Below are 72,089 nucleotides of genomic sequence, written 5' to 3' on the forward strand. Positions count from 1 at the left end.
TCACATTCATGTACTAGTACCAAAGAAGGAAAGGATTATAAATGTCTTGTAGCATATGCTAATGCAATAGGAAGTTTAGTGTATGTGATGGTATGAACAAAACCAAATATTTCACAGGCAATTGGAGTCGTCAGAAGGTACATGGAAAATCCAAGTAAAGAGCATTAAGCAGCAGTGAAATGAGTGGTTAGGTATCTCAGTGGCACAAATGATTATTATATCATTTATAATGGTTGCAATGATATAGTTTTAGTATTGTTCATTCAGATTTTGTAGGTGATTTCAACAAAAGTATATCTACTTTAGGTTATGTCCTTACTCTTAGAGGAGGGCCTATTTGTTGGATGTCAAGTCTTCAAAAAATAGATGCTTTATCCACCAATGAAGTAGAGTATATGGATGTTTCATATGCTTGTAAAGAGGCATTTTGGTTGAAAGGTCTTTTGGAAGAGTTTCGAAAATTGCAGAACAAAGTGGTTGTAATTTGTCATAAATCAAAGTGCTCTCCATTTGATGAGAACTTCAACTTGTCACAATTGGGCCAAATACCATTTTGTAAGACGGATTAGTGATGGAAGGAGTGGCTTCTCTTGGCTATAGAGAAAAAGATGAATGGACTTTGGGTAGGTATCAAATAAATTGTTGTCAAGGTGGAGATTGTTGGATAATAATATCAGTTAAAATAGTAGAACAAATCTCACAAGGAAACACTACTTTTTCTTTAAGAGAATCCACTCTTTTTTTAAAGGAAAAATCTATTTTTCTCAATTTGATGATGGTTGTTTTGATCAAGTAAAAACGGATTTTGAAAGGACCCCAAACCTTTTACAAAGGACAAGAAAAATATAACAATGAAGATCTTAAAACAACTATGGAAAACCACCCGACAAACTAGAGGGACACACCAGAGTTCCCAACAAAACGGCAAACAACCCAAGAAGCCACAAACCATCAAGATTTATATTTTGGTCTAGTCTTTTGTGAACACAAAGACATATCAAATGAAGGATTAGAGGATTTGCCTTTTTTTCCTTTAACTGATGTCCAACCATCCTCCACCTTCCCAACAACCTTCTGCCAATCCCCACTAACCCCCACAGCAGGAGAAGCACCAACAACAGTGTTCTGGAGAGAGTCAGCTCAAAAAAAGGGATAGCATCAAAATTCTGACTCAAAGCCGCCAAAGGGACAATAAACGAATCAACAAGAACAACAACAGGCAACGGGTCAAAAACAACATTCTGATGCAAATCTATCATTGGAACAGCAATCAAATCATCGAAAACAACAACAGAATCCTCAGCCAAAGTATAAGTATGAGACAAGCTATCTAACCTATCCACATCAATGGATATTTTCTAAACCGTATAGTGATTCTCTGAAACTGCCAACCACCAAGAAGGTGATTTCTTCGATCTAAACTTGTCAAAGGAGCATCACGCAACAAGATGGTCAGTCTTATGACATTTCCTACATCTGAAAGGAATACCCTCATAATCAAGAAGCTGAATCCAAGAACCATTAGGAGAAGCCAACTTCAATAATGCTAGGAGCCTCTTGGAGACATCGATCTCTACAAGGATGCGAGCATACGTTGTCCTATAGACATTGGAAGAAACCGAATCAACCAATATGAAATCTCCAATGGCATCCCCCACAACCTCCAAGACAGAATCCTGGCAAAAGTGAAGGGGAAGATTCGGCAACTGCACTCAAAGAGGCATCTTATTAAAAGTTTTAGTAGTCGAATTAAATGCTGGGCACCAAAGTTTGACCATCAGGGGAAATCTTTCCTCCCAAGAGAAACCACGACATAGGATGGCATTTCTATCATCAGCATTAGCAAATTTCACAATAAAAAAACCCCTTGCCACAGGGTAAATCTGCACTACATCTGAAATGATTGGTTCCCAATATTTGGAAATCCAAGCGTGCAAATCTGAAAGAGATGGCCAAAAATCCCTAAAACGAAAAAATAGCAGCCGTAGAAGAGTAATCCACCACATATGTATTGATCTCATCAACAATATCTTGTTCAAGATCAAGCACAATCAGATCACTTATAGAAACAGAGTCAGTCGATCGACTAACAGCAGCTGAACGGAGTCCCTTCCTCATAGAAGCAATAATATCTGCCTCATAGGCAGCCACATCCACATTAGAGAGAGCAGATCGAACAGGAGAAGCATTCACAGCATGAACAGCTGGAGCAATGGGTGCAGAACCAACCCGAGCCGCAGCACCACAACCGAAGGGCGAAGGGAATCAGTGTCACCGAGGGCAGAAGCCTGAGTAGCAATGGCAAGAGCAACTAGGGCGTGAGAAGCAGTCTGAACGGGAGGCTTCTGAGCGTCACAGAAGCCAGAGCAGAAAACATCGAAACCTGAGCGGGAATCTTCATAGGAGGAGCATGAGTCTTCATTTCAAAAAATTCTTGGCCAATTAATCTCATCAATTTGATGATGGCTGTTATCTTGAATACATTCTATACATATTTGTTGGCTTGAAGACAGTAATAATAATATCAGTAGCTGTGAGAATCGTCATTAGTTTCTCTAAGGAATAAAAATACTGATACCTTGCCCCTTAGATTTTCTTTGGCATGTTGTCAAGCTTTTACCACATAAATGTCCTCTATTATTCTATTTTGTCTTCTCTATTTATTTTGCACCTAATTTGTGCAACAAATATTATTTAATTTTATGGGTTTATATTTTCACTTGCACAACATGATAAAGTATCTCATAATACAACATGTATCAGATGTCTAGAAACAGATTGAAGGGTTCCTAAACTAGCTGACAACTTTAGATTAGTTCCACATATGTGTAAATTCATCATATATTAAGACATCAAAAATTTCATGCCAATGAAATGAAACGTGAGACAATTTGTAGGGTGTTTCAAGAGCTGGATCAACCTTCCATTGGTGCCACACTTGAAGAGGATGAAGAACATCAGAATAACATTTAACTACGAATAAGGTAAAACAGTCCAGAACCTGCTCACCGCAAGTGGGCAGCAAATGACCATGTAGACTTCTAAATCTAGGTGAAGGATAAATTCAACTCGGACTTCACTGACATAGAACAAATCAGATATTAGCAAAGTATCTAAAATAGTCCTCAAAGCATATGAAAAGCACTATATGAACAATACTTCTGAACAGCCACATCTTATGATGCATGAAAACAAGTACAAATGTTGGATATTCTTGATATACATGGCCAATATATAAATATTCAATAGAAAACGGAGGTATTATTCTTACAAATACATCAAATTTAGTCACAAGACAAGAACAAAAATCAAAATCATGTAACAATTGTTGATGCTACAAATATTTTTGCAAGAAAGCCTGCAATATTCTTAATGCATTCCCTTTGAATAATTTAATGAGATATTCCCACAATACATGTGAACTGGGTGAAGGTAAATCCTCATAACAATATCCACAAGCTACTGTCTTATACATGTGCTGCTGGGACAAGCTTCAATAACATCATTATTTCATTTGATTAATTTGATGGGATTTTCACACAGAAACAATGTAAACTGACTCAACATAAATCCAAAGAATGATATTCACAAACTATCACCTTATATTTGTGCTGCTGGTACAAGCTTCAATAACTTTGTCATTTCATAGGTTTTAAATCCCTTTCCTAAGCTTATAGCGACATCAAAAGGCGTATTCCCGTCCTGAAAAGACAATAAATGAAAATTATTGACGAAAAAAAAATATGGTATTGACAACAACACATACATATAAATTATGTAAAATCTCAAATATCAGAATATTGCATATATGGTATTGACAACAACACATACATATAAATTATATAAAATCTCAAACATCAGAATATTGCATGTGAAGGAAAAAACCATGCTATTCAACTAGAAAATTAAATCTTACACAATAATCTGCCTGTCTTAACGAAAATAAAAATAACTACTCTGTGATTGAAAGAAAATTTGTGTCTGAAATACCATACTATACAACTAAAAAAGTAAACCATCCAAGACAGCAGCTCCATTTGCAAGCAAAAGGAAAAGTCGCGAGTTCTTCCTACTGACCACTTCAACATCTATCTAGAGCCTTAACATAAGAAAAATAACTATTCTGTGGTTGCAAACAACCATTTCAGTCAGGAGTATTTGCATAGTTGCTCCTTTAAATTAGAGAATTTTTTTAATCAAATCATATGAACCTGGATTTGCTCATCAGCAATTATCAAATGCATTGCACATTAATGTCATATCCCTCAGTAATATAGGATCAGTATGGTGATTTTTTATTTTGTATACCTCACAAGCCATCCTAATGAAGAGCAGTTCTTTGTAAGCAAGGACCATGAAGATTACTACTCATCAGCATGAAATGATGTATCATAGCCAATGGCTATAGGAGTCAGATGTATGTGTAGGAAGACAAAGTCATGTTATAAAGCTCCACAGAGTTTCGGGGACAAGGACAGCGGTGCATGTTTACCGTCAAGGGACGGGAGGGGATGGCTGTTCAAAAACAGGGAAGTTTTTAAAATATACAGAAATTTCAAATATTCATATCATAACATTGATAAAACATTCGTCAGACATTATAGGACCCTTTTGAGCACAGGTGATTGAATAGGACTTGTGTATTTTACTATTATTTGCATTGTGAAAATGACATTTTTTTGCCAACAGTGACTTAATTTGCATTCAACAGTATAATGAACATTGAATATAGCATGCCAACTTTATCTATGTCAGTCCTTGTATACAGACCAAGTTATCCACTATATGAAAGGCATTTTCTGGATGCTGAGAATTAACCTTATAAATTCTTGTGGATTTTTGTGCTCAAGAATAATGTCAGGAGCCATCATGAATGAATTCCAACGTCTGATGACAGCATTTTCTTATAGAGAATTGACCACTTGATTTCTCACTTGTAGTTATGGGTAATAAACCAAAAGTCCAAACCTGGCTATTCCGCAAGGTACAATTTTCATCTTATTTATTCACAAACAGGACCCCAGAATTTACAGAATACACCTGATATGATTTAAATGTATCAAACACCAGTGGAAAATCAAACTAATTACTTCCTAGTTATGGACAGAGATTGATCAAAAGACAATCTATCAACTGGCATATGTCACAGTGGTCTACTAAGCATCATAACTTATACAAGATTCCATACATTGGTGGAATGGCAGTTGGTAATTATTTTTCAAATACAAGTATTGGTTTCCTAGTCTCTGTTTGGAACTATTTCCATTGCAGCAATAATGATACTCTATCTAGATACCTTATTTTTTATTGTCTTGTCAGCTCCATTGAGCAGCAAAATCTTTGCTACATCTCTCACCCTACTTTGCACAGCAAGATGAAGAGGTGTCCATCCTTCCTGCAAAATTGAATCCTAACCGACTAAAGTATCTGAAAATGTAATTATTCAAAATTTCAAACAGGATCAATAATTGCACGTAATTTCTTACATTATCTGCAATATTTACATCAAGATTGTTCTTGATTAACAATTTTAGTGTCTGAATCGCGTTAACCAGAACGGCATAGTGCAGCAATGAAGCACCATCCTGACATAGAATATCAACAGTTGTGTACGGAATCAGTGGAAGCAAAACTAACAAGCAAGGATGCATTTAATTAAATATCTCGCATGCTAGCATCAATGTAATCCCTCTATACTCTTCAACTTTGATTGTATTTCCTGATTTCATCTACTTAATAGAATGAAAATCCATGAGAAAGCCCAAAAATCAAATCAATGGGAGCCACACATTTTTAAAATGAGCTGATTAAGAGGTAATAGGAAACAGAAAATATATAATCTTTGCCATGTTTGTATTTTTTTCACTTTTGGCTTTGAGAAGTGACTTGGAAACTAAAAAAACCTTCTAGACCACCATTTTATATTTGAGCGCTATGAATTATTTTATGCAAATATGACTATTTCAAATGTGAACTTACATTAAAATGGCAGTTTGTCTTTAAACATTATAAGCATGCTATGCTTTTAGATGTGAATTTGATATCACGAAAAAATTACATAATCCATAAAATTTACTCTGCCTTCTTAATGTTGCAGGAACATAATTCAGTTTCAAGACTCAATATAACCAAGAAGACCTTTCTATAAAACAATATTGCTATCAAACTTTGGTAGACCACAAGGAGGCCATCAGACATATTCCTAGTGCTGCAAGAATGATGAGATGATACTACAACCACCCAGTCATTCCATACTCCCAACGGTTAAAAATTACGTACTTCACACTTTTTACTCAATGTTGCACACTCATTTTGTTGAATATATATTGTCATTGATGTTAAAGGTATGTTGACAGAAGCAGTGTCAAGGAATAGCAATATGCTACAATATCCAGGGAACGTAAATTATAAATCACATCATGTCAGATCTGCATCTTGAGTGATTGCAATACCATTAATTGATATGATTTAAAATTGGTTGAGACATGTCTGTAAAAGCATAGTACATCTATTCATGACAATGGAAGTGATCCAGAAGTTTGTCCTGGGAAGTTGGCTAATTACCCACATTCTAGCAACCTTGTATGTCTATTGGATGCCTAATTCAAAATGTATTAACTAGTATAGTGCAAGTATACCCATTCAACAATAATACTAGACACCTATCATGGATGGCGTCACAGAAATAACTAGAGAGAATACAGAACATACAATGCGAGATATGGCAGAATGATATAACTTTTCATAGCATAATAATCTCCAATACATCACCAAAAAATGATAGTTTGTTTCCTTCCATTGTGGATACAAATAGACCCGACGGTTGGTTAAGTCCCCCAACAGTCCCTAACACACACCTTTTGGAAACAACTATTTTATTGTTGTACCCCTTAACTAACAATTATTATTATCGCATAATAGCCACCTGCATGCTCTATGCTCATTAATGTTCAACAATAATGTCATGCTATTTGAATGGAGAATATGCTTACATATTTTCTATCAATATCTGGTGTTTCAAAATTTCTGGTTTAGCAGAACAAATGGTTGCTTTACCAGTTTGATGACAGACTGTGTTTGTGTTTCAGAGTGATGCAGCAGAAATCTAGTGTATTATACACTGTCGAAAATCAAAATTCTGAATGTTCCTTGAGATCATGTTGACCCCCACTATGATCCATATGACATGCTTCCTTGTATGGAACTGTGTGTAAGCTTCGTGTGCCAGAAGTAATTACATGTTTGATATGGCTAACTTGCTTATGCATTGGAACATGTATATATCCTTCCGAGATTTCACAAGAACAACCCTTGGGATCAGTTAAGGCTACGCTGGGATTTGAATGGCATGTTGCATCTTCTGGTGAAGAGTGTGTACTACTGGACCTGGCTTACTATACATTTGACTTAGGCCCTATGTTGGAAGCAAGCTTCCAAATGAAATAATCTTTATTAGAGGACGATTTATGTACGTGATTGTGTAATTGTAATACATATATAAGGGTTCTAAGATTTGTCCCACTATGATAGTTGAAATAATAGGAGGTATTTTTGAGGATACAAGCTCATTGTTAGAAAGTAAAGTCCACTTATGGGGGGGGTGAATCAGTTATGTATTTTAAACAACTTTCTGCCCAAATATGGATATCATTTACAAACCTTAAACTTGCATATATGAGTAAACTGAAAAGTAAAACCATGCACAACATAAGGAAACTCATAACACCATTTTTTTTAACTACAGAAAAATTGGTGGGGATGGTACCCACAAAAGGATCCACTAATCAAAAGTGTCATGTGAAAAATATTGACCTAGCTAGGAGTCTATTACACGCATAGTGTATTTGTCATTGTTAGAGGACTAGGCCTTGTTAGAAGTCTCAACCCTGTTAGGAGTTGTAAGTACAATACAAAATACAAGTTGAGCCCACTGCCCACAAAAGCATATACAACCTTACAAGCTATATAGATAGATACAAAAACCTTGATTGTGCTGATCTCTTGAATATTTGATTAGTCCTTGTAGTTCCTCGCATATAAAACATTCATACAACAGCCTGCTCTGCTCTGATCATCTATTTCGCATTTGTACAATACCATCTTAGTGCTCACATAACAATTATATAATTACAATACAATTGCATACTTCGCTTAATCAAAAGGTTCTTCCTTTATAATGAAAACTTTAATCTATCCGCCTTAACCTTCTTCACACGTTTCCAAAACTCAATATTATATTCTGCCATGTAAGGATTAACATCTAGGATGTCGTCCCTACCTTGTCAAGTACTTGTTTTGACAAGTCAAAACAATTCCTTGACCAAAATCCTTACACATGCTGCTCTGATTCTGCGATGTCAAGTCAGTTACTGGAAAACTTACTCAAACATATTCAAAACTCAATATAAAGTTTAGCAGCCTTAATAGCATCTTCTAGGATGTCCATATAACCTTCCTCTTATCCCACATAACAATATCTGTTCTCTGTGAAGCTCGCCGAACAAAACATCATGCTTGTACCCTGTAATCCTGTCATAGACAATTTTCTTGGTAAGCTTGCAATAAACTTATCCTTTGACTTCAGCTGCCTTAACACTGCATAATGTTGCCATTAATGACAACACTATACTACCTTAACCAAATTGCCAACACTCATATCATGCACATTGAAGATTGATGTTGTTTGAAGCATCTTGATGTAAGAGCACCATTGTTAGAATATGATATGCTTTGAATGACAATTACTTGATTTTGATCAATACATCTGAAGGTCCACATTTCATAATTTACTGTTAAACTCGAAGTCTTAGTCACTGAGTTGTTACTTAGGCCAATGGGTTGATGCTCACATTTACAACAAGGGATTAGTGTCTCCAATAGGTTGGTGCCTACTTCATGATTATAAGTGATTCATTGTTTTGTGAGGTGGGATTTGGATAGTAGATCCAAACAACTGATTCTTACGGTGGCTTTTCCCATTGGGTTACTGTGCATATCTAGTGTTTGCATGTTTGTTTGTTGCTGAATAGTTACATCTTATGAAATTTGTTAAAGCTGTATTAATGTTCTAAGGCTCATGCTCGGATAAAGCTATTAATGCTGAGCTAAGTTTAAAAGTTGCATATACTGATTCACCACCCCCAAAATATATTATGTGCACTACAATTGGTATCAAAGCAAGATTCCTTTGAAGAAGTTTAACCACTTGAGGTAGATCTGAAATGACGCACACAGGCACTCTAGAAGGTTTCTCTAGATATCGTACTCCGCTTTTTCATGGACTAAATGTAATGTCCCCAATTTTTAATAAAGTGACTTAATTAATTAAGTGGCCCTAAAATTTAAATAATATCAAAAGGACTTATTAATTAATTAGGTTAATTATTAAATAAATGGGAGTGATTAATAAAATAATAAATTATGTCAGCCTATTGTAACCATCTAAATACTTCCTTGTGCCAACCTATTGTAACCTTTCGGAGGCTTCTTGGAATCCTTTGTAATGTCCCCATTTTAGCAGTTGACCAAGTGTGTGCGTTAACCTTGTTCTACATGGTCCCAAGGGCTAACGAAGGGTTTAATGGGATCCTGGAGTGTTTTTGCCTAGTCATTTCCAGTTTGGGCCAAAACAAAGTTGATTTACTCAGTTTCAAGCATACTTACTATTTTTAGTAAGTCGGCAGGACACAGTGCAAGTCAATTTTAGTGATTGGATTTGATACTCCTCGGTGAGAGCTTTCTAATGAGCTATCACTCGCATTATTCGGAGTCCGATTGCTAATACATTTTAATGCCTGAAGTTTTATTAAAGTAACGTCTAAATTAATTGTAAAATATTAAAGTGTTACTTTAATATTTATTTTATGGGGATGTGTACCCAAGGGAGACATAAGGGGTATTTTAATATATGTTTTATATATTACACATCTTTTATCCCACATTGCCCATATGAGTTGAGCGAACCCTTGGAAATAGAATAAAAGGAAGCATTTGTGGCTTCATTAGACAGGTTGAATATGAGAAGAAATTGGTGTGTGAGTTGCAGCTCCGTTCTTGGCATTTGAGGACATTTATCCTCTCTTGTAACATTCTAGACGTCATTCCCTTGGAGTTTCACCTTTGGAATTCTTTGTTATCGGCTTCATTATCAAGCAGTTTAGTTGCATTTCCAGCTACAGGCAGATTTGGTATTTTGCTCATATCTTCTTCACTACTTGTCCGACGCTTATGCCGCTTTGAGGGAATGATATTACGAAAGTAGTGGACTGATTGAAGGACAAAGTATTGTAGCAGCACTGTTCATGCGGCACTATTCACGCAACACTATTCACGCGGCACTGTAGCAGCAAGTTCGAAAGCATGGGCTAGAGTATTATGTCAATAAAGCTGAAGTAATTAGTGAGTTGATAAATCTGCCATGTATTTGGTTTTATGAATTCTGAAAATAACATTTTATTGGCAGCAGTTCATTTCCACTTTGCATATTATTGTAGTTTCTTTCTTGTTTATGTTGTATGATACCAATTCCATGCACAAGACACAACAAACAAACAAACGTTTGATTTCCGGAGTTATAAGGGGTTTAAAACATTAAACGGAGAAATAAGAGGTTGAATGCAAACTGTTTGAAATAATTCCTTTCAGCAATTTGGTTTAGTTTTTTGGGACATTCAAGGGTGCCCATTACATCCTTTATAAGGATAAGGAGATAGTCTAAGCATTGTAAATCATAATGGAATGAACTCTTCCTTTTATTGCTAGAAGCTAGAGCTTGAAGGTGGTTTGGATGTATGTAGTTTCTCAGGTGGAAGACCCTCCCTAGTTTGTATATGCAATTTAAGGAGTCATTCCTCACATTAGTCTTCTATTCGAAATATCATCTCAAATACTTCACCTTGTGCTTAATTTGGCAAATTTGTAAAGTCTCCTTCAGAGACAAATTTGGAGATTATCTCAAAAAATTTGCTTTGTTGAAGATCTATCGATAAAAGTTATAATACTATTATTTGTTGGATCTGCATGCACATTTTGTTATTGTCAATTGTGAAGCCACCACATAATATTACAGGTCACATTTTGTTATTGTCAATTGTGAAGCCACCACATAATATTACAGGTAAAATTAGAGGACTCAGACAACATTGTCAAGTGTCAAAGGGTGTCGAAGGTGCCGAAGGGTGTCAAGTGTGAAAAGGTGTTGAAGGTTGAGTGTCGAAGGGCACTACGGTGTGTTGAGTGTTGAAGGGTGTTGCATGTTGCCTAGACCCAAAGGGTGCCAAGACTCAAAGGGTGTTTAAGTCTCATACAGTTGTGATAGTGTAGTACATAGAAAGTACTCAAAAGGTTGAGTTTGGTTGTCATTAAATGTTAGTGCCAAATTGTGATTGGTGCTTTACATTCAATTATGGCTTTTCAAGTAGAAGAATGGAATCCTAATTGATGGCAACTAGATTTGAAGTTTTGCAACTAGTTTTGGAAGGATATGAGATCACTAACTCTCCTCCAAGAGATCGGCTTGGTAAGAAGGCTTATGAAAATAATGTCAAAGATAGGAATGTAAGTATGCATGCTTTTAACTAACACTAAATATGTGCAAGTGAGGGATTGGTTGAAAATAATTTATAAAGGAGATAATTAATTGAAAACAATTTATGAAGCAAATAAGAAAGGCAGTGTAGGATTTACTGAAAATAATTTATGAATGAGATAAGAAAGTCGAAGAAGCAAAGCTTCAAACTTGTGCAGTCATGTTTAAAAGCTTAAGGATGAAGGAGGATAAGAACATTGCTACGTAATTCCTCCAGGTTGGTGAGGTCGTCTACTCAATTAAAGGACTTGGTGAAGAAGTTAACGATGGTGATAGAAACTATCAAAATTTGATCCTAAGGTGGCTTCAATTGGGGAAGATAATGATTAGAACAGATTGACCTTGGATGAATTGCATGGGGCAATTGCTACATTTGAGAGAAGATTCAATAATGATAGATTTACATAGAAGGAAATTGTATTCAAAGCATCTAAGAAAGAAGATGATATAGATTCTGGTGATAAATCAAATCCAGAAGAAGCAAACTTTCTCAAAAGACTGCATAAAGGTTTTGATACGTACAAGAGCAAATAATCTTTTAAATGTTTTAGATGTGGAGAGATGGGACACTTTATGGCTAAATGTGCCCGAAAAGAATCCAACTATGAAGGTCAAAAGAACGGGAAGAAGAATTTCAATAAGAAGTTTATCACAATTCAAAAGAATTTCTTTGTGAATGAAGCCAATGGAGCATCTAATGAAGAAGAAGATTAAGGTGGTACCAGAAATGATGGTGAGAAATCTCTAGTTCATAGCAATGGAGACCTCTACTAATAATACCAAAATGAAGTATGGAGATGATGAAGAAATTAACCCTATGGAAGAATTATTGTGTGTTGGTCAGAAGATAAAAGGACCATTGAAGTAAAAGTTGTAGAAAGGTTGACACTAAAACATGGAAATGCAAAAGGTTGTCATTGAACTGAAAGTTCCCATAGAGGAAGCAAAGAGAATTTTGGAAGCTTTGATAGAAAGATTGATGATCAGAGACAGACCATGAAAACTTGAAGTAAAGATTGTAGCACTAAGAAGAGATCTTGATCAAGCTATATTTAGCTGAAATTAGAGTTTGAAAAGAGCGTTGACATGTTGAAATAAATAATTGACAATCAAAGATCACCATATATCAAAAGTGGCATTGGTTTTATCAAAGAACAGAAAGGGAAGAATGCAAAACAACCTGTGGAGTCAGAAGGAATATGATCAGACATGGAAAAGATGTCGAAGCTCAAAATATCGGAAAACTATGACAACTAAAGTAAGTTGAATAATTGATGACTATTTCATTCAAGTAAGGAGGCAAAAGAGAAGAACCAGAGGACAAGCACCAACAACGTGAGGGTTGGTTATTGTTTTAATCGCAATCGTTTTGGTCATTTGATGTGAATTTTGTTCCACTACAACATACAAAATGAAATACTCGATGTTTTGAAACATCAAATATCCAATCCTCTCTTGATATAATGTCATCTCTCATGCTATGCTTGCAACATAAGCTCATGAAATGACTTCAAGGTTCCTTCTTAATCATGCACTTCGCTTGGTTTTATGATGTGATATGTTGGTTATCATAAAGGGACTTAAGCAATTTATTCAATAGATATCAACTTTTTCCCGTACAAATTTGGCTTTACAACGTGTAATGGAAATATAGTTTTGATCTTCAAATCTTTTGTTACATCCCAATTTTTGACCTAATTTAAAATGTTCATATAGCCATTGAGGTTCACATGAAGTCAGTTGACAACTAAATTTGTGATATTGCTATCAGGATTTAACTGTGATTTTTAAGTCAAACTCATTGACCCATGTTTCATGAGTAGTGATTCAACAATGAGTTTGACTCAAAAATCACACAGTTAAATCCTGATAGCAATATCACAATTTGACTTGCTATGGAAATTATCTCCTACTCATCAATTAAATTTGTTATAATCCTGCAAAATGGTAAGATGGTTAGTCATTATAATTTCATGTGAAGATAACATACTAGTTGATTATTTATCACAAATTCATGAAATTGAAAAGGCGGTTAGCCGTTATGATTATTTATGATTAAATAACTTGTTATGGTAATATGATTTAACTGCGGAGAATTTCCTTGTAGGAAGCATGTCGTAGGGGTAGAAGCATTGTCAGAAAATAATTGGGCACAAGAGCATCATCATCACTGGGCAAATGGGTATGAATCGTGAATCACCATGGTTGAGGACCTAGCAACTTGAACATCAGGATACAATCAATGGAACAGCACGAGCTATTAAATAAACATTTAAAACATTAATTATTTTAATTAAAAAATAATACGTACCTCAAAGGTTTTTGATTGAGCTTTTTTCCACATCATTATAATATATACCTATGTGCGTACACATAGATATAAGAATAAAGTGACACCATAAACACCATAATATTATTTTCTTTATAATAAAATGATGCCACCTCATAAGTATATCTACGTGCATGTAAATAGATATAAACCATAATTACTTTCGTTTTATAGCCTTCAAATCTTTTTCCATCTTTTTATTCATTTTTTTATTTGAAACCGATTGAAACACTTGGCATATTTATTTGGTGTCCAAGAGCCAAGACGCTTCTTTTATGTTACGACTTCTTGGAACCCAAAGAGACATTTTATCTCCTTTTATTAAGAAGTCGAGAGAGGCGGAAGACATCCATATTTTTCAAGCACCCGACTTCCATTTTCTAGCACCCAACTTCCATTCTCAAGCACCCGACTTCTTCATTATTGACCATGTTTATCATGGCACCCGATAGCTCTATCAATTAGTAACCATTGCATTGTTTTCCATCCACAATTCTTGGTTATTCAGAAGTTCTGCTGAAATCGTGAGCAACATTCATACTAGAAATTGGCATTCAAGATCTTTCTGAGGCAAGTTGTTGAGCATCCAGCAAGACTCCATTCTTTCCTTCAGATTATACCAGAATTATGTGGCTAACCATAAATCCACAATATTGCAATATAATTTCTTACCAGTTGCTAGAGCATTCTGATTTATATAGTAGTAAGCTACAGCTATATCATGATACAATTATCTTGCTTAATATCATTGGCTAGACTTTCTCTAAAGAGTTGTTTATAGCAAACAAAAACCAAGTAACCATGTTATGAAATCAATATTTATTATGCCATTGGAGATTATAATTCAAATGGTATTTTCTACAAGTCTTAAAGAACACATTCTTCAAATCACAAATTGTTGTAAGCTGGAACATATATTATTCATGAAACAGTTGAGAATCAACAGAAAGAGCTGGTCGCTTTGAGATCTAAACACCTGGGACTCACCCGGCTGTATAGCCAAGGAAAGGGGTGAAGAGGTGAGAAAAAGGAATCTGCAATAACTTGAAACAGAATCAAATGTGACATAACAATGTTTATCATTTTTAAAAAGAATCATTTATTAGCTCATGCATGATCATGTTTATTGTTTTCTCATATTGTCAAGTCAAGTGGTGTGATTAGATACCAGGACGCTCAATGGCTGACAAGATGTTTTATGTCTATTCCAAATAGGGAGGGCCTTTCTAGTTAGAAAAAGAGTGGGGATAAGTTTAAGATCCGTGGTTGGGTGGTTAAGCCCCTGACAATGTTTCCCCTCTTCGCAAGATGTCATACGTGCATCAGATAAAGATAAGCTATGCATTCAAGCATTTGTCGGAAAAAAGTATTTTTACTTTTACAATGTATATTCAAGTAGAAGGTAAGATTAATTGAGTTGTATCATCATTACAGTTATTTCTTTAAATGAAAACAGCTCTTATCGTCAATATAATTGGCAACCAATTAGATCGGTTGATCTTCTAACTGAACGTGGAATATATTTATTTGCGAGAGATAGATTTATCTGATGGATTGTTATTTCAGTCTTTCATTTATAAGAATAATGATTATGAGCACATCTTCTAATCTTATGTCATTGCCACAGTTAAGCCATCGGAAGGAAAGGAATGATACAGTGGTATCTAATGCCCTAAATGATACAGTGGTATCTGAAGCCCTGAATGATACAGTGGTATTGACGCCGTAAATGATACAGTGGTATCTGAAGCTTTGAATGATACAATGGTATCTGATGCCCTAAATGATCCAATGAAGCTAGTGGTCTGAATTTGTTCGAACCAAGCAAATAAACATCCACAAAACATTCCATTCAACTAAACTACTTCAACATGAGAATAAATCTACTCCAAGTGAAAGATTAAGGAAACCATGCAACACTTCAAAGCAATATTAAGTATTTCACTACAAAAACCAACAATGAATTATCAATTACTTTGACAAGCATTATAGTAACAACTTCACCAAGTGTCTCCCCTTAGCTAATATATTCTAGTCTCCTACACTAATAGCTCTATCTGAGTCTAATCTCCTAAGCTTGTGAATTACAAATGAGAAGGCCTTGGCCTTTTATAGTAGTTTCATTGCAATAAAGGGCTAAGATCAATCCAAGATCAAGGGCCCGGATTTAATCGTACAAACCTAAGTTGCCAGTTCGGATTTGGGTTCAAGGTTCACGTTTGAAGTTTGTTCAAACTTTTAGCGGGTTGGGTTCGGATTCGTTTTGGGTTTGTCTATACTAGAATTTATGTTTTTAGAGATACATACATACATACATACATACATATAGATAGATAGATAGATAGGCAGCAGCGAATAAGTTCATAGAACACTATGCTAATATTAAAGCAACATAGCAAAATAAACCCACTACATCAATGTTTCAGGTCAAAAACAATAATGTCAACATTGTCACAATCAAATATCATAAAAACTATCAGCCAAATCATCAACATTCTGCTGTTGCATATTAGAAGCACTAAAGGTAATGTTTTAGGCCTGTTTAAGGCCAAGGTTGTGATTGTTGCCATATTGTAAGCTTCACATGTTAATTATTATACTGGATGATTCAAAATAAGCAGCCTTGGATCAACCTAGATTTATCTCTGATTTTGAGGATAAATCTGCCTTACATGCCCAGAATTATTGCATTCCTAGGATTTTATCTCCCAATCTTTACTGGATCTGTTCAACCTTTATATCCACCCCCTCAATGCAATTCGCAGCCTTACTTGAAGAATTCCCTGTTATGGTATAGCCTATCCCTGAGGAATTTTCTACTACAGCGGAGCTGACTTGCTGCCCACAGTTAGGACTAGATCACTGCTGAAAGTCATTGTGATTCACTAATGGAGAGGAGAGAAATTCAAGTGTGTTTGATGTTAAAATGTCCCCAATCTCCCTTCCTTTATACACGCCATTGGTATCTGAAAGGTGCAATGTTCCAGTCATAAAATAAATAATTAATCAAAGCTTTGTTTATGGGCTGATTGATTTAATATATCTCGGACCCATTTTTATTTAATTGTTTCAGTAGGTGTTGCCATTGGTTGTCTTTGTAAACCCTCGGAAGTTCCTCCGAAGGGTATTTATTATTTAAGCACGGCATGTAGGTAGTAGTTGGTATTTGATTTGGATTATTTGTTTGTTTTGCGAATTCCTATTGGAGTTTTGGATTGTTTGTCATTTCGGAAGTGAAAGATCTTCCCTACCTAACAATTCTGGTTTCGGTGGGATTCAACCCTCACCCTATTCCGTCTCTATATTACTTGCTTGGATCTGGCAAATCCACGCACCATCTCTGTTTACAAATACCTATATCTATATATCTGGAATTGGATTGCGAATACTTGTATTGGCGTGTTTGGTGAATATTTTGTTCATATTGTTCTAGCATCTCAGATTGGAGCTCAATCCGTGTGTAACAAAAAAAATTTCATAACAAAACAAAGACGATCTATAAAGAGTTTTTCCCAACAAATTTTTGAACAAATAACTGAATTCCTTTTCATAGGACATTAATTGTTTTTAACTACCAATGATTAACTGAAATAACCATGTTCAACTGAGATAACTATATCAATGATCAACTGTAATAACTATAATAACGACTCACTGGAAATAATTGTATCAATGATCAACTATAATAACAATTAACTGAATTAACTATAACTATAATAAGGATTAACTGAAATAACCGTATCAATGATCATCTGTAATAACTGGAATAACGATTAACTATCTTTTTCTACATACAAGTAAAGTAAATGCTTAACATGAAAAGAAGAAAAGAAAACATACAAGTAATATCTGGTGAGTCTTTAGTTGGTTGTGCAAGCCTCGAGCTTTGGTAAGACGATAAGCATTGACTTAGGCTTAACCTCCCAACCTCGGACCATACTTATCTCCACACAAATCTATTGAATTAGAAAGGCCCTCCCTACCCCGAGATCAGGCTTGGGATACTTTTAGTCCAGCCACCTAAGCATTCTGGTGTTTAGAATGTCCGCACAATTATGGACGGACATGTCTGAATAACTAGCACCACCGACATCAAGTGATCTTAGATGGCAAACATGCCTTTAAACGACCTTGGCCAAGGTTTTCTGATGGGTTCAATGACTCGATCACCACCGCTCAACTTGACAACAGGGGAACAGCAATATGGACAAACATGAGCTATTAAGTAAAATTATTTAGATTTATTGTATCATATCTGATTTCACTTGCATGTCATTGCAAATTCCATCTTACCTCTTCGCCTTTTCCATGGCTATACAGCAGATGAGTCCTAGGTGCCCGGAATCTCAGAGCAATCGGCTCTGTCTGTTGATTCTCAACTGATACATGAATATTATATGTTTTCAATTTTTCACAATCTGTGATTTGAAAGAATATGTTCTTTATGACTTGCAGAAAATATCATTTGGTTCTGACTATCAATGGCATAAACAAATTACGATTCTATGTCATGGATACTTTACTATTATTTTTTATAAACAACTCCTTAAGAGGGTCAAATTGATGATACTTAAGCATGATGGATATACAACTGTTGCTTACTACTAAGGAGTTCGGTATACAGTAGTAGCTGATAATAAAATTCATAACATTACTTGAGGTTGATGGACCACATAACCTGATATAATTCTAGAAATGTTTGGAGCCCTGCAAAACGCTAATGATTTAGTTCTTCCTCTGAAAGATCTCCAGTCGCATTCACAAGGTGATTTATAGTCACGTCTTCAGCAAAGAAGAATAGTAACCAAACAGAATAGAGATTGGCAATGCTAAAAAAAATATAGAGGTATATCAGATGGTATTGTAGAGATATTGGGTGCTAGATGGAAGTCAGATGCTTGGAAAATATAGAAGTTGGGTGCCTAGAAAAATATAAGTCGGATGCTTGAAAAAATATAAGTCAAATGCTTGGAAAAATATATGTCTTCCGCCTCTCTCTCGACTTCTTAAATAAAAGGTAGTGTGTCTCCTTGGCTTCCAAGGAGCCATAACATAAAAGGAATATCTTGGCTCTTGAACGCCAAAATAAAAATGCCAAGTGTTACGATCGGTTTCAAGTAAGAAAAATGAAATAAAACAGATGAAAAAAAGATTTGAAGGTTATAAATTGAAAAATAATTATGGTTTATATCTATCTACATGCACGTAGATATAATTATGGGGTGACATCATACTATTATAAAAGAAATAATAATATTATGGTGTCATTTTATTCTTATATCTATGTGTATGTAAATAGGTATTAATTATAATTATGTGATGGAAAGGTCAATCAAAATCCTTTGAGGTATGTATTATATTTTAATTAAATTATTTTATGTTTTAAAATGTTTGCTTAATAGCTCATGCAGGTCCTTCAATTGTATCATAAAGTTCAAGTCACTAGGTCCTTACCAAGGCAATTTAAGATCATACTTGTCATCTTAATGATTGGACTAAGCTAGTATCCCAATCCGTTGATCCCGTTTAGCAATGTTTCCCCCCTTCTTCTCCTACAATCACCTGTGCAACATTTCTACGATAATAACAAGTTCCATAATAATTTTCATATTAACATTTTAAAAAAATTTATTATTAACCATAATCCAAAATCAAGCAACTGCTAAACATCACTTGACAAATAATGGATAGTGACCATCTTCATTAAACAATTAATATGAGTATAAATAACTATCTACTTCACATGATTATGAAAGAAAAATACATTCAATCTAACGCGGCTATGAGAAAATTTAAAATTAGGTCAAAATTTGGGATGTAACACCATGGCGAACAACCCTCCATCATCCTCCTCCCTCCTACCAAGACCCGAATCACTCAACAAGACTCACTCCTCATGAATTGCGACTTCTGTAACCATTTGTATAGCTCCCAACACCATCGTACAGGCTACAGACTCTGAAGTCGTATGGCCCCAATCACTGTACGGATTTGTAGCTCACCCTATTCGACACCAACTTGTCCCCCCCAAACACAAATTTTGTCCACCATACGAACTTCCCAAGCTACCGTACGGCTTTCCCCCCACTCACACCGTACGGTCTAAAAAGATAGAGGATATCAGTTGAGTTAGTGCATGGTCTGTACGCCATTGCATAGGTCAGCATACAGAGACCACAAACAAGGTGAAACGACAACCGCTCTCCACCTGGAGAAGCCTACATCACCGTACAACCCTAGAAAACTCCAAGTCTATGCTTAGTTGGGCAAAAAAAGTCAATCCCTAAGCGTCAATCTTGGAACAAAACAGTACAGTGGTATAAGAGCTAAGGATCCTGCTAGCCTATGAACAATGAATGAAAGTTTATAGCTGGAAAATAAGGAGATCCCACTTAGTTGACAAAATGGCAGATCAAGAACCCACTCCTACGGAAGTCATGGCACTATTGAGGGATCTTTCGAGGAATCATGCACAAATCAATGGCACTCAGCGACATCTGGGGAACAAAATGGTCACAGTTCCGACTCAGTTTTGGGAAAGGCGAACCCTCATCCGACACGCTCTTGACCTTCCATGCCAACCTTTCCTACACGGGCGGAGGTACCACACGAAGGAAAGCAACCAACCTTTGAGAGAAGTCAAGAACAGTTGAAAGAAGAATGGAAGAATGCAAACTTGGAAGAGGATATATCTTACAAAGATAACGTAGAATTGAGAATGTGATATTCTAGAGGCAGAAACCATGGATATTTTAACGATGATCTCAGAAGAAAGTTGAGTAAAGTAAATTGTCACCATTTGACGAATCCGAATCCATATCTACACAAGTATGGGTAATGAAGGTCGATATGTACTTCAAACTTAATCCAACGCTAGAAGAAGAAGCAATTAAATTTGCAACATTCCACTTGGAGGGAGTGGCACATGAATGGTGGCATCATGGCACTACCACACTAGGGCATGACCAAGTAAATACTTATGTAGAATTCACTGAAAGATTGATAGATCAATTTGATGGTAAAGATCCGAAGCTTAATTTTAAAGAGTTAGCACAATTGAGGCGAACAAGATCGATCAACTAGTACATCCCAAAATTTCAGAAACTTTGTTTTGGTTACAGATATTTTTGAAAGGAGACGAATAGTGCTCTTCATGGACGGACTGACGGAGCCGCTAAAGGGTTGGGTAAAAGGTTTCAATCTTGCCACCCTTTCGGAGGCTATAAAAAAGGCGCGAAGCACATCATCAACATCATCCTCTTGAGGTTACTCCCACTCCAAACCGTAGGTATTTCCAAAGGGCAAAGATAACAAACCCCTACCAAAGAAGCTTTTGTTGGATGAAGCTACCAGACAGGAGCTTCGAAGGAAGAAATTATGTTTTAATTGTAAGGAACCGTGGGAACCTGGGCACAAATGCCTTAGTAAATGGAAAATACACTACATCGAAGTCGTGTTTGATGATGAGGACGATCAGGAGAATCTATCCACAGAGGACGATCCCCCCACGAAGACTCCAAAATGGTAAATTTGAACCATAAGGAGAGGATCGTTGCATTGGTACGAAGTGGAGGAACCATTGTCCTGGTTGGGAGTCTAAGATGTACGATATTTCGAGTGCGGGGAACCCTTCAAGGACAAAGGGTTATTGTGATGGTTAATAGCAGAGCCACTCTAAACTTCATAAATTCATCCTTAGTGAAAAGAAAAGGTCTACCTACGGAGACGCATGTAGGATTCTAGGTCAAGGTCATTGGAGGAACACTTCTACCCTACGCGCAACTTGTTCCCAAACTGAGTATCACCATGGCTAATCACACTATGGAGGATTTCTTTATAGCAGACCTGGATGATATGGAGGTTATTCTGGGCATATAGTGGATGGAAACACTAGATGAATAAACACAGAGTTTCAAGCGGATGGAATTCACTTTTGTTGTCAATGGAAAGAAGGTTGTTCTCTATGGGATGGCCAATGAGGGACTGAAGGAAGTTACGACATAGAGGATGGAGGCCATTTTTCGACATGATGGCATTGCATGGGCTGCACATTGTTTCGTTTAGGCAAAACCTATAAAAGGACAATGGACACCCCACCGGGATGATCTTCAAAATATCTTGAGTACCCATGATAAAAAAATTATAGACATCCCTCCGGGCATACCTCCCCATCATGGGTTTGAACATACCATCGAGTTGGAAGTTGACGCCAAATCAATTATCACCATGCCATACCATCATCCCAAAAAATTCAAAGATGAGATCAAGAAGACGATTCAGGAGCTGCTCAAGAAAGGATGGATCCGTCCCAGCTCTAGCCCTTTTGAATCATCAGTAGTATTGGTAAAAAAGAATGATGGAACAATGTGCATGTGTGTGGACTACCAGGAGTTGAATAAGAAAACAATAAAAAATAGATACCCTATCCCCAGATCGATGAATTGTTGGATGAATTGCATGGTGCAGTTTATTTTTCTAAAATAGATCTCTGTTTCGGATACCATCAAATCCGCATGCGGGAAGAAGACGTGGGGAAGACGGCTTTTTGTTGTCACTGCGGGCATTATGAGTTCCTGGTCATGTCGTTCAGATTAACGAATGCACCAACTACTTTTTCAATCTTTCATGAATCGCATCGTCAACAAACAATTGCATAAGTAATTGCTAGTATTTTTTGATGATATCCTCATTTACAACAAAACTTGGGAAGAACACCTAAGGCATTTGAATGAAGTCCTAGGGATCTTGAAGGCTGTGTCTTTGTTCACCAAGCAATCCAAGTGTGAATTCGGGATGACAGAAATATTGTACCTAGGGCACGTTGTCAGTAAATATGGAGTGCAAGTCCACCAAGAGAAGATTCGTGTAATCATTGATTGGCCCCTACAAAATCGTTCTCTAAGTTGCGAGGGTCCTTTGGACTGTGTAGTTATTACCAAAGGTTTGTAAAGGATTCTCTTAGCTCAGTGCACCATTAACATATACGACTAAGAAAGGATCCTTCCAATGGAATGAAAAAGTGCAACACACTTTTGATAAGCTAAAAGAAGCAATGAGCACTTGCCCAGTTCTCGCCTTACTTGACTTCATTCAACCATTCATTCTAGAGTGTGACGCATCCGAAGAGGGCATTTGTGCGATATTGATGCAAGATAGACACCCTATAGCCTATGAGAGTTGGAAGCTTACACAAGCAAAGCGTCTATATTACATCTATGACAAAGAAATGTTGGCCATCGTGCATGCACTGACCAAGTTCTGGCAATATCTAGAGGGTGCCAAATTTGTCGTTGGTACCGATCATAATAGTTTGAGATATTTTTTGGAGCAACGGCATCTGAATGAAAGGCAACAAAAATGGGCAAGTAAGATTCAAGCTTTTGATTTCGCCATTGAATATGTAAAGGAAAATAATAATGTGGTTGCAGATGCTTTGTCAAGAAAACCTGCCATCTGCTTATTGTTTCAGATTTCAGCTAACTAGAAAGCACACTTATTGGTGGAATATTCCAAAAACACATTTGCATGTAAGCAATTTGGACGGCGACACTTAGGATGACCGATACAAGGTGGTGGATGACATCATTTACTATAAGGATCAGATATACTTAGTGCCTGAATCCAAATTGAAGTAGAAAATCCTAAAGGAAATACATGCCTCACCCTTGGCTGGGCACCCAAGGTTTCTCAAAACCTATAGATAGCTCAAGGAGAGGTTTTCGTGGAAGGGACTTAAAGGTGATGTTTTGCAATACGTATGGGAATGTGCAATCTACTAGTAAAACAAATCTGAACACACTTTACCTGTCAGGCTATTGCAATCGATACCAAAACAGAAGTAGGAAAGTATCTCTATGGACTTCATTACAGGACTTCCTAAGGTAAATGGAAGGGATTGAATCTTTGTGGTAGTTGACAGGTTGACGAAGTATGTACACATCTTTTCCATCTCCGCAGATTTCCAAGCTATACAGGTAGCTAACTTATTTTTCAGAGAAGTTTCATCTACACGGGTTACTCCAAAGCATCGTTACTGACAGTTTCTCAGTATTTTCTGGACAAAATTGTTTCAATTAACAAGAACAGAATTGTCACCAAGTACTAGCTACCACCTTCAGACAGACAGACAGACAGAGATTGTGAACAAGTGGCTAGAAGGTTACCTCTGAAACTATGTTTTGGCACAACAACGGGCATGGGTCAAATGGATGCATTAGGGGAATACTATTACAATACAACCTATCAAATGTCTATTGGGACCAAAGTAACGTGAATCGGAATCGTATCGGAATCGGCACGGCCGAATCGAATCGTGAATCGGGGGTGAATCGCCGGTGAATCGGCGATGAATCGGCAAATTTGAAAAAACCTTTTAAATGTAAAGATTTTAACAATTTAAGACTTTTTCATGCACCCTTTATTGAATATAACTTAAAAATATTATAACATCATCAAATAGAATCTAACATACATAAACATGAAACATAAAATCTATCACATACGTAACTATGTTATCATGATGTACTAAAATGTAAATTGTATGCTAGCTGAAGTAAATAAAAAACAAATGATCATAATGATTCAAATCATAGAATCAGTAAGATGAAATCATGAAGATCTATAAGACATCAAATCATAAATGTATGTATAAATCTAAGATGACGATCCATGAAAGTTTGAAACATATGTCTATCAGTACCAGTGATTCAGTATAACTATCAATATCTATACAGTGTAAACAAAATATAAAAACAAGGCTCCAGCTCAAGCCTCATCATCCTCATCATCATCCTCTAGCTCTGCTGCAGCCTCAACCTCAGCCTCTGAGTATCCAATTTGCCTATGAGAAAGGCGTGTAAGGTAGGTCCTAGAGGGTTATAACAAAGAGAATAGGTCAAAAACAAAGTGAAAAAAACAAGTGATTTTTTAAAAAATTTCAACTTCCCTTTTTACAGGCCGCGGGCGATTCATGGCCAATTTTTCAAGGCGATTTTGGCGATTTTTACATGAATCGCCTGAATCGGGGATTCAGGCGATTCATGGCCCAAAAATCGGCGATACCGATTCACGATGCAAAAAAAATCACCCAGCATGAATCTGGTCGCGGAATCGCCAATTAAGGCGATTTTTGGGCGATTCTCATTACTATGATTGGGACGACACCTTTCAAAGCACTATACGAGTATGAACCCCTTTCATTTATCGACATAGTACTGGGTGACAACCACGCATCAAGGGCGAGGGACTAGCTTCAGGAAGGGCAAGACATCCTAAGATTCTTGAAGGAGAACTTAGAAAGGGAGCAAAACCAACAAAAGATCTACGTCGACAAACACCGAATCAAGAGAAGTTTCGAAGTGGGAGGCTTCGCCTATCTCAAGGTCCAGCCATACAAGCAATCCTCATTTAAGGCAAAAGGGAAAGAATAATTGAAGCCACGTTTTTATGGTCCTCATCGTGTAACTTGTCATATCGGTGAAGTTGCCTATAATGTCTTTCATGTCTCTTCCTTCAAAAAAGTTGTGGGATAGAACATCACAGTAACCACAAACCTTTTGCCACTTAATAAAGAAGGGAAGCTCATGTTAGAACCGACCGAGATCATTGATGTATGAGAGAAAACTTTGCGGAACCGTACCCTGAGGGAATACTTGGTACACTAGAAACACTTGCCACTGGACGACGTGACTTGGGAAGGTGAAGACATTCTTCAACGTTCCGCATTGCATTTTCTTGAGGATAAGCAAATTTTGGGACAGAAGGATTATAATGTTTCCGTCATAAAATAAATAATTAATCAAAGCTTTGTTTATGGGCCGATTGATTTAGTATATCTCAAACCCATTTTTATTTTAATTGTTTCCATAGGTGTTGTCATCGGTTGTCTTTGTAAACCCTCGAAAGTTCCTCCGAGGGGTATTTAGGCACGGCATGTAGGTAGTAGTTGGTATGCAATTTGGATTATTTTGTGTTTTGTGAATTCCTATTCGAGTTCTTGATTGTTCGTCATTTCAAATGTGAAAGATCTTTCCTACCTAGCAATTCCAATTTCGGTGGAATTCAAGCCTCACCTTATTCTGTCTCTATATTACTTGCTCAGATCTAGCGAATCCGCGCACCATCTTTGTTTGCAAACCTATATCTATATATCTAGAATTGGATTGCGAATACTTATATTAGCATTAATTGGCGTGTTTGGCAAATATATTGTTCACATTGTTCTGGCATCTCAAATTGGAGCTCAACTTGTGGTGAACAACCCTCCATCATCCTCCAGTTGGAAATAATCAAGACTGACTAGGTTACTGAGAGGGGAGGGGTGAATCAGTAACCTCAAAAACTTTAAATCAATTCAATACTTGATCCATTCATCATTCATTCATCTAATCTACTGTATGCATGAGAAAGATAAACATTTATAACACATGAACACAGAATTTTGGTGACCCAGAAACCTTCCAAATAGAAAGTAAAACTGGGGTGGGGATGATACCCACAAAACTTCATTTCTGCAATATGAAGGTAGACTGTTAGGGCTTACATTGATCACTTCTGATGATCTGCCCTGTTAAGAGCAATTTGGACTGCTAGATCCACCTTGTTAGAGGATTTACAAACATACAATGAAGTATGCACTCTATTAGGAGATTTATACAAAGACTATTACGTCCACCTTGTTAAAGGATTTACAAAATTGATTCACCCGTTAGGATGAAACAGTGGATCTACTTACAACTTGATTGTTGATTAGATCCTTGAAGTACAGATCACCTCTTGTGACTGATGAATCTTTACTGCTCCTTGCAGACTTTGCTGAATACTCTGCTCTGTTGCCGATTCGCTTTTATTACATGTCCATTCCTTAAAACATCTTCATATCTATTGCAAATGATATAATACATTACATATATACCATTCCAATAATTACAATTGCAAGGTCAGCCAAAACACAAGTGAACAAAATATTACTGAGTCGGCCAAACAGTAGAAAACTAGGGTTCTTCAAGCTGACTTGGTAACCTTCTAATACTCGGCATCCACTGCATTACTTGGCATCGTCATGCACTCAGTAGAAGTAGAAGCTCGGTCCATACTAATCACACAACGTAGCTTGGAACTCGGTAACCATTGGACACTCGGTAGATATAGTATCACTCGGTAAAAACTGAATCCTTCGTTTGCTTTCACTCGGTAAACACTATACTTCCATCACACAAACTGATGACTCGATAGACACTGTGAAGCTCGGTGAACATTGTATGCTCGGTAGATACTGCTAGGCTGCACACTCACTCGGTAGCTTCATGAATGCTCGGTATGAACTGCTGGACTGCACACTCACTCGGTAGCTTCAGGAATGTTCGGTATGAACTACTTAAGTGATGAACCTACAAGGTAACCACTAAATGCTCAGTATACACTGTAGACTAAGTGATGAACTCGGTAATCATTCAGAATCGAATAAGTGTTGTCACTAATGATAAATACAATATAATGCCAACAATCTCCCCCTTTGGCATTAGTGACAAAAAAACTAATGAGCCAAACATAGTGTACGCTAACATACTAGATTTGATTTTTCAAAATTGATCTTTGTAAACCTGTTGTATATACATTTCTTACATTTCTTTACATATCTCCCCCATACATATGGCATGGTATATACATAGCTTATCATTGTACATATATCAATATATTCTCTCTTATTTTCTCCATTGTCTCTTACTCCCTCTTTGACTTTTACTATCTCTTACTCACAATAATCTCCCCCTTTTTGACAATAATGCCAAAGGTAATCATACTTATACAGAGACACCAAAATGTGAGAAAAACTCATAATCTACCTTAAGAATAAGAGCCAATGTCTTATCCCAATTCTCTTGGAAAATTTTGCAAGTGGAGAGAGCTACTTGAACTTCTGCAGAAAGTTCAATCATATGATCTGCTATAGAAAAATTGTTATCATGGATCAATGTTTTTGAATAAGCAATGTGCTTCTGCATTGTGTCCATGATAGGAAGGATCATGTTCTGGATGTCTAATAGTGTAGACCGGATCCTTGCTTCCTCTCTCAATAGTTCTGCCTGCATGTCTGACAGGAATCTGATCTTTATGTGATGTGCGGAGCTTGAATTGGGGTCAAGCTGCAACTTTTGAGCACTAACCTTTAGATCTTCATCAATTTTATTCAATTTTACCTTTATTTCTTTTGTGTACTCGGTAACATCACATAGCTTGGCAAAAAGGGATGTTACGTTTGTAAAAGAATTTTCAAGATTGCTCAAAATTGAAGATAGTTCAACCTGCTTTATTGCAATGTGCTGAGCAATGTACTCAAGCACTTTATTATCAAATTTCTTCTCTGCCTTTTCTAAAAACTTCTCTTGACCAGAAGTGTACTCATTGAACTGTTGTACGGCCTCTTCTAATTGTAACAAAATGTTTTGAGATGAATCCACATCAACACCTATTGCCTCAGTAATTATATTTTTAGCACTTACAATTATAGTGAATTCTTTATCTCTCTCATCTCTAAGTTGTTTCTGCCTTGCTCTTTGCTCCAAACGCTGATTGACCAGTCTCATTTCATCAACTGTGGCAGTATCCATATCTATCTTAGGTATAATAATTTCCTTGTCCAAGTCTATATCCTCATCAATTGCCTTGGCAGTAAGTAGAAGTTTTAGTGGAGTCTTTGGTTTTACTTCAGTGCTTACAATAGTTGATGAAGTTGGACTAGCAAAAAAAACTTGAATTGAGCTAACTGGAGGAAAACTAAGAGAGGTGCTAACTGTATCCAAAATTGATGTGCTTCTCAAAAATGAAGTATCAATAGGTAATGTACCAACTGGAATATTTACAACTACTAACTAGAACAAAAATTGATGCAATTGAAGCTATGGATGACAAAACTATAGAACAAACTAGCAAACTTACTATACAAGCTACAATAGATGACTCAGGAGTTGATAAAGAGGGTTGCAGCTCGGTAGATGAAGTGCTTGACACTTCCATTGAAGATACTTGCAGCTGGGAGATGATAGTTGATGATTGAGCTATTGATGTGGCAATTGTGCTCACAGTCTCACTTGTAGAAGCTATCTCCATAGTAGATGTAACAATCTTTGGTGGAGAGTGAGGAAGGGATGCAATAACTTCTGCCGCAATTTTTACTGGATCTTCTGCATCCTTGTCTTCCTCTTCAGCTTCATCATCATCCTTTAGTGCCTGATAGTTCTCAACATCAAAAGTGGCACATGGAGCATTATCTCCTTCATCATTGTCACTGTCATCATTATCATCTTTGATTTCTACAGGATCATTACTGGGCTTTTGCAGATGATAGATGTTCTTCCACATGTATGTTGCATCTCTTACAACATGCTCAATGTCCTTAATTAAAATCAAACATGTGTGAAATCTAATCATCATTTTAGCTTCGTTGTCCTTCATTGCTGATTTTATTTCTACTTCAATAAGACTCAGTAGAATATCCTTCAAGGATTGCTCATATATGTCCTTGGCCATTTGGGTGGTTGACTCCCACCTTGGTTGCAATCTCACCAACAACTCTTTGGAGATTTGAGGGGCACACTGGTCTAGGGAGTATTTCCATTTTCCCATCTTATTAAGTACTAGTTCCTCAATCTGCATTTTCTCTGCATCAGTCCTTGTTTCAAATTTCAATGCCTTGAAATTTTTGATGCTAGCTCCCTCTTCCATTTGTTTCAATCTTTCTTGGAAGGTCAGTTGGAGCTTGCTGAATACTACTTCACCTTTGTTCTTACCTTTTTCCCTTGTGAAAACAATTGTGGAGGCTTTGGGTGGCTTGGTAATGATTACCTTGCCCTTCTTTTTGACTAGCTCTGCCTTCTTCTCTGATTCTTCCTCTATATCTTCTCGTTCCTGCTCCTCTTCTTCATCCTCACCTTTTCCTTCAGTAATCATTAGGGGCTCAGTAGCAGTTTTTAACTTGGCAACCTTTCTCTTGCCTTTATTAATTGCTTGAGGAAGTTTGATTTCAAGCTCAATTCTGGCCTTTGCCTCATCATATGTTCCAAAAATTGGTTGCTTTGGATCTACTGGCTCATTCACCAGTGCTTCAATAATATCCCTGGTTTCATCAATATTCACCTCATAAGGAAGAGGTTTTACCCATGCAACTCGGGGCCTGACTGTCTGAATGTATACTTTATCACAATCAACCATAAAGCATACGTCATCTTTGTAGTCTTCAACCAATTTTGGTGGAATTCGAAACCTATTATTCATCCTTTCCTTGAAATCTTCAAAATAATTATCCATGATGCTATCAAAGTTTACACCCATTTCTGCTACAAACTCATTTATCTGATATAGAATAGGAATATCTTTTCTCCACACAACAGTTCCTTTGGATGGAAAGAATTTTTGTACATAGAAGAAAAGACATGTCAACAAAGAACCAAATTTGCAAGGGTTGTTCTTTGAAGTCCTAATGCTGTCCATATTCTTGTTCAGTTGTATTAACAATGATTCTGACAGATCAAATTCCAAATTTTTCTTCACAACCTTGAATGCCAAATCCACGGCCTCACAGGGCACACTGTTCAAACGACCCGAGCTATAAATCTTGTGAGCAATGACGTGAATGCCAAACCTTAATTCAACATTAGAAACAGTGCTAACCTTCAAACCTCTACCGTCCCATCCAACAAGGATTTTCTTCTGAAGTTCGTCCCGACCTAGGGTTTTGGTAGTTTTTGCTTTACTTAGCATGGGAAGACCAGTAATCCTATGAATCATCTTCTTGGTGATTAGTACTGGCTGCTCTAACCATAGTTGACCATTGTGCACATGACTAAGGATGTACCTAATCCACTTAATCTGGAAACTTCTTGGCATATGCGAGATATGGGTTAATCCTTTGGTCTCTAGATGCTTATGCTCAGGTTTCAAAGAGCCATCAACACTCATTTCTCCTAGTGCATTGTCCATTTCTAGGTTTCCAATCTCTTGAACAGAACATCTGAAATGAGTACGAATATCGTTGATAAGAAATACCTTTGGTGGAGTTTGCGATTGAGCTCCATTGGGGTCAAGTGATTCTGCAATTGCTGGAACTAGCTTGAAATTTGGCGCCTTCCACTCCACACCTTTAACTAGCATTTATGAACCTCTTTTTGCCTTAGTGTTGCTGCTACTCCCGGATGCCATTGATGATCGGTAAAAGATAGAAATTTTTCGAACAAATCCTTCACTAGAAAATCGCCTGAAATCGCTTGGAATTTGCTTGAGTGCACCTAAAAATCTCTTAGCTCTGAAATCACGGTGAAGAATGAAATCAAATTCTGCCTTTTTAACGAAAATTTTGTCATTAATGCTCAGTACAAAAGTAGCTGAGATGACATAGTACTTGACAGGCTATCATTCATTCACTTGCTCAGTAGAAGCTTGCAACTCGGTGATCGAACAAAACTTTTGTTACTCCCGACCTAGCTCGGTTGAGTCTATGACTGACCTTGCTCGGTATGACCTGATTTCTTGTGACCCTTTGTATCTGAAATACTGATTGGATCTTTTACTTTCTTTCATTTGGAACTGCTCCAGATATAGCTTGATGATACAGTTCCAGATCCTCCTTTATGAATCTAATTGGAAATGGTGGAGTCGCCCATTTCTTGAGTGACATGGCCATTATTTGAACTATTTTGCTCGGTAGATTTAGGAATCCACTGTTGTCTCATCTATTTCTGAATGTTATCAGCTTTAGTTTTCTTTTCATCTTCAATTCTTCCTATATTCATGCAATTCTTGGCTATATGACCGAGTTCAGTGCATGTATAACATCTTACTGTTGTATCTCTTTTTCTCAAGTGATGCCTTGAGCAATCTTTGCCAATGTGTCCATATTCTCCACAATAATGACATCTGCACCAGGTATTGTAATCCCATCCAAAGATTGTCTTAACAAGTTGTTCAGCTGGATTGAATGATTTTGATCTGCATTGGAATGCCTTGTGACCATGCTTCTTGCATTTGTGACATTTGCCTTTAAACTTTGGTTTTTCCTTGCATTCATTAGCTTTGTGACCATGCTGATTGCAGTTGTAGCATTTTCCATTGAATTTTGCTTTTCCATTGCTCCAACATTTGTTTGATGTATGACCTAACTTACCACAGTGATTGCAAGTAGGTTTTTTATTCCTTTGAGCACCTTGTTAGGAAGATTCACCTTCTTCATTATATCCAAGTCCTGCTTTACCCTTTTGTCTATGAAGATTCTGCTCATTTTGTTGGTTTAATTGATTCATATCTTCTTGAGATTTCATCATTCTCTCAATGATTTGCTTTTCAGTATTTAGGTCATTTTCCAATCTTTCACTGATTTGTCTTTCAATGATTAAATCAATCCTTAGGCTTTCATTTTCATATCTTAGATTCATGATTTCTTTATTTGCATTGGATAGTTGATTGATAAGACTTTGATTTGCATTGATCCTTTCATTTGTCTCATTTTCAAATTTGTTTCTTTGTTCCAAGATTTCACATAGCCTAATCGATTGGATTTTTTGTTCTCTTTTAAATTTTCTTACTTCTTCCTGTAGAGAGCCATTCTTTGCTAGGAGTTCCTTGATTGCCTCATTTTCTTCATTTGAGTTGCTTAATGGTAAAAGGTCTTCAATCTTTTCTTCAACATACTGATGGCCATTCATTTGTCTTGCAAGTTCCTTCCTTCTCTTCAAGGATTGAGAAAGATGCTCCTTTGCTTCTTTGAGTTGAGCCATGGCCATATCCAGATCTAGCTTTTCATTTTCAATTGCTTTATCAAGTCTGAATATCTCCATTTGTCCTTTAGATCTTTGCTCAAGCTGTCAAACTTTGTCCTGAGAACCACAATGCTCTGATACCAATTGTTGGAAATAATCAAGACTAACTAGGTTACTGAGAGGGGAGGGGTGAATTAGTAACCTCAAAAAATTTAAATCAATTCAATACTTGATCCATTCATCATTCATTCATCTAATCTACTATATGCATGAGAAAGATAAACATTTATAACACATGAACACAGAATTTTGGTGACCCAAAAACCTTCCAAATAGAAAGTAAAACTGGGGTGGGGATGATACCCACAAAACTTCGTTACTACAGTATGAAGTTAGCCCGTTAGGGCTTACATTGATCACTTCTGATGATCTGCCCTGTTAAGAGCAATTTGGACTGCTAGATCCACCTTGTTAGAGGATTTACAAACATACAATGAAGTATGCACTCTATTAGGAGATTTATACAAAGATTGTTAAGTCTACCTTGTTAAAGGATTTACAAAACTGATTCACCCGTTAGGATGAAACAGTGGATCTACTTACAACTTGATTGCTGATTAGATCCTTGAAGTATAGATCACCTCTTGTGACTGATGAATCTTTATTGCTCCTTGCAGACCTTGCTGAATACTCTGCTCTGCTGCTGATTCGCTTTTATTACATGTCCATTCCTTAAAACATCTTCATATCTATTGCAAATGATATAATACATTACATATATACCATTCCAATAATTACAATTGCAAGGTTGGCCAAAACACAAGTGAACAAAATATTACTGAGTCGGCCAAACAGTAGAAAACTCGGGTTCTTCAAGCTGACTTGGTAACCTTCTGATACTCGGCATCCACTGCATTACTCGGCATCGTCATGCACTCGATAGAAGTAGAAGCTCGGTCCATACTAATCACACAACGTAGCTTGGAACTCGGTAACCATTGGAGACTCGGTAGATATAGTATCACTCGGTAAAAACTGAATCCTTCATTTAACTTGCTTTCACTCGGTAAACACTATACTTCCATCACACAAACTGATGACTCAATAGACACTATGAAGCTCGGTGAACACTGTATGCTCGGTAGATACTGCTGGGCTGCACACTCACTCGGTAGCTTCATGAATGCTCGGTATGAACTATTGGACTGCACACTCACTCGGTAGCTTCAAGAATGCTCGGTATGAACTACTTAAGTGATGAACCTACAAGGTAACCACTGAATGCTCGGTATGCGCTATAGACTGAGTGATGAACTCGGTAATCATTCAGAATCGAATAAGTGTTGTCACTAATGACAAATACAATATAATGCCAACACCTCCTCCCTCCTACCAAGACCCGAATCACCCAACAACACTCGCTTCAAGCGAACTACAACTTTCATAACCATCTATATAACTCCCAACACCATTGTACAAACTACAAAATCTCAAGTCGTACGGCCCCCATCACTATACGGATTTGCAGCTCACTCTATTCCACCTCAGCTTGTCCCCCCCAAACACAAATTTTGTCCACTGTATAGTCAACTGAAGTTACCATACAGACTTCCCAAGCTACTATACGACTTCCCCTGCCACTCACACCATACGATCTAAGAAGATAGATGGTATCGGCTAAGTTAGTGCATTGTCCGTACGCCATTGCATAGGTCACCATACGAAGACCACAAAAAAGGTGAAATGACAACCACCCTCCACCTAGAGAAACCTACATCACCATGCGACCCTAGTAAACTCCAAGTCTATGCATAGTTGGGCAAAAAATGTCAATCCCTGAGCCCCAATCTTGGAACAGAACATTACAAAAGGGGTCCGACTTGGCTAAAAAGCAAGCAATTTTCTTAATAATCCCTCCCCTAGTTAGGGGGCCGACCTAGAATTTTTTCCCTTTGGACTGGGCAGATTTGGGAAGCTAATAGGAGAAAAACCTTGAGCGAAAATCCTAAGCATAGAGGATTGCCACAATGACAAGAATCCATCTCAATCTCATGTCTTTTTGGCGTCAAAGATCCTCTCTCACAACTCTCTAATTTGCCCATCCACTTTGTCTTCATCTTGTATGAGAATAATATAGCAAAATGGAATGGGGGTGAATTCTAAGTTGGGGGGATAGGGGTGGAAATCCTAAGGAGAGAGGATTTTCACGGTGGGAATCCACTAGTCAAAGGGTTTCCACTATGACTTGGCATCTCCTCTTTCACTTAAAACTTATCAGTGCTTTGTAGACTTTCCTCCACTTACCTTGTGAACACTCAAATGACTTTCTTTGCACTAATTTAGCCATCACAAGGAGGCAAAGTCTTGAAGCTGGGGAGATTTCCAAGGTGAGAGTCCTCTGGAGAGAGGATTTCCACCAAAATTATTGAACGTCCCATTGCCTTACAACTTTTGAAAACTTTGTCATTATCATTCAATTTCACTTCAACTCAGCATACCTCAACTCTAACACTTGCTAGTAATCAATTTTAGTACGAAGTGAAAAGAGGGAAATTTGGGATTGAGAGGATTAATGTGGTGGGAATCCTTTGATCAGAGGATTTCCACCACCAACTTGATTTCCTTGCAATGTTATTACCAAAACTTATTCCATTTCAAACTCTCCTTGGCAATTTCTCACTCTATTTTTCCTCTCAACATTGGATTCATGTCATAGACCAGATTTGAGCACCAAAGGGTGGTGGAATTTTGGGCTTGGGAGAATTAATGTAGTCGGAATCCTCTGGTCAGAGGATTTCCACCAAACATGATTTTGTCACAGACTTCCAAAACGTGCCATTTCACACCCCTAATGCTATTCATTTTCAATTAGTCATGCCTTAGCAAGATTTTGGATCAATTTTGAGTCATAGAGGAGAAGGGTGGAAATCCTAAGGAGAAAGGATTTCCATGGTGAGAATCCTTTGATTAGAGGATTTCCTCCAACTTGATTTCCCAGCAATATTATTACGGAAACTTGTTCCATTTCACCCTTTCGAAAATTTCTCGCTCCATTTTTCCTCTTGATGTTGGATTCATGCCTTAGACCAGATTTGAGCACCTTATAGGTGGTGAAATTTTAGGCTTGGGAGGATTAATCTGTTGGGAATCCTCTGACCAAAGGATTTCCACCAAACATGATTTTGCCACTTAGACTTCCAAAACTTGTCATTTTGCACCCCTCATGCTATTCATTTTCAAGTTGACATGCCTAAGCATGATTTTGGATCAATTTTGAGTCGTTGTGAAAGTTGAAAATCCTAAGGAGAGAGGATTTCCACGGTGGGAATTCTCTAGTCAAAGGATTTCCACGGTGGGAATTCTTTGGTTAGAGGATTTCCACCAAACATGATTGGAGTAGTTATTCCTTAGGAAAATCACCAATTTTCTTTCTCTTCATCATTTTAACATTGTATCAATCAATTTGTTGCCTTAACAAGGATCTGCCACAACCAAGTTTGCACCACATCCCCTTTAACTAAGACGAAATCTTGAGAGAGCTTGGGGAGAAATGGTAGCTAGTGAAATCTTGGAGTTAAAGGATTTCCTTTGATCAAAGGATATCCACCATTTTATGAATTTTCTCACATTCCTTCTCCCATTTCCCAAGCATGTAAACCTTTCTCACTGAGACTAAAACTCTACCCCTCCACCAGGACTTAGGCTACGAAAATACCACAAGAGTACACCAAAACCCTTGCACAAACCCTAGACAAAATATCACTTCCTAGCAGGTCAAAATTGTTCAAGCTCACCCTCGAACTTGGAAACTTGAGAATGTTGCCAACTAAAACCACCTAGGATGACTCCTACTTGCTAAAGCAAAAAGAGGGGGTCCCCATTTGCAATGGGGAAATGGTGTGAAAACCCGACATCTAGCACCCACCCAAAGAAATGTTCCTAAACACTTCAGGGATAAAACTTGTGCAGAACCAAGAACCTTTGATCAGCTCCACTTTCACCTATCAAACAACTAGGGTATGCACTGAAAATGGAGGAAATCACAAATTGGGCTAAAGGCCTTCATCCTTGATTACAAACGTGTGTGCAAGTGTATCATTCCAAACTCGATAAGAACCTAGAAAGCTTTTCAGATCCATTGGACTTAGCTATTTTGATTTTCTTACTCCAAAAGCCTCTTGGATAGAGCCTCTTTGCCAATCAAGTGTTCAGAAATGCAGAAAAAGGATTCTAAATTTAGGAACAACACACCATTGGTAAAATTTTGGGAATATGTAGTCTGTGGCAGATTTATGGTTAAAAACTGACCACAACTGTTGATAACAACTATTCAATTGTATATTGTCATTGCTGTTATACAAATGTTATACTATAACCGAGCACTGCTAGTTGGAACTGAGTTCAAAAGACTCCAGTATCAGCCAAGCATAGGATCAGAAGAAGCGAAGTTTAGAGATTCCTGTGTAAAACGAGTCAGGTCGGTTACCAAAGGAGTTCAGTGTAAACCGAGTTAGGTTGGTTACCAAAGAACTTAGTGGTAATCGAGTGACCCATTTTAAGCTGACCTACTGCAGATTAGTTTTATCTGTTAGTTGATTTATGCAAGCCGACTCAGTGGATGTTATTTGTTTATTTGAAAGGGTATTCAAGCCGACTTGACATTGGGTTTCATATATATGGAAGGTCAAGATGTGGATTGAAGAATGAGAAAGTGGAGAAGAAGATAAGATGCGAATAGAGAAGGATATCTGATTTAGTGCAGAGTCTCCAAGGAGCTGCAAAGAACATTCTGACTAGGGAAGATCCAAAGGATAAGCCAGAACAGTGATCTGAATCTGCAATTCAATTGCTTTGTCAATCAAGTCAATCATTCTTACTCTCTAACAATTGTAGCAGTGAAGAAATCTCTTAACAGAGTTGACTTAATAGTCATTTGTAAATCCTCTAACCAAATGGCATTTCTAGATTGAAGTGTCTTAAGACCTCTAACAAGGCCGCCACTCCTAACATGGTGATTTAAATCCTTTAACAAGGTCACACCTAACAGTGTGTTTTGTAACCTTCAACAGGGTTGTCTCCTAACAAAGCTCACTTCAAAAGAGTGAAAAGTTGTAACTGGTTGCATTGGTGGTTTTCTCAAATTGGGTTTCCATGTTAAATCTTGGTGTCTCATGTGTTCGTGTTATTTGCTTATTGCTTTATCATTCTGCAACTAAGTTACTAAAGGTTTATAGACATCATCATCTTAAGATTGCTTTGTTAACCGTGTTACAGTGAATATCTAGTTCTAACCTAGCTGTGAGTTAAAAGAAAGTTTGCATTGACATATAAGGGATTTGGAATTGTTTTACTGGCAACTAATTCACCCCTCCCCTCTTAGTTACTCCTCTGATATGTCCAACACACAACAACTTGTAATTCTTCCTCAAATAGAGACTTGAGTGAAACAAAACAGAAATGGGTGAGTAGACTTTATTTAGGCTTCTAATTTTGATAGAAATAAGGGTAAAAATAACGTTGTACCTGATGGACTATCTAAATAACCAACTTTATGCTATATATTATAGCAGAGTATGCAAATAATGCATTAGCTACTGATATTCTTAAATCTAAACTATCAGCCTTCTCAAGAGGTACATGTCAAGAGACCCACCCAAACATTGGTATCTAAAAACATATTTAAGTTTATAACAGGTTATATTGGGGTAGTCTCTGTAAAAGAAAGAGACCTGACCAAGAATATTTCAAGGAGCTTAGATCTCAAAGGCAAGGGAATTCAAAATCAATATTCCAAGATCCCCTTCCAGCATGCAGCCAACAGATAGTTAAGAGCTAATCAAGTCAGAAAGGTTCTTGTCAATTTTGAATATGCATGCCCCTACTGACCTACAGAAATAGAAAGAAAAAGAAAAGAATAGGTAATGATGAGCAAGGTAAAGGTCCTACTTAAGGATGGTATTGAAATTGAACATCACCTTATCTTGAACATGAAGATCAGCTCCCTTTTTGAGAAGATGACTAACCATAGCCTCCTTCTTGCATAATACCACCTTTTGCAGAGCGGTCAAACCATACTGCAGTATTTTTTTGCAGAAACAATAATCAGCAGAACTTTCAAAGTGAGAAATAAGTTATTAAAAGGCCAGAAAGTATGGAAGAAAATGACTAGAGATGAACTAAATGTCTGAAGTTAGTAGCTGCGAGAAAAATGCAGCTATTCATTATCTTGCATTCCTGGAACGTGATAAAAACTTTAAACAAAAAAATATGATCACATACATAATCCTTACAATAACCCACTGCCATTGAACAGTTTCAGTCACCTATGGATATCAATATGACCTTGTTTCCTGTATTTAGGATATGAAAGTTTTATCAAACCTGTGGAATATGAGTTCTAGCCTTGCAGGAAACCATACAAAAATACCTTGTCAACAGAATTCACATCAATGCCATATTTAAGTACATCATCCATAAGAGAAATTTGCCCTGATGTTGCCAGTGTATGAAGTGGTATCCATTTTGGCTGTCATCCATAAACATTACATAGTTAATAAGAGTTACCAATACATAGAATATCTTTTTTCTGCAATTTTGTCTCTGATAGTAAACATCATGCTTGCTAATTACCAAATACCAATCAAAGGGAATTAACTCCAAACCAGATCATCCATTCCAAAAGTAAGGGCACAGATCAAAGAATGTGAACACCTAAGCTAAATTTTAAATAATGAGATTCAACAATGTCAATTATCATCCAGAAATATTATAACATCAAAAACTACGTATTTATTCTGTTAACCACTCTGCCAGGTTAATTGATCTCAAGTCTCAACAAAAGACAACATATACAGAAAATAATGATTCTGTCAGATAAAGAGCCTTGCTTAATATGTACAGTAAGGAAACGTATTATTAACATAATTACTCCATTTGTCAGAGGACAAGGATGCACATTACTTCCTTTTCCAAAAAGCTACAAACTTCAATTTAGATGAGTTGAGCCCAGTGCAAGCAATTGAATTTTGCCCACATTGGGTGTGATGATAGTGAACAGCAAGCAGAGTAAGTGAATGCATCATATACTAAAGAGAACCTGAAATTGATCTGCAATACCAAAAATCAAGGAGATACAATAAATAACATATGGCCAAATATTTGGGAAGAGTAATATTAACTCACCGAAGTCAGTTGTTGGAAATCAGGAACCTTATTCTTCTGCAGAATAGCTCGTTCCTCTGGAGTCAACATTAGCTCCACTTCTATAATTTAGGTAAGAATTAGACCATTTAAACCGCAATAAATTTCTCAGATATGCTGTAGCAAATTTAATTTTAAAAAATGCTTTCCACAAGATGATCTAACAATAGATTTTACAATCCATGATCACCATATGATGCAGCCAAAGCATGGATCAGCACAAGTTAAAACAGATAGATAGATAAAATGAAAAAAATTAATAAACGCTGATAGATAGATAAAAAGAAAAACATTAATAAATGCTGATAGATAGATAAAATGAAAAACATTAATGAACTGATGAAAGAAAAAGCAGACCTCAGCTAACTTGGAAAGTCGAAATTGTTAAGTTTACGAACCAGAATAGCATAAATAAATAACTGATAAAGCAAGAAACACAAGGACACTGGAGATATCCGGGGAAAACCCTCCTACTCAAGGGAAAAACCCAGCCGTGCCAAAAGGTAGTACCTTTATTCAGAATGTCAAAACTGATTACAATACCTGTCTCCTTTTGATTTCAACATATTATGACATCAGTAATCAGAAATTAAAGTAACCAACTGAGAATGCTTTACAATACACACAGGTATCTTCTCAGACATAAACCCAAAAATGTGATAAGTTTGCTAATAAAGCTCGGTTCTTATTAATCATGGTCAAAACAATGAACATGAACAGTATAGATGAAATTCTGATCTCAAAAACTGTACATCAAAACAATCTCATCTTCACACAAGATACTGGAATTTATTCTTCGCAGAAGTAATTGCAGCACCCAAAAAAAATATACCACTCTCAGCAAGCACATAGAAAACTATTAGCACAAAGATTATCAGAACACTGAACTATCTGTCCTTTTCTTGCGATATATGAAAAGACAAAACAGAGCCACCCAAAAACAAAAAGACACAACACTCCAGTCGTATGAAAAGAATCACTGAATACCATCTGGCAGCCATTACAGGATCACAAGACAGCAAAAAATAAACCGACAACTTCATTGTAAGATATTCATTAACTTAGAAAATGGAGACTATATTAACAGCAACACTGAATGGTGAGAGCTACGGGCAACATAAGAATAAAGCATTAAGACAAAACTGAAACAGCTACACAAGGTGCCATGCTGGATGTCAAGTAGGAGAAGAGCAGTAATAAAAGATGATGATGCCAAGTCATCCAACAGTGATGCTCAGGCAGAAACTCTTTGAGCGAACAAGGAGATAAAAAGGAACCATATATAAATAATTTCGAGCTGAAAGAAAACATCACCAACATTGAGACACATGACCAATATCAGAGATAAAAGATCTCTATCGCTGCTACAGAATTCAACAGAAATGACCAAGAAGATTGTAGAATCTCAGAAACATGTTAGTAGCACAGACGTGCACAGCCTAATTAGAGCCTGACAACCTATTCATCCTCATGAGCAATTTTCAAAATTAAATTGCAAGCACTTTCTGAGAAACGCTTTAAGATTTTGCCATTTATGTGAAAAGCAAAACACTCTGCCACCTATTCACTTTTCAAGAAACAGAACCATCCTTCTTTCCTACACATGTAGACATCAAGAGTAGATAAATGGCTTGAGTTTGATTGGGTGATTAAGAATCAAGACAGCTCCCTGCTCTATGCTTAAAATGATATTTGGTAGAAATTGTCACAATGCATGACTCTTACCATCAGCTAGGTACACATATAACACAGATCACAATACCTAGAATGCATTGATTTCAAATACAAATTTATATTGAAACATCAATTTTAGTAAAGAATATAAAAGACCACGTTCTGCTAAAGTGAAACATAGTTCAACAATTAAGGAGCTCCTTTCCTGTAATTAACTTCAGTCTAGGCAACTATACTGCATCATGTTTATTCCCCAACATGTGTAACAGAGTGGTAAAGAAGAGCAATCAAAATCCTACCAGGGAAACATTCAGCCAAACTTACTGCAATAATGTGAGCCAAAATGTGCGAGTGTACAGAATGAGGCCCCTATTTGTCTTCACAGTCAACATACACCTGATGATGTCCCATATTTACCAACGAAAAACAAATACCATGTCCTCCGAATATTTGACACTAAATACAGTTTCATTTTTGTATCCCTGATAAGCAAATATACCCACACTATTCAAATTTTTGACCTGGACATTAAGAGACTTGGCAATGTTGTGTGTTTGCGAAGGCTCATATCACATAAAAGAAATGAGAAACTTATTTTCCAGATTGGTTAGCAGCCCTAGTTGGAGTATGAGAACCCCCTTGCATGTTCAAGGGAACAATTTCACTCTATCTATATTGTTTTAGATATATGAACCCTAAGGTTATGGTCACATGACAAATTTTGGGTGTCAAACAGACCTTGCTAATCCATCTACACCCTCAGTAATATTATTTTCTTATTTGAAGAATTTGTAGCCTCAGCACAAGGAGCTTGTGGCCAACCAATGCATATCATGCATTAAGAAACCATTCAGTGACTGTAAAGAAATTAAAATTCTGTAAGTTCTTACGTTTTTTTAAAGAAAGGAATATAATGTTATGTGTGCACGCACAGACACTATGCTCCCAGGAATTTTAATTTCCTTCTATATCTAAGTATACAGAAAAGGTTACTTATTCCATAAAAATGATCCGTAGTGAAGAATCTCGTGTATGGATATTTCAACTGTATTGAACATATGTGAGCAATTACAAAAGATAAGTACCCCCTCCCCCCTAAAAAAAAGCTACACTCCATCTGTAAATCCACCTTTTAACGCATTCATAACACTCAATCCATAGTAATGCAGAAAAGCATGCTACCACATCAAACTAGGAATTTGCATGTTGGTGTGTAGAAGCTAATTACATAATTAATTAAAAATACGGCCCTATTCACACTGACGTGTTTAAGCTTACTTAGGTTGTGTTTATTTTCTATGTTACCAGGCTACTGGGCGGAACCCCCAGGTTCAAGTCTGGCCAGCCTAGATATGGGTTCGGATCCAGTCCACCTTGCAGACTGCCCAACGTCCTGCAAATAGCCTGCAGGCCCATCCAAGATGAACCCAAAAGTACCTGCAGGGACTTTGGCTAGTACCTATGCCCAGGCAGCATATGTCATCGATTTTTTATTTTTTGACATTTTACCAAAAACAAAATTATATCCCCCCCAACCCCAAATGCTAAAATGGGGTAATGAAAATATATAAAAGACAAAAACAAACTCACTTCTCATATTGTGGATTAAAAAAGAAAACATTCATCATTGCTGAACTTTTTTGCCTTTCTGACCATTGCACGATAGAGTTGAAGATTGATCAGTGAACATTCCAAATTAATTGGTTTTCTATTCCTACATATTTAGAAGAGTACACTTGTTGCCAAGGAGGTTGTAGAGGTTTATTACAAAAATGGCAGGTTTTCTTCAAGTTTTTGGCCTTTTTTAATAACCAAATGACCGCTCTAGTTTTGTTTTGAAGTATTTGTTTTGTTTTCAACTTTCAATCTTTGAGGAATCTATTAGATATGTTTAGTTTTCATTTGTTCCATTTATTTGAATGTGTCACTTATTGAACTTCTTGTCATAGGTTATACAATGACATCCAGTTCTAGCTCTGTGAGCTGACCCTACTTCAAAAGAAACCCAAAGTCTCCCCTTTGGAAATATGTTGAAATGGTATAGCAGCTTCCAAGTAGTGGGGATTGTAATTTGTAGTAGATGTGATGTTAAATATTCAAACTCATAAAATCGAGTGAAAGGCCACTTGTGCAACATCCCTCGACTAGGCATCAAATTTTGCCAAAGCAAAGATGGTAAAACCATTCCAGAATCACAACTTTTGGCATATATTTATGAGTAAGAAAAATAAAACCAAGCACCAGGTCAAATATCAAACCATCCATTGTTAACGAAAGAAGCTCAAGGGAAGAAGTCCCCTCCACCATCTTCTAATCTTGAACCTATAGTGAGACACCCATTTTTGTCCACATCTAGAGAACATGCGACCTCTATATAAAAGGGCTCACAGGGACCATAGGAAATGGCATTTCAAAATGAGTTCCAACAGATTATAGATAAACAAATAATGAGATATCTCTATGGGAATGAATTGGCATTTAATGTTGTTTGCTCACCATATTAGCAACAAATGATGAAAGCATGATGAGACTCCAAAATGGTACAAGGGCCTGAATTTTGAGAAGGTGTGTAGTGTAGCACCTTATCAAGGGAAGAAAAGGTGAAGTTTGATGAGGAGTCATTGAAGCCTATAAGGGATTCATGTGCCTAAATAGGGGTGTGCATGGTTTCCAGTGTATGGAAAGATGTAAAAGATCTGCCATTGACCAATTTTACTACATTGTCCCCTAAATGAGCAAAGTTTTTCTAAGTTGTAGATTGAAAAAGAGAGGGAAACAGTGGTGTATTTATCACTAACATTCTTTATCAAGCCATTGAGCAAGTATGTCCTCAAAAAAAATTGTGGGTTAAAATGGACCACGCCAAGAATTGTAGAGCGGTTCGGTAGGGGCATTATTAACACATTTTTCAGACACCTTGTGCTATCCACTCCCTCAAACTTATGCTGCAAAAAATAGGCACCGATTTTGGTTGGATCAAAAAGTGTGTGCGGAGAAAGAAGAGATTCAAATGTTTTTCATCAATCACCATATGCCAGAGAGCATACTTGGTACATCCTCAAGATTGAAGCAGCTGAAGTAAGTTAAATATGCTTCACTTTAGTAAAGAAAAATTACTTCAAATTTTGTAAAACAAAAATTCAGACAAGTTGTTAAGACCCATTTTGACTGTGTTGAGACAACTTGTGAAGGTTTGTGAAGCACTTTCTGACATGGCCATTAATTGGTCCATATGGAGGCAATCTAACAATACAAGGGCAGAAAAAGTTAAGCAAATGATCCTAAACGATATTTCTTCTGATCCTGTTAGAGTGTCTCCTTGGTTCTGTTGAGCTCATACTGAGAATGATCAAGTAAACCAACGCATATAGGGCTTGTTTATTCAAACAACTACACAAAATTATTAAAGAGAGATGGAACCAAATGACCACTTTGCTACATCTTCTTGCCTTTGTATTAAATCCTGAATATTATAGCGTTGAGCTCCTTTCTGTGTCAACAAGAGTTGCCATATGTTGTTGAAGTCGTTTAAGGGTACAAGGCAACACTTCACAAACCCTTCATTGATCTTGAAAGACAAGATGAAATGAGTGTTGAGATCATCAATTTTGCACACTCGATTGACTTTAGTATTGATGCTCTTCGGGACAAGTATAAGGTCAATGGTCATAGTTAGTGGTACTTCCATGCCCAATCATTCACACAACTACAACTTCTTGCAATCAAAAGTATATTATATTGAAAAAACAATTATCGTTTAAACTTTGTTTAAATTTTGATTTTGTAATTTGAATATTTTAAATTTTTGTAATTCTTAATTTGCTGTTTTTGTCTTAATAGGTTGCTAGTTCATCTGCATCTAAGAAGAAATGGAGCACATACTCCATCCACTTAGTAAAGTGCAATCAACCATGCCAAGAAAAGGTAGAAGACGTGGTGTATGTGCATTCAACTTGGAGCTCCTCAAACACAAACAAAATGGCTATAAGGGGGCACAACGAAGTGGTTTATCAAGCCAAAGCATATTGACTTGGATGCTTCCACTTCCCACTTTGCTGCATTTGATGTTGAAGATGAGCCAACTAGCAAGCACAAGAGCACTAGTGCTAGTTTTAGTGATAGTGTCAATGCTAGTGGCACTATTTGTAGTTCTTCTAATTTATGAGTATGGCGGCGCAGGGGTTGGGGGGAGGTGGGGTGTTATATACTATACTTATTGCTCTTGAAATGCTAGTTATGAAATGATGCTTCAATATAACATACCAAATTGAAATACTTGAGCATATCAAAATTGCAACACAAACCAGGACCATTGAGCATTCAACATAGTAGCATAGCACATATACAATAGTAACATTCAAAAATCAAAGTTCAAATAGAAATTTGAGTACCCATCCCAGCGGTAGTGTGGTTGCGGAATGGCAAAGGTAGGGGTACTTGGGTGCTCCAAGTACCTGGGGGGGGGGGGACGTCCCGAGGATAGGTACTTCAAGGTTGTAGACTAAGGTGTAAGTCCCCAAGTTTCACTGGTTTTCTATGAATGGTGGTTGATTGTTGACACTCCACATTATTGATTTTTCATTCTAAAATATATCATGACATTCAAGTTTGACTAATTGACATTGTAATAGTTTTTACTTTATGGCTGTTTTTTTTTTTTATTATATAATTTTAAATACTATGTGATGTATTTTGAATTTGATTACTAGTACACATGTTTATATTTTCATTTTTACATTATTTTGTATGGATGAACCCAAAACAAACCCAACCCAAAAAACATTGATCGAACCTGTGAATCTAACCCACAAACTCAAACTATAGTACCAAGGTAACTTGGGATTTTTTTGTCTCCAATTAGAGAAATAGGACACATGTCATGATCTAATTATATTTTAATCTAGGGTTCCATCCTTGTCTTTATAACAAGGGTTTTACTGTATATTATTATCATAAACATTTTTTTATCTAATGAAATATCACACTTAATAGAAAATCAATTGCTTTTTGCATGTGATAAATTGCCTTGATTGTAGACGGCTTTTGGGGTGTTGTGGAAGTCGATCTTGAATTCATATCAATGTTCCAGATGTATAATTCTTATCTTTTTGTGAAGGCGCAACCTTGAGCTTAAAAATGGTGCATCATTTTGCAAAATTAACATCACCATGGCCTCCAGAGGGCATCAAAACCCAAGGATCGCTTGTCCAAATACCAAAACCTAAGTCTAGAAAAATCAAGGGAAATTCTTTTGGTTACTAATATTTTTGCCTTGAAAATGTGTACAACCATACAGTTTCTACATTGTTGTACAAATCCTTTTGTACCATACCAAGCCCTCTATCATTGCTATACACACTATAAAAATCCCATTCTGATCTGCTATATCCAAGAGTAGGAAATTTCAAAAATCTAATGCTAAAAATATGTGGCAATGTAGAATTTCATACAATGGACAAATTAATAGTTTTTATTAATTATCCTATGGTTGTGCTTTCACAACATTGTCAAACAATGTCCAACAAATTTCCCAACAACTTTTAGTTCGTATTGAGAATTAGGGTTTTTCTTAGGGGCAAGGTCATAGTAGCACCCAATCCTTAGTCATACTTGGCTAGGGATAGGCTTAATCTGCTAGCACCAAGACCGAAGTTCTAGCTATTCTTCCAACTCACCACCATCTGTCAGTTGTTAGCTCAATCAACCGCTGCAACGACCACTCAGCCAACAACACCACTGTTTTGCCACCTTCTAAACACCAAAGGAGCACCACCTTGCCTTTTTCTCACCCTAGAGGATCTTTTATCTTTTCCTGCAACATAAGCACATGGTATCAGATTTTCCAAAAAAAAGAATCATCAAAAAGCTGGTTCCAAGCCCTTTCCAATAGTGCAGGTATATTTTCTAGATTTTGCTTCTAGTGAATTCCATTTCCTATTGAATTGTACATCCTTTTTGGCTTCCAAACTCATAAAAATTTTCCCGAGTCTTTGATTTTTGTCATGTTGGAAAGACAATGGGGAACTCTTCACAACCATTCTTGCACTTTTTCCAGAATCTATCCCAACTAACTTTTATTCAATTTGTTATTCTAATTCATAACTTATCTACCTGTGGAAACGTTTTATTTTCATGAAATGATTTCATTTCAAAAAATTGAAATATATTAAGATTATTGGTCTCTAATTTATTATACGAGGATAGTATCACAGAATATTCTATTCATCCTTTTGTGGTAATCTTGAATAAGTCTTATTGAAACTGCTTCCTTAAACATCTAAGGTGGTTTAAACTTTTGCCTTATCATTAGAGACTCGTACTTGAACCAAACACACATGGGAAGTGTTGTGTGCTTTTCACACCATCACCCCATTGCAAATGGAGGCCCCCTCTTTCCATTTTAGCAAGTAGGAGTCTTTGTCTTAGGCAGTTTTGGTTAGCAACATTTTTTAAGTCTCCAAGTCCAGGGTGGGTTTGAGCAATTTTGGCTTATTGGGAAGCAAGTTTTGCCCACAGTTTGTGTGAGCATTTTGACAAAGGAATTTCCATAGCTTAAGCCCAAGTGGAGAGTGGAATTTTAACCAAGGAGAGAAGGGTTTGCACATTTGACGAAGTTTGTGAGAGAGCTAGGTCCTGGGGAAATTTCCCATCTTCGAAAATTTCCCTACCTCCTCATTTCTCCCAAAAATATCAAGACTCCCCCTCTGGGAAAAATGAAGTGCAAACGGTTTAGGAGGCCTTTATTCAGTGGCAACTTAAGCATTGCAATATTAGAATGATGAGGGGAAGAAATTGTTAATTTTCCAAAGGGTTTTCCTTCTGGGGAAATTTCCCATCTTTGGAAAAGTCCCTCTAGGGGAAATTTCCCATATTCGAAAATTTTCCCACATTGAATCTCTACCCCCTAAGGTAGTAGAAGCTCGGTTTATGGCATGGGGGCAACACCATGAACAAGAATAGAGCAAGGAATCACCAAGGAACATTCAAGTGAGGAAATTCTAAGAACACCATGTCCTGGGGAAATTTCCCATCTTTCGAAATTTTCCCTAGCCAACTCTCATCCTTCGTTAATCACCAAAACCACCTTACCTTCTCAAAAAAATTGAGAAAGTGATGAAAATTAGAAATAAAAAATAAAAGTAATAATAATAAATGGTTTTGGATTGTGATGAGATTAAAATTTGCCTCGACTTTGCAAAATGGTTGGTTTTAAATTGGGATGAATTTTGTTTATTATTGATGTGATTTTCCACACGCTTAATGCTTTACTCCTTTATTTTGCAAGGTGAATTCAAGAAGGAGAAGGGTTGAATTGAAATTCATTCATGGAACATCTTGGAAAATCATAGCGTTGTTGGTGCACATAGCCTCCATTGCCATGCCAACGAAATTGGAACTACAAGGAGAAGCTAGAGGGCAAGGTGTTGATCAAGGCCTCAAAACTTCAATAGGGTACTACAAGGGGATTGCTCAATCCCGAGGACTCAAGTGAGAAGGAAAGATTCATGGTCAAGCTATCAACCCGCAAAATCAAGTTGGAATTAAGAAGAAATTCGGGAAAGCACAGAGGATCCAGCTACATGAGAACATATTCAAGGAAAATCAAGAGAGATCAAGTTCACAAGATCACAAAGATGCAAGTGATTTAAGTCGATACCATGAGGAAAATTTGAAGGATGGAGAAAATCACAAATGTTGGGGATACTCTACAAGCCAAGACTCCAAGCACAGGATAAGGATGATGGCGTGACAATTGTTTGGTTCCTCCAATTAGAAAATTTCAATTTCAAGCACAATAAATCACAACATGCCAAGTGTCCAATTTTCTCATTAGTTATCCAAATCAATGTAATTTTCTCATTGGCCTGTAAATTGGTGCCTTCATGTAATTGGTTGCAACTTTGACAACCCTAATTAGGGTTTGTGGGGAGAAAAATCTCAGCCCTTGATCTTGAATCAGTCTTGGCCCTTCATTGTCATTGAACTACTATAAAAGGCCAAGGCCTTCTCATTTGTAAGGGATTATTAGTTTAGAGATTAGCTGAGAAGGAGCTTATTAGATCAGCTTAGGGATTAGATAGCTAGAACAAAGTAGGATAGCTAAGGGAATGACGATCAAATTGTTGCTATAATGCTTGTCAAAGTAATTGATAATTTATTGTTGGTTCTTCATGGCGGATTACTTAATGGTTTCCTCAATCTTTCACTTGGAATAGATTTATTTCAGGTTCAAGTAGTTTAGTTGAATGGAAGTTATTGTGGATGTTTTCTTGTTTGACTCGAACAAATCCAAGCCACTAGCCTCTTGCCGATGGTAAGGGTGTCTTTTGTGGTAAGTCAATGAAAACACTTAACTTCAATTGATGTTTAATCCTTGGTTGCATCCAAATGATCGGATTGGAGAGAGGATATTGATGTGAAAATCATCTATTTATTCCTTAGAAGCTTGCACTAGGTGGGTGGAGTCACTGGCAAGATTACATCTAGTAAAGTCCAAGTCATCCATGGTTACTTGTATTCATAGTAGAAGTAGAAATAGAGGCTAGAAGTTTAAGTTGGAGTTGAAGTGGAAAAGTTGAAATATATTTTCATTGAAAATTGCAAAGCCAAATCTTTAGAAGTGCAAGATTTGATATCTGTTGAATGAATAGTGTAAGTCCCTCTGTGATAACCAACATATCACATCATGAAATTGAGTGAAGTCCACAATTAAGAAGGAACCTTGAAGTCACTTCATGATCTTACTTTGCAAGCTTGGCATGAGAGACGACCTTACATCCAGAGAGGATTGAGTGGTTGGTGTTTCTCCTTGAAACCTTGAGTATTTGATTTTGCATGTTGTATTCCTTGAACATTGAGTATTTGATTTTGCATGTTGTATAGGAACAAAACTCACGTCAATGGGGAGAAATCAGTCTGGAGTAATTATAATACTGACCACGTTGTAGAATTACTTTATTCCAATGTTGATCATGATAATGAGTGCTATATCAATGCTTACTTGACCACACACACTTTGGACCAAAACTTGGGTTTGAAAACCCATCTCTCCATACCCAAAGGATTCTACTATAAATTGCCTCTTTCCCCTTGATGACACAAATATTTTATTATATATCCTTTGATGACGATAATTAGAGAAACTTGAGTATATAATAGGCCTTATATGCTCCAATGGTACAAAGACTTCTCTTGCTTCTTCTCCTCCTATCAAGATAACATCTTCATATTCAAAGTAGCTACCATTCACCATCTTTCTAAAACCACCTTATTGGCATTCCTATTTTTCAGACATATCATCTTTGTTTGTGGAGATTCACATTCCTAATATGATGGATTCATTGGAGAAAATGCATTTTCTTCTTATGGCAATGATTTCATCACAACTTCCATGCATTCATTATTTGTGCATCTTTATAATTCGTTACACTCCCTAAGTTGCATTTAAAGGGGAAAATTATTCTGAAAAAGGTGACTACCTAATTAATTATTAGGCCCATATTGATACAAGCATGCTTAAGCATACAAAGGTCAATTTTTTTGTCTCAAGTCATAGGATTAGAACATATGCCATGATTTTCTTATATCTTCATCTAAAACTTCATCATTATCTTTATAAGAAAGGTTTCAATACATATTGTAATCATAATTAATTTTGCATCCAATGAAATCTCAAGCTTCATAGTGAATCAGTTGTTTTTCTTTTATACCATAGGGCATCTTCATCGTGGGTAATCTTTATTGTGTTATGTTTTTCTTTTATACCATAGGGCATCTTCATCGTGGTTAATCTTTATTGTGTTATAGGAGTTCAATCATTTACTCCAACATTACATACATGATAAAAAAAACCAACCAAAGAACAAAACAATGTTGGTTATTTCTCCATTGATGGACTATAATCAATAAATGAGTTGTTAACCGACCAAAATATATATATATATGAGTTGTAAAGCCCGTAAAATGTCTCACGACTACTATTTACCTAATACACATCAATTTTCGTCAAGTTTGACACCAATCTTTACATGCCATCCTAACATTCTCAATCAACTAGTCAACTAGACCTATCATAGTTAGCAGCCCCACTCTCCAACTAAATACAAGTAGCATTAACAAAACTAATGAAGACAGAGAAATAGATGTTCAGGAAAAATATACATACACGAACACACATGGTAGGATAAACTTGGGTGCACTACCAACATAGGATATTTACTCATGTTCAGTTTTTCCAAATTGATGTAGACATCAGTAATTATTTACCTAGTTGTTGTCACTTTTGTACTCTTAATGAAATCAGTAATTATTTATTTTTTAGCTCCATTTTCAGATTTTTAATCTTATAGAACAAAAATATAAACGATGAGAATTATATAAACTATTGCTTATTAGTATATAGTACAAATTACATCATATCACAATGTTAACAGGTAGAAGTTATTAGCAAGCAATTTGATTGAAAGGATTGCTTCCTTGATTGTAGCTTGAACAAGTATCCCTAAACACCAAGTCCCTCATATTATGCACCATCATGCATGTCAATGCTTAATCTCTCATCCCCTCTTCCAAATGTACCCTTCAACATGTGAATCCCTAACACCTTAATCCCTCTAAGATATACACCCTTTGGCATGTGAACCCATTGATTCCCAAACCCCTGGAGCTGCATGCTTGTCCATGCATATCCCTAAACCCATGGCATTTAAAGTAGAAACCCCGCCTCCCATCATGAACAATCAAGGATGTCTTTAATATCCAAAAGTATATGTGATACAAAAACTTCCAATCGTCTATCAACACATGTGAGCCCCATCCTAGGCTTTCAATATTTATATAACACCAATTTCACATCTTATTGCCATTTTATCCAATAAACCCTAACCCTAACTTGTCTGGTTGAAGCACTTTGCATTGATTTGTGGATCAGAGGATGGGAACACTAGGGTTTGACGATCAAAGGAAAAAAATTACTTGGATTTCTTAAAGTTAACTTCATTTCAGAGATTGCATTTGCACTTCAAGCTTGGAGAATTTCAACAGTGTTTTAGGCATTTTGCACTTCAGGTGTTCTAATTATTTATTAGTATATTTGAAATTTTTCAAATGCTTCAGCATTATATAACTTTTGGAAGCAAGACTTTGTAATCATTTGAAATTAAAATGTATTTGAAGGAATTTGATTGAAACATTTAATGCCAACCAATTTTATACGTGAAAATATATTTTATTTAATGTAGGTGTTTCATATTTAACCAAATTTCATATTCATTTTAGTTGAAACCATTATAATATTCATATCAGACGATTGCACATGAATATTTCTGGTTGTGATCATCACAATAATATCAAAGCTTTGATATTGCTAGCTTGCAAGGTACACATAATCATTGATGTTTCCTAGTGAAAGGGAGATTCAATATCAAAGGAGAGAAACAAAGATGGAATAAACATTTGATCAAGCATAGAATCCAATTAAAGAGGAAGTAATAGATGTTGTAGATAGGCAAAGATAGAGTCTGCCTGTCCTAAGTGTTATTTAACTTAATCTGTCAAACTGACTTGTGGCTTGAGTGTTTATTTAATGTAAGCTGCCACACCAACTTGTGGCTTGTTTGGTGTAAGTGTAGAGTCTTGTGATGTCTAGAGGAATTAGTGTTAGGATGGAGTAGCTAGGAGCTTCCTGAGAGGTGATAGCTAGGAGGTGGATCTTCACATATGAGGATTGAGGTGTTTCTTTATTTGTATTGATCGTAACCGGTAAGGCCTTACAGCCCGAGATGCTGGATGTAAATCTTATGTTGCTATTACGAGAATAAGTGTCTTTATGGATCTGAATCTATGTGTTATTGTTCATTTTCCATTGTGTGATTATTTGTTGGGGCTAGGTCACCTCCAAGAGGGGTACACCCAGCCTTGTACTGCATCAAATGGTATCAGAGCAGAATTCGATCTTGTGCTAGTTGTGTGGTAGATTGATTGTCTGTGGAGCCCTAGAACTCTTTGTTGTGAGGTAGCAGATTGTGATTTTGGCTCATAATTGCAGAGCACTCGCACATGGATCATTTCGGTTATGAAACTTTGATGTGAGAGATGAAGTTTTCCTTGAGTGAACAGATCCCCAATTAAGGCAGGTTGCGAAGATGGAAAGCAGATCACCGAGTGTGAGGCAGCTGGAGTCTTGCAATCAGATCGCTGATGTGAGGCACTTGCACTTTGAGAGGAACCTAATGGATAAGTTGGATCAGTTTTGGGATAAATTCAATAAGAGGATGAAGAGATGAGGCAATCCTGTTTGATTTTGCATCTACCAATCAGAAAGAGAGTTGTTTGGCCGATTAGAAGGATTGTTCGAAGAAGAAGACAGTTCATGGATAAAGAATAGTTCGAGGTTGCAGAAGTGCATGATAACTTTGCTAAAGATGATGAAGTATCTTTTGGTTTTCATGACGAGATGGATGGATCTGACATGGAAATTGCAAAGTATCTTATTGTGAGCAATGAGATCGCTGACTATGAGATTTGCATTTGTGATAATGAGGATTTATATATGATTGCTGATATGGACATGGATCTACATGTTGATGAAATGGATGTTGTTGTTGAGATGATTGAGAATGTACAAGCTACTGCTGATATGGCTGATTTCGATTTACATATTGGTGCTAATGTGAATATGGTTTTGGATTCAGATTCACATGTTGCTGCTTATTTGGTTGGGGATTTTATTATTGCTGATGTGGAGTTGGATTTACATGCTGCTGATGTGGATTCGCTTATTGCTGATATGGTTGAGGGTTTACATGTTACTACTATTGTGGATTCGGGTTTGCATATCCATGATGTTGCTGACATGGATTTCATATTGAGGATGTTATTATTGCTGGTTGTGATCAGTTGCAGAAATTGTTGGTGAAGTATTATGTTTTTCAATTTGTTCCCGAGATGCTGATTGGGTTGTTGGGTTTCATATGACTTTGATGTTTGCATGGATGAAGCAGAGATGTTGGATTTACAGATTTGTTCTCTTGCCCTTGATGAATTGGAGGCCTTTGGTGAAGATGAAGTTGAGTTCAGATATTTCTTTTAGCATCAAAGAGTGGGACACACTTTTCTAGATTTACCTCGGGAGTCTGATGCAGAACCATCGAGATTGGTTTTCGAGGACCCTATGTTTTGCGAGCTTGGAGTTATGTTTGGGCCTCCCTGTGCACCTTGTCCTCTATTCAAATAATGATTGGACTGATCGTATTGGAGTTAGAGCTCTTTCAGTGGCTGTTGGTAACATGTTCTTTATTTCCTGGGCGGACTTTGAAGATTATTTCAACAAGCATCAATCATGTGGAGTTAACTTATGCAATCTTGGATTTGGATCGTTAGACAGTGTGTGGACCTATGTCTAAGGTCGCATAGTATTATTTTATCTCATGAGTTAGTTATGTTTGTAAGCTTAGGGCCTGTCCTAACTGTTATTTAATTTAATCTGTCAAGCCAACCTATGGCTGGAGTGTTTATTTAATGTAACCTGCCAGGCCGACTTGTGGCTTGTTTGGTCTAAGTATAGAGTTTGTAATGTCTAGAGGAATCAGTGTTACGATGGAGTAGCTAGGAGCATCCTGAGGGGTGATAGCTAGGAGATGGATCTTCACATATGAGGATTGAGGTGTTTCTTTGTTCGTAATGGCTGTAACCGGAAGGCCTTACAGCCCGACATATTGGATGTAAATCTTATGTTGTTATTATGAGAATAAGTGTTTTTTTGGATCTCATTCTGTGTGTTATTGTTCATTTTCCTATGTGTGATTATTTGTTGGGTAGTGCTAGGTCACCTCCAAGAGGGGGTACACCCAGCCTTGTACTGCATCATCGTGGAAACCACGAGATCTATCAATAACATGCAGCAACAACTCATTAGTTTCTTTAAAGACACTTTACATCCCTGGTGATGGAAAACGAATGGAATCTTCATCTCTTAGAGTGAATCAAACACCTAGAGTAGCCAATAGTTATAGGTTGCCAAAGTCACATGTCATAGAACGAGATAGAGCATCAATGGAAGAATCTTACAGATCAACACACCTATGCATCAACAGGATGATGATTTGGTAGTTCTCCATGGTGAATATAGTGCCCAGAGTGATGATTTTCGTGCTGGTATCCCTTTTGACTATATTTTGCACTTTAAAGCTGTTGGGCACCAAAATTGCTACTCAAACTTCTACTGGGTTCAATCCACTTCAAGGCCAAGGAAATGTCATTTTTAAAGGTGAACAAATCAGCAAGTCAACAACAAGTGAGAGATAACAGACCAATTGCTGAAAGTGAGTGAATAAACCTCCACCTTAAACTCGGGTGGACAAGAGGGTGTTCATAAGAGTACTCTTAAAACATCAATCAACTGATTGTCTTATGGAAATCCCTCTTAAAATATAATCTACAAACCAAGCTTGAAAGTAAACAAGACCTTGCGAATCCAGCCTCACCATGTAAAGGCAATATAATCGGGGACTTGTGTCCGAATTTTTCTAGGTTAGTTCGTATAACAATATTGCCCACCAGTCCGTAAGCTGAGATTTTACCGAGCACCCATCGGCAGATAAGAGGCGACCAAATATAAAGCAATGTAATAGGAAGAAATTATAAAAGAAAAAAACAGATGAAATTTTGCGCAGATGCATTTATCTTTACCTTCTATTAGCTGTTGCATATATCGTGCATCCTCGTCAACATCATGGCTGGCCTTGTAGCCCTCGTAGACATCAGGTTCCTCCCAGTTATTATGGAGATTTGTCTTTGAAGGCCTTACTTTGTCTTTCTGCAAAGCACGAGTGTTAATCTTCGTATGGGTTGCAAACAGATGGTAGTGAATGGGATTCCCATTTTTCAAAGCGCGTGGTCTTAAGCAGCAGCATGTAAAAATGCCGCTGTGTGCCTGCACTTCAGTGGACTGGTTGCGGAGATGAGTACTCAAAGTGAAACTGGAAGATTTTGTGAACAAAATCATTAGTGCTTCCGTTCTCTGTCTAGTTTGGTTTGATTTCACATTCGACTCATGGTAAATTTCGATTTTAAAGCTTCTCTTCTTCAGAATCTCCCAATTTAGATTGTAGAGCTTCTCTATCTTCAGTATCTCCCATTAGCCGTTAGCCGTTCCGTTTCAGGAAACCCCTGATATTTACTGATACGTAGGAGATAGATAGATAGATAGATAGATAGATAGATAGATAAAATTTTAACGTTTATGAGGCTAAAAATAGTCTATGGGACAGCAAGACAATTCAAGCAGACTTAAGTAACAATGTTCGTTGCTTGTGTAGGATGATGATGAGTCCACCCAATTGCTCAATGTACTCTTCATTGAATAGGTTATGCCAAGAACTGTCACATATAGTGTCAGCAAATTTATCTCTACTACTTTTGTAGGCTTCACATTCTAAAATAAAGTGTTGTTCAGTTTTCACTTTCCCAGAATTGCAGAATCTGCAAATTCTTTCTTCTCAGGCCTCTTTTGGCCTCTTCCAACGTCCGGTCTCACAACGAAGTTGGTGAGAGTTGGTTCTCAGCTGAACAATAAGAATTTTAGCCCTCCAAGAAATGTTGGCTCCTATGTATGCTTTTTGGAGTTGATCACAAGCGGGGTTGAACTCATTTATATAATATAATTTCTTCCTTCCGATCTCTCTTCTCCAATTTCTCTTGTAGAATTTCTCCATGACAAAGACCTTTATTTCTTTATTATTTGTGGAGCACATATTGAATTGAATATTCCATTTACTCATCCATTTGATGTTTTGTTGCATCCATGTCCTTTTTCGTTGACATAGTGTGTCACTAAAGACCACTTTAGGCCATCTATCCTCTTCCATTTTTTCGATTCTTTTTAGATAACTTAGAAGGCAAACCATAGCAAGTGTCTCAATAGGAGCAGCTCTCATTTCACTTAGCATGATATCATATGGAACACTGCTTTTGATTTTAAACTTGCTTGTGGTCAAGCGCTTTTGGATTCCTTCGATTTGTTTACATTGTGCTATAGTAGTGTTGCTGGCGTATAATTCACATCCGTAAAGAACAACTGGCAGCACAAGAAGACCGAACAAAGTTTGAATAGTTTTCCAATCCCACAACTCTGCTTCACGGCACCTATTCTGAAGAGCATAAAAAGCCTTCCACCCACCTAATATCCTTTTATCCCTGCAGCTAGACCAGCTTAGTTTTTTGTTGAAATCGATGCCAAGGTATTTATACTCTGCAACTTCTTCAAGAACACTTCCATTGTAATAAAATTCATGTTGGAGTTGTTTTTTATTATTAGAGAAAATCATAACCTTAGTCTTGTTGATATTGACCTGCATCCCCACCATTTCGCAAAAGCGCTCAAGAGAAGATAGATGATCTTGCAAACCATAGGCAGATTTGGCAATTAAAATGAGATCGTCCACATATAAGAGCAGCTTTATAACAAATTCACCTAGCTGAATGCCTTCACCCTTTTGTATGTTTAACCACTCTTTTCCATAGAGTAAGTCAAATTTCTGATATTGCTATGACGATTTTTAGCGAGTGATTTTGAATCAAACTCATTGACCCATGTTTCATTTCATGAGTAGTGATTCAATATGAATCCATCTCTCATGAGAATAAATAGAACACTTAGCACTCATTTACTCCTGTGAGCATCACCTAGATCCAATTGAATCACTACTCATGAAACATGGGTCAATGTTTTAGTCAAAATCACAAGTAAAATCTTGACAGCAATATCACGATACTTATATTTATCTTCATGATGGTCATTTTTATTATCACATCAAATGTTTTTTTATCCCTCCTATTTCTTTCTCCTTTCTTCTTCCCTTTCCTTGTTTTTGAACGCAGAAGGGATGGAATTATTCTTGTTTTTTATATTTTTTATTTAGTTTTATTGTTGTTTTAGAGAATATTTTAATTTAATTATGTATACATATATGTTTTTAAAAAATTCAAGTTCAATCTTAATTTCTATTTATTTTTATTAGTCATATTTTCATATGTATATAATATTTCTATTTGCTGTTTTCATATGTATATAATATCATATCATATCATATCTTTTAAAGTTTATTTTTCTATTAGAAATGTTGTCAAAATATCAATTTAGCTTTTTTTTCTGTTCACAATTAGTTAGAAATATTTCTATGATATGCAATTTAAAATCAACATTTCCTAGACTTCCCTATAAGTACTCTCAAATTTGGCATGCTTTCATATTGAAGATTTTATTCACTATATGGAAGGACTGAAATATTGTTGTGTTTTCTCACAGTTTTCTTGATATAAATGTTTCAATGTATACTAAAGCTTGTGTGTGCAACAATGTAATGATGCAAATTCAAGTACAAACCAATAAAGTGGCTCTGGAGGTGGCCTACTTGCAAGAGCTTTTAGCTCATTGGGGGAATGTTTACTATACGATGGTCAGGATGTCACCTGATGTTATTTCTGGCAATCGTATGCCTCCTTGAGGTCATCTACTAGGTTGCAGCTCTTCTACCCGTCGCTCCTACACCCACAGGTCGCAGCCTCCTCGTCGCTCACCCAGTGGTGGTTTTGGAGGTCACTAGCACTTAGTTTCTCCTCCCTCAAAGCAAGGTTCTAACTGGTCCTTGGTGGCTCCCCTTGTTGCTCCTACTCCTGCACAACCTTCCTCCAATCCAGATCGTAAGTGGTCTTTCCCCTAGCTGGATCTAGGGATCTTGCCTCCTAGGTCGGAGGGAGATAAAGATAAAGAGAAGAATGGTGATGTTGTTGATAGGTGGGCTCCTCCTAAACCCCCCACCAACCTCGTTGATGTATGGGGCTATGATGATTGTGAACCTCCCCCCTTAGTTGGCACTGCTCTAGCAGCCTGAGGGTTGCTTTCTCTATTTTTTTAATGAATAGCTAAGTGTCCAGGCTCTAGCCATTTAGACTCTCACTAGGTGACCTTGTGTACCCCAACCCCTTTTTTGTGAATATGTATTTTTTAAAAATTAATAGAAAGGGAATATTCATAAAAAATCAACATTTTTCAAGTTCATTTGATCTAAAATAGAAACAACTAACAATAAACTCCAATAAATTTGGAAAGAATAAAAAAATGTAGCAAACCTAAAAAGGAAAATAAATGGGAAAATAAATATATATATATATATATATATATATATATATATATATATATATATATATAACAGTCTTTGTATTTTGTGAATCAACAATCGTATAGTTGACTATATAAACATCATGTCATTTTCTTGTGCTTAGTAAAATCATTAAAAAGAAATCCTATTGGTTGCATGCACAAAAGCATCCAATTGCTAGTTCTTATCTATATTTAAGTTGATAGGCTTATATGTGGTAGCTTTGCTCCCGGATTTTACAATTTCTCACTAGAAAATTGTCACCCACGCAGAAAATATTATTTCCGATTATTTGATGAATTTTTGTTACATACAAATCTTTTTCTTTCTAATTTTTTCCCAAAAAAATTGAAATTTTTTATATTTTTCCTCTATCCAATTTATCAAAATAATTCTAAAACTTATGGATTGTATCAAAATTTTCATTATATTATATTCATTGAATTGAACCCTCATTTGGAAATTTTCTCACTATTCAAATGATTTAGAAAGTTATCATTCAATGAATGTGCTTCCTAGCCCATATCTGGTTGCAAAACTCTTTTTCAATGGTGGTGTTTCCCTCTATAGCAGCGCTTCTATTCACCTCCTTGTTTTTTTGGCTTAATCTTTTTGCTAAGGCATTTGGTTCATGGATAATACAATTATTTTTTCCCCTTACCCCTGCATGTATTTCATTCTACAAGATCAAATTGTTGTTGATTTGCAGGGAATTTTTTTGTTTTTATACATGTATTATGCCTTGGTGAATCTGATTGTTGATTTGCAAGACAATTTTTTCACTTTCATGCATATATTTTTCCTTGCCAAATATGATTGTTAGTTGATTTGTAAGGCAATTTTTTCATTTACTTTCATATATTTTGCCCTGGCAAATATGATTCGTTATTGATTTTTAGGGGCCCTTTGTTTTTGCATATATATTTTGCCTTGCAAATATTTTTTTTAAGAGTTGTTTGTTTAATTCATTGTTTTAATCTCACAGAAAATAATTCATCCATTCAAGACAAATATAATTGTATATTGTTGTAGTTCGTTCTCATTCATGTAGAAACATATTCTTTTGGCAAATTTTAGGTTGTCAGTTATTGAGTTTGAGTGTCTAGGGGGCCATGGCAGAGACTTTCATATGTATTTCCTTAATTTTTATGGGCAGCACAAACTTTCATAGCATAGTTCATTACAGTTCAACATGAATGGACTTATTCCCAAATATTAATTTGTTAAATCTATTTCATGATGTTTAAAAGAAAACTTTAGAAACTTACTTTTTTTAATAATTTTATTACTTTTAGTTTTAAATTTGTGGCAAGTTTCTAACTTCTATGAGCGTGCAATTATTTATTCGCAAAATTGTAATTGTCTTGCATAAGATAGAAGTGGGTTTTAAAAAAATTGATGTAAATATTGAGTGTAGTGTGTTTAATCTATAACTGAAATGTTGTTACTTTAAGTTTCTATGGTTTTTGTTATCCATAGGTTGTTCCCTAATTGTAATTTTAGTGGAAACATCTTTTCATTTTCATTGTAATTTTAGTTCAGTTTTGTATCATCTTCTTTTGGGTGCAAATAAAGTTCAAAGTTGTATTCTAAATGCTAAATATATTGAATATTTATTTCTTTATTTGATTTGAGATGGGAAAATTCACTCCAATCTTTATTAAAATTTAGAACTTTCTCAATGCATCAAATTTAAATGTAGAATATACATGTCATTAAACTATTTGAAATAATGTCCTTTACCATGTTGCAAATCTCCCTTAGATTTTTTGGACATTAAATTTCCAAATAAATAAAGTTATTATGTATACTTTTCTAATTTTTTTATATTGCAAACTATCTCACTTTCTATAAAAAAATATCTTTCCTATCGGCGCATGTTGCATGCACAAGAGCATGTGACTGCTAATTATATAGTTTCAAATATAATTTTTCATATGTTTGTCATTTCCCTTCTATCAAGACATGTATTTCCTATTTACATTTTGGTATTCCACTAATTTATAAAGTATTATAATATATATCTTAATGTTGCATTAGTAATAAATATCTAAATTTAACTTATCTAATTTTTTATTTATAGTTGGATAACTTATTCAAGCAATAATATTTTAAAAATTAGAAAAAAAAAAAGAGTGAATAAATACAATATGAGAAAGGACATAAGACACCACAACTCTTTTAGAGACAAAATCTTGTACCTTGTAGCAAGTAAGAAATGCATATATAGTCATGGAGGTCTACAAATATGGTTGGCAATAGACAAACCTTTGTAAGGCTTGATGTATCTGCATTGGTCATTCTTGGGGTCGAATCACTTAAAAACATTGTTGTTATCAAGAAAATCTTGGGAAAAAATCTAACTCAAGACAGGATCCAAGAGGGGATACTATAAATTTTGGATGCATTGCTACGAATATCCACTTCCTTCCTAAACAATTTTGTGTGATGGATCTCGGTGCTCTAAACATTCATGGTTGGGTGATTTCCCAAAGCTCTTAGATGATTGAGCATTTCTTCTTGGGCTACCAAAATATGAATTTTAGCATTCACCAGAATCCTAATTCCATTTCCTTGGCTACAACAGTTGGTGATTGGACTCAACATTTGGAAATAGAGCATCAAGGTTTCTCTTGTTTCACTGCAGGAGTTGCAAACATATGGAGGTGACATGTTGCATTCCCCCAATTACTAGATGGACTCCAAAGAAGACTTATGTGGTTGTCAATAGGGACTCTTTGTCCCTCCCTCCAACTTTTGTTGTCTCTCCTATATGCATTATCTTTGATCCATCTCAAGAGATAAGTGCACCAATCCTAAATCCCCTGAAGAGGATAAAAATACGAAAGTAAAAATAGAAATTAAATTTAATTAGATAAGTGCAAAACACAAATATTATGAGACACCAGATTTATCATGGTTTAAACACCACAATTTGTGACTACATCCACACTAAGAAGAGTATTGTATTGATGAAATTAAGCTATTTCCAATGATACAACAATAATGTATTTAAAGATACCAATTACATAACTAAATGAAGAGTTTCAAAAATCAAGAGACACATAATTGGAAAGAAAAGGTAATTGATTATTGGCCTTCACTTCAACAATCTCCTGCCTAAATCTCAACTAATGCTACAATGGATCATATAATACCCTACTCTAACAGGTACTTCATTATTTCTTAACAAACCCAAGAGAAGTTCTAGCACATTTGAACTTCTATTTAGGAACAACATTTTTCAAGATGTCTATCATATTGGCATTCGTATCTATCTTTACAATATTCAATTTGCCTTCTTCACTACATGATAAATAAAGTAAGCATGTATGTCAATATGCTTATGGTGACACTAAGAGGAATGGTTATAAGCCAAAAAAATGGTGCTCTGACTATCACAAAACAAAACATAGTTGCTTTGTTGACATTTTAAATCATTGAAGCCAAATCATTTCCCTTGCACCTTTAGAGAGAGCCAAGTACTCATACTTAATTGAAGAAAGAGTAATAAAATGTTCCAACCTTGAAGCCTACATAATAGCAACTCCAACAAACACAAAATCGTAACCAATAGTAGACATTTGTTTATCTAAATTTTTGACAAGATTGAAATCAATGAAGCATTATAGTTGAACACTATTGCCACCAAAACATAAAACATAATCAGAAGTATCTTTTAGATACCCTAATATCCATTTAACTACTTCCCAATGAGCCTTCTCGAGATATTTTATGAACCTTCTCATAACTCCCACTGAATGAGCAATGTCTAGGTGAGTGGAAACCATGACATACTTAATGTTACCAAGTATAGTTTTATAAGGAACCCAATCCATAAATTCCTTTTCTTCTTGTGTTTTTGGACACAAATCAGAAGTTAAATGAAGATGAGTAGTGAGAGGAATAGAAACAACCTACATTACTGGGTTTGGATCTTGTCACCTAGATTCAGGTCTGGGTCCATGGTGGGTGTAGATTTCGGCATGTGGGTCCATTACGATTTGCATCAATGCAGACCCCAGTAGACTCATATGAAAAAATGCAGACCCTATGGGACTTGCCAAGGATCTAAGTTAAGTTAGGCAGACCCACGGAGAACCCACATAGACCGTGGTTGGGACAACATAAAGTGAAAAAAAAAGACTTAAAACAATTAGATTTTTGTTATTATTATTTGGTAACCCTAAAAGGAGCCTAATAATTTAGACATTTCACTCATTTAATCTATCATTTACTCTCTCATTTTGGTTTGTCCATTATGCAAGTTTGAAAAAAAGGTTGTAGAGTCTCAAATCCTTCTAATATTCAATGTTGACTTTGTTGAGTGTTCCAAGTATGCATTTGATCCTTCCTTTTTTCTTCTTTGATAGTTTGTTTAAAGTTTTTGTATTGTTCTAAATTTTATCAAGCTTTTGCATAAGTTTGAAATATATTTATTTCTTTTGTTATAGATCAAAAGAATGAGTAGTCAGAGCTCAGTGGGTGAGGAGTGTAAGGAAACTCAGGTGCGAAAATAGCTTCCTACGCTAATCTCTTAAGAGAAGTATGGTGCAAATCCTATAATGATCTTTTACACTTACATATTCAATATCATGCAAACAACAATATTTCAGCCAAGAAAGCATAAAGAAAATAGACAGAGAAAGAAACACATAACACAAAGATTTTTCGGTGGGGAAAAACCTTTCGGTAAAACAACCCCACCCCTCCAGAACCTGCACAATGTATTATCTTCAACACAAGGTTACAATACACTTGCAATGCAAGTTCAACAGCGACAACAGAAGACTCCAATAACAACTCACAGTACCAACAATACACTTTTTCGCATCCACCTCTTCGCAACCCTAAAAAAAATGCTTATAACATGCGCTTCACTTTTAGGGCTACTCCCAAAGATAACCGCATTAGGGTTTTACCATTCTCTGAGAAAATAGGAACCCCAAAAAAATCTTACTCAAATTTATCAGTTGCCACATGTCTTCACCTATCATTGAATCTTCCTAACATAGCTCTTATGTGTCATAGGAATCCATCATAACCGTTTTAGCCATGATCTCCTTATACACAGTTCAAGATGCCGACACATCAACATTATTTGCAAGAAATACATTTTACAAAACAAATAATAATGAATAGGAATTATCCAAGGTTGAGACACCTTATTCCTAACAAGGAGGGATCCCAAAAATTTAAAATTGATAAAAGGTCCCCTTGTGGAAATATACAACAAAAATTTGGCAATGTATTGGGGGCTGGTATATATAGAAATGCAAATTTTGTCAAACCCAATATAGAAGCTCCTATTACCAAGTTAAAAATTATTTCATAGGCTCACAAGGTAAAGGGGTCAATATGTGCACAGGGCTCATATATAGAGAACAAGGGGTTACCGGCTACTCAAATAGCATCCATGTTAAAAGAATAAAAAGATGTTGATAGGTTAGTGTCAAGGGGGAAACAAGAAAAATCAAACCAGAAACCACCAATGCCACCCTCTGAAACAACCACTAGACATCATCCCTTCTTACATGTTCCTTATGTAGATGAAGAAGATGTAGAAACACCCCAAAGAACAACCCGCAAGAGAGGCCCATTAGATAGGGCATTTCAAAATGAATTGAGAGAAATTGTTGATGTAAAGGTTGGGTGTTACCTCTTTGGGAATGGTCTTTCATTCAATCTAGTGAGATCACATTATTGGAGAGAGATGGTGGAAGTAATAAATGAAGCATCATATGGTTACCGAGGTCATGGATATGAAAAGGTGAGAACCACCTTATTGCATAGTGTGAGAAAAAAATGTATACATCCTCCTCAAACCATTAAGAGGTTATTGGGTCCAAATGGGGGGGGGATGACTATTGTCTCTGATGGATGGAAAGATTGCAAAAACCATCCATTAATAAATGTGATCATTGTCTCCCCAAGGGGGCAATATTTTTGAAGGTGAGGTAAAGGATGTAAAATTTATTGCTTGGATCCTCATTGAATCCATAGAGTCCATCAGAGTTGATAATTTTGTCCAAGTAGTAATGGACAATGCTAAAGTTTGTAGGATTGTGGGTGCTTTGATAGAAGCATGTATGATCATATCTTTTGGAGACCATGCAACATCCACTCCTTGAATTTGGTGATGAAATTAATTGGCACCCAAATTTAATGAGTGAAAAAAGCATATGAGGAGGGTGAGGAGATCCAAATTTTTGTGGCAAATCACCATATGTCACAGGAAATTTTCAAAACTTTCTCCCCACTTGGAATTATTGAAGGTAAATTTTAAAATTTAATTTAAACATTATTTAGTTTACATAATTGAATAGAATGCTTGTGTTGTCTATATATTTGAAATGTGTTATTAACTTATAATTAACATGTTATTAGGTGGTTGAAACTCATTTTTCTTCACACACAGTCATCCTTAGACAACATATGAGGGTGAAAGATGCATTGTCTCATATGGTTATTAGCAATCAAATTCAGTGAGGGCCCAAAGGTAAAGGAATTGATCTTGGATGATGATTTGTAGGCTCTAGTGGATTATGTATTACAATTCACTAAGCCCATAATGTTTATGCTTTGGTTTGCCAACACTGATGAGCCTTGTTTTAGGGACATCTATGATGTCATGGACTACATGATAGAGAGAGTGAAAATGACAATTTTAAAATTGTATACACGGAAATGCAAATTTTTCCAAACTCAATATCCAAGAGTGGGTTACTGCAAATTAGGGTTGCACTGCTGTGAATATCCATTTCCTTCCTAAATAATTCTATGTCATGGATACTTACAATTAACATGTTATTAGGTGGTTGAAACTCGCTTTGCTTCACACACAATCATCCTGAGATGACTTGTGAGGGTGAAAGATGCATTGTCCTAGATGGTTATTAGCAATTAATGGGGTGTTTGGAAGCAATCAAATTCATGTTTGGAAGCAATCACATTCAACAAGGGCCCAAAGGTAAAGATAATGATCTTGGATGATGATTGGTGGGCTCAAGTGGATTATGTATTAGAATTCACCGAGCCCATCATGTCTATGTTTCAATTTTTTAACACTGATGAGCCTTGTTTATTGAGATTTTTTAATTTTTAATTTTAACTAAAACTACATCAAGAAAACTACATGAATATCATTTTCTAGACATTCATGGTTGGGTGATTTTCTAGAGCTCTTAGACAATCGATTTATAATTTATTTTTGTCTTGGATAGGATGCTTCTCTTTAACCCTATTATTGTCAAGCCTTACTTTGGTCTAATCCAGATCACTCTTTGCAACCTCCTATTTGATTTTTTGTCTAAGTCTATGTTGGCTACTATTGGAGATTCAATTGGTTGAACTATTCCCATCGATTTTAGATTTGATGCTTTTTCTCTAGCTACCAGAATATAAATTTTTGTATTCACCAAATTCCTAATTTCATTTTCTTGGCCATGACATTTGGCGACTAGACTCAACATTTGGAACTAGAGCATCAAGGTTTCTTTTGTCTTTGTTGTAGGAGTCACAAATACATAGTGGTGACATGTCATATTCCCCCAGTTACCATATGGACTCCAAAGAATGACATATTTGAAATGTTTTATTAACTTACAATTAACATGTTATTAGGTGGTTGAAACTCGCTTTGCTTCACACACAATCATCCTGAGATGACTTGTGAGGGTGAAAGATGCATTGTCCTAGATGGTTATTAGCAACTAATGGGGTGTTTAGAAGCAATCAAATTCATGTTTGGAAGCAATCACATTCAACAAGGGCCCAAAGGTAAAGATAATGATCTTGGATGATGATTGGTGGGCTCAAGTGGATTATGTATTAGAATTCACCGAGCCCATCATGTCTATGTTTCAGTTTTTTGACACTGATGAGCCTTATTTATTGAGATATTTTAATTTTTAATTTGAACTAAAACTACATCAAGAAAACTACATGAATATCATTTGACATCCTAGGTCATTCATAAGAGAGAGCATGATCCGAAGGACACCTTATACACAAAAGTGGAGTCAATTGTTCTTCATCGCTAGAACAAGATAACTTCACCTTTGTACCTCTTAGCATATGCATTGTCCCTTAGTTATTATAGCAGTGAGATACTTTCTATTCATAGTAGAGTGTCACTATACAAAGATCCTGAGGTTGCTAGTGGGTATTAGAAAATATTAAGAAGACTCTTTAATTATCTTGAGGTGGCATCAAATGTCAAGAGAGAGTTTGCAGACTTTTTCTTTGGAAAAAATACAAACCCTGATGTAATCAACATGACTAAACTAGAACGGATACCATTAGATGGTAGTAACTATGTGAGCAAGATTATATGCACCTCCAACATCTTGCCATTAAGATCCTATCACAAGTAATTTTTAATTTATTTTTCCTTTTTTATGGCCACTTAGCTTGTAGAATTAACACTCTTAAATTTATACTGTATTACAAATTTTAATTTTTTTAAATTTTGTTGGTTGCCTCCCTAGGTTGCAAGCTCTTATCACTGGGAGAAATTGGAGTACATACTGTAGACACCTAAAAACCTTTAGAAAATAAAGTATTTTTATTTTCTAAAAAAATTTTGATGACATCATCATTAATTAATTAATTTTTATGCCATTAAATCCCTTTATCTTAATTAAAAATATTTAATTAAGGAATCCCTCCCAAAAATGTTTAAATCTTATATAAACATTATTTCCTTATTTATTAATTATTTAATTAATAAATTGACCAAAAAACCCAAAATAATAAAAATTTATTTTTTGCCCAAAACTTGGCCAATTTCCTTAAGACCACTAACCTCTTCCAAAATCTTCTAATCCTTCTTTAATTTTGATTAAAGGCTAATCCCATCATTTCCTACCCCTAATCCCAACTCAAAATATTTAATTAAGATTAAATATTAATCCTCATGTTTATTAAAAAAGTTTTAATAAATATCTCCTCAACCCAAACCCTTGAAATAAATAAAACTTTATTTATTTCCTAAAAAACTAATTTATCCTCATCCTAAGAAGTTCTAGACTTTTCTAGAAAGTCTTCATCCTCATCCTAGAAAATTCTAGACTATTCTAGAAAGTCTTTATCCTCATCCAAAGTCTAGACTCTTCTAGAAGATGTCTTTAAACCTAATCCTAATCCCCTCCTAACCTTGTCACATTCCCTAAACATGGGTTAAAACTTACTAACCCAAGCCAAAGTTAACAAATATCTCCTCCTTCACCCACCCTCATTAAATGCCATCCACTTGCCTATCCCTAAGCTAATCATAAACCATCCTAATCCATCCTCTAATCATTTGCACAATCCTAAGCAAGCTTAAAACCCTCCTAATCAAGCCCAAGTCGAAATTGCTCTCATCTCCCTCAAAATATCTCAACCATAAAACTTTATGAAGCCCACTAGGCCATAAATGACTCTTCCAAGCCCTTTTATTGCTCTTACAAGTCATTATGAGGGTCTTTATGAAGATTTTATCCCTTGAGCCTCCTTTGTTGACTCATCCTTCCCCTTTCCTCCATCCTCTCACCATGTGACATGTGTCACTCCTTGATTGGCTGTAAGGAAGCACAATCCATGTGCTCTCCTCTCATGCAATCTGAGCCCTCCATGAGCTTTTTCCCATCCTTGCATCTTAGCCCTCAATCCCTCAAGCCTCTTGCCTATAAATTGGATCCTTCCCCTTTGCAAAATAACACAATCCATGAAGTAAAGTCATAATGCCATTTTAAGAAGCCATTTTACATCAAAACCATACACTCACACCCAAATTCCAACTCCATTTAAAGCCCTTTTTGAAGCATAAAGCTTGAGCATACATCCTATCTATTTAGACAAAGCTACTCAACAAGAGAGCTTCTCATTGAGAGAGCCCATTAATGGCTCATATTCTCAATTGAGAGCTCATCTTAGTCTATCTTGAAGTTTATGAATTTTGTTTAGTTTGTAGAAGCTTTATTTAAATTTAGTTTCTATTAGCATACTAACATTGCTCATATACACATACTCCTTTATCTACTTAGTGAAGCATAATCGGTTGGGTTCCAAGAAAGAAATGGACTTGGTATATATTCACAATAACGTACGCCTCATGTCACCCAAGGATCCAAGATATGAGAAGGGGCCATAGAAATTGTGGGATGTAGCACTGAAGTCTCCTATATTGAATATGACCATCCAAGGTCTAGCTAGAGCTACCTTGATAGATATTGAGGATGATAGTGATGATATGATAGTATCTGGGGCTAGTGGAACTAGTTTAGGTTCCAGTGATGAGGATCTAGATACAGTTGTAGCCAGGGATGAAGCAATTGATCCCTCTTTTTTTGATGACCCATTTGACCCTTGAAGGGCATTAATACTATGATCATTGATACTCTATTAAACACTTACCATTATGAATTTCAATTTAATTTATCATTATGTTTCAAAATATTGTTATTTGATGAACTAGTCTATGTTTTGAAATTTCATTTTGTAATTTAGTTATTCAATGTATGATTTTCTGTACAATCATACATAAATTAATCGAGTATTTAATGTTTATATATGACATTTGGCACTAATCAATGATCAAGAAACATATATCATACTACAAAATGACTTGCTTTTTCAATTGTGCATATTTCTCTTTTTCCTTTTTTGTATATATATCATAAGTCTTATATTTCACGTATACATTCCTACTTCAATATCTCAATTGACTTGACTTTTAAGAACTTGATGTGAGAGAGAGAGAGAGAGAGAGAGAGAGAGAGAGAGAGAGAGAGAGAGAGAGAGAGAGAGAGAGAGAGAGAGATATGCAATATTTGGAGTGCAACATATAGTCTTTCCATGCCCAATCCTAAGGCTCAACACTCAAAACCATATGGCATACACAATATGGTTTATAAAGGACCAATAAGATGAGTGACAAATTTATGGTTTCATGTCTTCGTGCACTTACCCTATTAGAAGTTTTTACTAGCACATTTTATTATCTCATTTGGACATTCAAGTTCATAAAAAAAAATCCAATTTTCAAAATCCTTACATAATTAGACATGTCTTAAGGAGACCTTTTGATCCATCTATGTATTTTTTTTCTAGATTTAGCCTTAAGAGCATATTATTCATTTTTACAAATACCACACTTGGATTAATTACTATTATCTTAAATCGTAAACTTATTGTCAACTCATCAAAATCCCAACCACGATCCTGGAATATATAAGAAAATCAATAACACAAATATAAATCTAAATCAAATATATGTAAATAAAACACACAATATATGCCTTCACACAAATGATAAGTTTCACTCCATTGTTCTTCAACTCTTTAAGACCTTATGAATAATAATATTTACTCTTAGTACTAAGAATTATAACAATATGATTTAAAAGAGTAAAGTGTGGTTGATTGGTGATGCAAGTATGATAGAAAGAAAGAAATGATAGCTATTTGAACCCTACAAAGCTCTAAGCAAGTACTTTATATGCATACGAGATATATGAAACAAGAGGGAAAATCTATTGTTGTAGAAATATTCAAGAGAATTAAAGGCTTATATTAAGATATTAACAATGTATGGTCATGATTAAGAAATGGAATGAGAATAAATAAGAATAAGAGGTTAATGAATGAATGATGTGATTAAGAGGTGGATTAATTTTTTTGGAAAAAAGTGTCTAAATTCAATGACTAGGTGATAAGGATTAAGTTGGACATGTGAAGGAGAGAAAGTGAGATGCTTGTCTTATGATTATACATTTAGTGTATGATCCATGCAAAGAAGATGAGAGGCTATAATTAAATAGAGGAAAATAATAAATAAAATAAATAAATAGATAAGATAATTAATTTACAGTTTAAAATGTGGGATTAGAAATAAAAAATAGTAAATTATTTAAAATTACAAAAAAGGTTAATGAAATAATTAAATAAACAAGAAATATTTGTTTAATTAAGTTAAGATATTTTTATCTGTCTACAATTACTTGCACATTTTGACAACCAAAGAAGTTCTATTTAAGGGCCCTTCATTTTTATCCTTGATTTATATTTGGGATATTTCATAGTTGTTTTGGAGTTTATTGTCTATTTTCTCTCTATGTGTTTGTTTCTCTCATAAACACTTCTCACAATCATCATACATAAAAAGCCAAAATCAAATGATTACTTCAGCCTAGGTGTTTATGGTCTTTTGTAAATAGACAAAATTGGCATCTCTTTCTCTTGATACAATTCCTACCATCAAAGATTATATATTTAATTTAAAATCATTAATACCTTAATTTGATAAAATTGGTAAAGATAAATTTAATGAGGATGTGTATTCTAGATTTTTTATAAGTTAAAAAGGCCATCTAAAATCTTTCTTCTACATTATATCAACCATGCCAGGT

At 36.0% G+C, this 72,089-nt stretch overlaps 1 protein-coding gene across 3 annotated transcripts; it reads right to left on the reverse strand.

Annotated features, from left to right (window-relative positions):
• Window positions 1–2,690: 2,690 nt before the first annotated feature.
• On the reverse strand, window positions 2,691–56,582 carry LOC149540938 (uncharacterized). Of its 3 annotated transcripts, none has more exons than XM_089802006.1 (8): window positions 56,228–56,582; window positions 39,848–39,927; window positions 39,093–39,191; window positions 38,641–38,739; window positions 5,487–5,585; window positions 5,297–5,395; window positions 3,600–3,702; window positions 2,691–3,079 (listed from the first exon to the last, which is right to left on the reverse strand). In XM_089802006.1, exons 1-7 carry the CDS (start codon window positions 56,541–56,543, stop codon window positions 3,601–3,603), a joined length of 894 nt encoding a protein of 297 aa, XP_089658132.1. In that variant the 5' UTR covers window positions 56,544–56,582; the 3' UTR covers window positions 2,691–3,079; window position 3,600. The 3 variants fall into 3 exon arrangements, with proteins under 3 accessions (XP_089658132.1, XP_089658133.1, XP_089658131.1); XM_089802007.1 differs by lacking the exon at window positions 2,691–3,079 and adding an exon at window positions 3,195–3,478; XM_089802005.1 differs by lacking the exon at window positions 2,691–3,079 and adding an exon at window positions 3,195–3,491.
• Window positions 56,583–72,089: the final 15,507 nt, after the last annotated feature.

Source organism: Cupressus sempervirens, chromosome 9, assembly GCF_028749045.1.
Source record: "Cupressus sempervirens isolate cs-2001-9-10 chromosome 9, ASM2874904v1, whole genome shotgun sequence".
In the NCBI taxonomy this organism is placed as follows: Eukaryota; Viridiplantae; Streptophyta; class Pinopsida; order Cupressales; family Cupressaceae; genus Cupressus; species Cupressus sempervirens.

Bases quoted from the DNA above. Each gene is read 5' to 3' on its own strand.
- LOC149540938 (XM_089802006.1), bottom strand. From the start codon at position 56,543: ATGATTTTGTTCACAAAATCTTCCAGTTTCACTTTGAGTACTCATCTC. The intron at 5,586-38,640 runs GTGATGTTCAAT...ATTCTATGTCAG, and splicing joins ATCTTCATGTTCAAGATAAG to GATGGTGCTTCATTGCTGCA. The intron at 5,396-5,486 runs GTAAGAAATTAC...TCAATTTTGCAG, and splicing joins ATGTAAATATTGCAGATAAT to GAAGGATGGACACCTCTTCA.